This window comes from Nylanderia fulva, unplaced genomic scaffold, assembly GCF_048542155.1.
Source record: "Nylanderia fulva isolate GAGA-0341 unplaced genomic scaffold, ASM4854215v1 Scaffold44, whole genome shotgun sequence".
In the NCBI taxonomy this organism is placed as follows: Eukaryota; Metazoa; Arthropoda; class Insecta; order Hymenoptera; family Formicidae; genus Nylanderia; species Nylanderia fulva.
Genome location: NW_028190521.1, coordinates 96,350 through 152,229, shown reverse-complemented (window position 1 = coordinate 152,229; position 55,880 = coordinate 96,350). Strand labels below are relative to the sequence as shown.

The 55,880-nt window shown below is 33.8% G+C and overlaps 2 protein-coding genes across 7 annotated transcripts; one reads left to right on the top strand and one right to left on the bottom strand.

The window, feature by feature from the left end:
• Positions 1 to 11,382: 11,382 nt before the first annotated feature.
• LOC114941282 (proton-coupled amino acid transporter 2) lies at positions 11,383 to 37,530 on the top strand. 6 transcript variants are annotated; one of them, XM_029316208.2, is made up of 13 exons: positions 11,383 to 11,486; positions 12,513 to 12,559; positions 13,319 to 13,584; positions 23,749 to 23,831; positions 27,817 to 27,936; positions 29,287 to 29,437; positions 30,204 to 30,331; positions 30,607 to 30,691; positions 31,003 to 31,275; positions 31,560 to 31,738; positions 32,013 to 32,042; positions 32,319 to 32,491; positions 34,815 to 37,530. In XM_029316208.2, the coding sequence occupies exons 4-13, from the start codon at positions 23,749 to 23,751 to the stop codon at positions 35,054 to 35,056; spliced, it is 1,464 nt and encodes a 487-aa protein (XP_029172041.1). In that variant the 5' UTR covers positions 11,383 to 11,486; positions 12,513 to 12,559; positions 13,319 to 13,584; the 3' UTR covers positions 35,057 to 37,530. The 6 variants fall into 6 exon arrangements, with proteins under 6 accessions (XP_029172041.1, XP_029172039.1, XP_029172043.1 ...); XM_029316206.2 differs by having other exon boundaries at positions 13,252 to 13,584; XM_029316210.2 differs by lacking the exon at positions 32,013 to 32,042 and having other exon boundaries at positions 11,385 to 11,486; positions 13,252 to 13,584.
• Positions 37,531 to 43,490: 5,960 nt separating this feature from the next.
• On the bottom strand, positions 43,491 to 44,607 carry LOC146721636 (uncharacterized). Its single transcript, XM_085486490.1, is given in 3 exon segments — positions 43,491 to 43,904; positions 43,907 to 44,224; positions 44,227 to 44,607. Coding segments are annotated over 3 exon segments (1,098 nt in total). The 5' UTR covers positions 44,593 to 44,607.
• Between the last annotated feature and the right edge of the window lie 11,273 nt (positions 44,608 to 55,880).

Genomic DNA, 55,880 nt, shown 5'->3' with positions numbered 1-55,880 from the left:
ACTCGTATATTACATAAATTTAATTTGTCGAATTATTATTATGTACATAATTTTAATTCGCCAAATTAATATTACGAACATAATTTTAATTTGCTAAATTTCTATATATTATGTATATAAATTTAATTCGCCAAATTTCTATTATATACATAATATAATAATTAGCTAGTTGACGTTTGACTAATATTAACATGTTTAAAGTTCAGTTCGTACTGTGTTCCGATATTCTCATACTACAAGGGAAAATGCGCATATTTATACTTTTAAATATACACGCACAATATATTTTTCTTCCGGGCCTCTCAACCTAGTCAAGAAAAAAGATGCATTCACCTCATACAGTTTTACAATCAAAACATATTATGGAGTGAAATAAGTTCACATTTTTGGAATGTTCTTAATCCGATGAACTCTCTGCGTATTATTGCTGTATGCGCTGAAGAAGGCTCAAAAAAGAGCCGAAACGTTCGCAATTTTTTGTATATTATATGTAAAATTTTTTATAATTAAAATTTAATTTTTATTTGAAACATTAGCGCCTCATAAACTGCGCCTTGGTTCTGATTGCTAACTCTTACTAAGACTTGATTATTTTATTACATAATATTAATTTGCCAAAAATTATGTACATAATTTTAATTCCCGAATTTCTATTATGTACATGATTTTAATTCATCGAATTTTTATTACGTACATAACCTTAATTCTCCAAATTTCTATTATGTACGTACATAATTTTAATTCGCCAATTTTCTATTATGAACATTATTTTAATTCGTTGAATTTTTATGTTTACAAATTTACTGAATTTTTATTATGTATATAATATGAATTTATTGAGTTTCTAAATATGTACATAATGTTAATCGCTGAATTTCTATTATGTATATAATAAAAATACAGGAATTATAATTATGTATACGTAATAGAAATTCGGTGAATTAAAATTATGTACTTAAATAATAGAAATTCGTGAATTAATATTATGTACATATAATAAATAATAAAATATATAACATATAATAAATAATAAAAATTCGATGAATTAAAACCATAATTATATGATAAAAATTTGATGATTTATAATGAAATATTTGTGCGTTTGTACATATAAGAAAAATTCGGTAACTAAAATTATACATATACATATATATAATAGAAATTAGTATTATGTATGTAATAGAAATGCGGTGAATTTAAAATTATATACATAACAGAAATTTGGCAAATTTTTATGTACATAATGGAAATTCGCTTACTTGCATTCTGCTCTGTTATCTTCTTGGCAATAACATTAGGTTAAATGGCAGCAAATGCCATTCCATATGAAATTAAATATGATCTTTTGAATGTGTACGAATACGCGCACAAATGCAGAATGAAAAAGAATTAATTATCTTAATATATTTATCTAAAATTTATATATACATTTTATTTTGACAACTATCAAACTGTTAGGCCGGATTATAGTCAAGAATGAGGAGAATAATTGACTGTGATTGATCAATTTCTTAAGGCTTAGAACTTACTACACCTATTGTAGACGTGACCTTAATCCCTCTCAAAAGCTGCTCGATGCTATGAATCTAACACATAATAACGCGAATCGAGACAGCCAATCAGCATCGCGGAAAAGCGAGGACAAAATAAATAACATGTCTTTTTTAGAATAGGAGGATTAATTGACTTCTCTAATTACACTGGTTGATACCATTTTGGTTTTAAAGCAAACGAAACTGTTTTTGGTAGATTTTAATGCGTTAATTATGAATCTTCTTAATAAATATTGTCAAGTTTTTGAAATATTCTAATCTAAAGATGCAAAAATGAGATTTTAGGCCATTTTTAACGACCTATAAAATCCATAACAATTTTTTTTCAACATTTGGATAGATATTAAAGTGCTATACTTACACTTTCCAACGCGTATTTGATTGCTGATTCGATTTTTTTCGTCGAGATAGAATAAATTGAATTTTTTCGATTTTCAACGTGAGGAGGCATACTTATACGTATAGAGAAAATACAAGGACTTAAATATCTCGAAAAGATTAAAAAAAAAATCAATTTCTTAAAATCTTAAAATTGAATTTTTTTGTTCTTCAATGCGAGAAGATATACCTGTAGAGAAAATACAAGGACTTAAATATCTTGAAAATATAAAAAAAAAAAATCAATTTCTTAAAATCTTTTCGAGATATTTAAGCCCTTGTATTGTATTTTCTCTACAGGTATATCTTCTCGCGTTAAAGAGCAAAAAAAATTTAATTTATTCTATCTCGACGAAAAAAATCGAATTATATATAGTAATCGAATACGCGTTGGAAAGGGTAAGTAATAGCACTTTAATATGCCATCTACCTGAATGTTGAAAAAAAATTGTTAGAGATTTTATACGTTGTTATAAATGACTTAAACCTTATTTTTTGCACTTTTAGATTTGAATATCAAAAACTTGACATAATACGACATTTTCTGAACCATATTCGTAATCAGCGCATCAAAATTTACCAGAAACAACATCGTTTGCTTTAAAACCAAAAAAAGTTGTATTTTTGTCGACCAGTTATTTTGTGCATAAAAGTATTTAGATAAGATTGGCCAATGAATAATTTAGAAGATATTTCATTACATGTATCCAATTACTATGTCCAATTAAAGTATAAAATATCTTGTGAATTTTTTATTTTTTAATAATAATACTCTTATAACATTTTATGCAGAATATTGTGTGAAATCAACTTATATAAAAAATAATGACGATCCCATTTATGAAATTTAAAGTAATCTTGTTTTCATCTTGATAATGCCATTCAAGATCAAAGTGATAAGATCTGTATAGAGATATTTTTAAATCTTACAATATTTATTGATAAAAACATTTTTTTCTCTAAAATGTATAATTTATAAAGTATGTATAAAGTATTTGACCAATAATTCAAATTAGATGAAAGTCGCCATTAGATAAATCAAATCAAAGGTTTTTTTTAAAAAAATCGACCAATGATTTCCACTGTTAGCACACCCTATAGAACTTATAATTTATTGTGACGTGTTGACATATTTCATAATCTATTTTCACATAAAATCTATAATTTATATTATTATGTAAATACATTGTATTATGTAATTCCAATGTTTCCAATTAGTATATTTTAATTAACTTCAAATATTATAAGATACAATATGTATATTGATTTTTATATAAAATTTTTATATAATTTTTTATATAAAGTTGTCCGCACATATAATTTTACATTAAAGAAAATGTGCAATTTTTTAAGGTAAAGTCGCATTTAGAAATATGTGATGTTCTATTTATTACTTTTTCAAAAAGATTTAGCACAATTTATTTAAAAAGGTATATTTTATAAATTTTATTGATAAACATTTTTAACTTTTTGATATCTTTATCAGTCGGTAGTTAGACGTCAAAGAAGACACATGTGTCAATACATACATAAAACTTTTTAAGTAGTGACTATCATATACTTTTAATTATATTTAATTTTATTATAATGACATCAAAATTAGTGGATTTTTAACACATAACGACTCTCATTTGATAAGACCTAAAACAAAGGTCGAAACGTAATGAAGAAATTTTGAATAAACTAATACTTTTGCCCAGTTTGGTCGCTTACGATTACTTAATTTTTAACCTTGTGTTTTTGATATCTTTATGTTGGCAATTACATAATGACAAAATAAATTTATATGCAAAATTATAAATGTGATTTATTTCAAAGTAAATAAAATTTTTAAAACTTTGTTAAGCTTTTTACAAAAAATACTTTTTACCTACAATTATTTCAATAATGTTTAAAAGTGCAATTTATTGTTTAATGGACATAAATTTATATAAATTTACACTAATTTTATTTTACGCAAAATTAATTATTCGGAACTCTTGGTTTGAGATCACTAAGTTCCATATATAAATTAATCTCGAACTTACATATGGAGAAATAGGCGAGAAAAATATAGGTCCGAAGAATTAATTTTCCGCGCTTTGGCTCTGTTGGCCGATTTAAAATATCATATTTATATTATTATTAATATTGAGAACCGATAAAAATATTTCTTATCTGATTTAATTATAATTATTTATATTATCTTTTTTAAACACACATAGATTAAAACTGACAGAAGCAAACAATTACAAAGAAGGAAAAAAAGAATTGAGTTTGCTGTTGGAATGATCGTAACATATACATACAGTTACAGTTATGCTGGAATGTCTAATCAAGATGACATAATAATTGGATGGCATTATCAATGTAATCGTATGTATAATTCGTAAAAAACTATGTTTCCATATTTAAATAGAAGCTATGAATATTTTGACACTTGCAAATGTGAAAGATCTCCAGATTATTTCAATCAACCGCATTACATAATTCTTACTGAAAATAATGGAATATGTTATGCGCGACAAGGTATGAATATTAGTGACATACTCATAAATCACATATGTTTATTATTTTTTGTCTGTACATATTTTTCTTTTATTTTAGATTGTATATCAAAATGTTTACCAAAACCGAGTAATATAGAAATAGGACGATTTTTTGCTTACTACATACCAAACAAAAGTCTATAGCAAAGCAATATTCCAGGGATACCATTGCACTTAGCGAAATGTTATCTAATCAATAAATTACATTTTATTTTGAAATATACAATTCTAAACAAATGTATTAAAATTATAATTACCTATATTATTTAATAAATTGTCATTTTATTAAAATAATTTTTTATCTTATTTATTAAGATATAATATTTTCTAAAGAACGCAAAATTAATAATACAATATAAAATACAAAGGATCGTAATATAAAACATTATATTGAAAATATACAATTAAATATACTATAAAATGTTAAAAATATTTAAAATATAGTGTTATTTCGAATCATGAGCCTTTTTCCAAGATTTATTTTAATAATTAATTAAATATTTTTTTTATTTTAATGAAAAATGTATTAAAATGAAGTATAAAGCTAAACGAGGAATTAAAATTTATGCTTTAAAAGTGTTATTTTACATAATATTTCAAGATATTATATTAAAATGATATTTATAATGATAATTAAAATGCATTATTTTAAGATCTATATATTTTTTTGCTTGATGCGTGGGGTGAAAATGCGTTTCCGCATATCCCAGGCTTCGGGCTTATGTGGAGCTCTCCTTATAAAATTGTAGGCATACCCATTAAAAATACTCATATATAGTTTTCAAGAACGTTCTTTGACTGGCATCGCGATTTCTGTATATATAAAACTTTGTGATGTATAAATGTAGAATTTCAAAAATTATTTTATATGCTATTCTTTTATATAAAAAGTAATTGAGAAATAAAAAATTTAGAAAGAAAAAAGGTGGAAGCAAAAAGATGTAAAATTAAAATAGTTGCCTGCTTATTTCAGGTAACGAAAATTTACAAACCTTTAGAGTTGTCGATTTTGTGACATGCTATTCAAACTTTTAAGAAAAAAGATATGCAGGGTTAGGAAAAAGTGACACCGGCAAAAAATCTCGAAAGGTGTGAGATATAAAAAAATGTTAAATACAAAATTAGTATATAGTTGGAGTACTTGATGCTGACACTGAACTTGATCTAGATGTCAAATTTAAATATAATTTCAAGGTAAAATTTGGTGTTACCCTGCGAAAAAAGTTAAATATGATTTAAATATGGTTTTTATTGTTCATTTATATGAACTAAATTAAACTCAAATAAAAAATCAAATGTCAAATTTAAAAATAATTAAATTCATATATGTTCTAAATATGTATCAAAGTTAAATTTAAATATGTTCTTGCTATCAAATTTAACTTGTTCAGGCGCATATATAAATCATATTAATATTTAATAAGCATCTAATCAACCTGAGTTTCTAATTTAATTTATATTTGGAACAAATAAGTTTTTAATTAACACACAAATTGTTAATTAACACACGTAAGAACTGTGTTTCAAGACCAACAAATATGCGGCGCGAAGTTCGCATAGGCTAGACTAATTTGTTAATAATATTAATGTTATTAATAATATTAATAATATTACTAATAATAATATTAATTATTTGTATATATACAAACACCAATGTTGGCTCTCACTAGTGTTTATATCGATATTTCTTATTTGTTTATTATGTTTACTGCGATGTTTATACATATATTTTATAATTTTAGTTTTAGTTATATATAGGTCATTGGTTTTTTAATCTTTATAAATATATGTATATATGTGTCGAAAAACATTAACAATAAAAGAAATATAATATTTTGTGCCATTACATCAATCTTTTTTAGTCAGATGATTTTGTCGCTAGTGATTAATATTTTTTTTTATGTATTGGTATTGATTACTGCCTATAAAGTGTTGCGTTTCATAAATTTTATCAATTTACTTATATTTTTTTAAGTCAAGGTTTAGTTAAATCAAGATTAAGTTAAGTTTTTTACTAAGCATAATTTTATGTTTTTACATATATTCTATTTTTTTATATTTAAGATCTACTTATAATGTGACTCTCATAATTATTAAGAAAAAATGTCTTGTAGCAAAAACTATTGAAGAATTTATGAAAAAGTATGTGAAAAATTAGTTTATTGTCACTGCTTTAGTTATTGCTGTGATGCATCGATCATCTTTATCAAAAAAGCATTTGTGATTTTAGTTGTAATAAGTATTGATTACAAATAATGAGTATAGTTTTTTGTACCACTGAATTTAAGCAAACTAATATAGACACATAATAATCGTAATTTATAAATACTATTTTTGCAATTGTATCTTACAACTCATTCCCTGTGATACTATTGTCCAATCTCATTATTAATCTAATCAGTACATAATGTTTTTTATACGTTTGAAAAACATTGCTTGTAGATTGGGACTGCATTTTGGCAATTGCTACTACAGGGCATCGATCATGTAACATTTTCCTTAAGGCGGAAACGTGAAAAGTTTCATGTAACTCTCTTTTTATTGGTGTTGAATAGAAATAGATAAATTTTTTACTTTTTACGTTTTCGCCTAGAAAAAATGTTACATGATCGATGACCAAGTGCGCACGCGCGCTGCGCCTTAATAGCTTTATTATAAAGAATAGTAATATTAAGAATTATAAAGAATTATAAAAAAAGAATTAGTAATACTAAAAAGTACGTATATGTATATATTTTGCATATTACGAAACATATGTATGATGTACAAAAATAGAATCATCATATTTTTTTACCTAAATCACTTTCTCGTAATAATATTCTCCATAAAAAACATTTTATTATAGAATGTTTGTAGCTTTCACATAATGTTTCATGTTTAGTTTATACATGGAATAAATTTTATTTGACAGAACAACTTTAAGAATTGCTCGATAAGTTGGCCTTTTTATTTATCACTAATTTTATAGAACATTCTATCGTCTTTATCGAGAGTACATGTTAAGCTTTTAAGCATTTATGCTAAGCTTTCGTTATATTCAAAATTGTGTTATTATTTTGCACGATGTATTAATATTATCACTACAAAAACATAATAAACGGTCACTGACCAGCGGAAGTTATTTTGGATCTTCTTCCAAGCGACTACACAAATCTTGGCACGACTTTCAAAATAGTGACTTCAAAATATAAAATTAACATAATATCTCTCTCCAGTATCACAATCTGTATTATGTAATAATGTTTTGTTCTAAAGAGAAATTACATGCTTTGTCCTAAGAAAAATTTGTTAGACATTTGTTCGTAGAAACGTAGTATTAATTGTAAAAAAATGTGATGAGAGATTGTTCATATAAATTTAGATCTTTATTTATATACATAAAAATATTTATATAAAAATATATAAAATAAATAATAAAAATTAAATATAAAAATATGTACAAAATAAAATATATAAAATATATGAAATATATAAAATATATATAATAAAATATATAAAATATAGAAATTGTATAAAATATATAAAATATAGAAAATATATTTAAAAAATATATACATATATGTAGTATAAATATATAAAGATATATAATGAATATGTGCACTATGCAATTTAATGTATTGCACATAGATGCAAAGAATAATTTTAAAGTTATATATATGTATATACGTATACCTATACATATATACTTTTTTAGATAAAGAATTATTTCAAGATTGTCCCGAAAAACTGGATATATATATTGTATATGTGGTGCAATATTTAGAATTATCTCATTATGCATGGAATATATTGTTTTAGGAAAGATATATCTCTCTCCAGATCTTATGCGTCATTTTAGTGGAAAATTTTCATCATCAACTGGACCGGTTAGCATCGAGGACCGGTTATATTTTAACAAATTTTAAAAAGTTATACGATATAAATTGTTGTGTTGCTGGACACAGACGTAGAAACATATATAGCTTCTATCATAAATACATACACAGCTGAATCGGCAAAATTTTATTTCTCCGATTTTTATGAAGATATTAATTAACAATAAGTGTAGTAATTCCAAATTGTGTTGTATTTTAATCTATTTGATCAATTTTTTTGTTTTGAAAATTTTATCTTGTTTACAACGTAATATCAAGTTCAATTATTTGTGAAATTTTTATCGTTATATTTCAATGAGCGATAATTTGATAATTATTGAGCAATAATAAGATAAATTAAAAAGTCGTTTGATGCCAATATCTGATAAAAGGTAATTGCGAAAATTTGAATTCTATAGACAAAAAAGTGTACATAGAAAAAAATACATGTATTACTTGGAACTGAAGAATGAAGTCTTATCCGCTTATCGCATTATATTATACTTATCAAGAATAACTCGTGCACTTGCATATCAGTATTTCAAGGTGAAATTTACAGTTGTAAAATGATATTTTGCATATTTTACGCGAATTTTCAATAATAGAATAGGCTCAGCGGCTGCGATAAGTAAATCTGTGATAGAGCAAAATTAATCATCACGATGGCATTATGTTTGGTAATGAAATGGTGGCAATTCCGATAAAAGCTTCTTGATAGCAACGTGGTATCTGCGTGTCATCAGAAATCTTGCAGATTTTGCAACGTAATAAGATTTTAACGCAATTGCGAGATCATTTTAATTTTAAAATGTAATGTATATAATATATGTGTTTTATTATTTTTAATTTAAATTTCGAAGTTATTAACTTTTAATTTAATTATTATAATATGTAGGCATTTTTATAAAATTGGCACTTAAAATAAATGTTAACTGATGCAGTATTAGTGAGACTCATCTAAGCATAATTATTGCTGAATACATTTCAGGAATTAATTTTATAATTATTATAACAATTATTTTTACAATCTAAAATTATATAATTATTTAAACATTCTTAAATCTAAAATTTCACAAAAAATGTAAAATAAAATGCATCAAACATGCATGAAACATGCAATATAACTTATAGTTGCAAAATTTTATTTTAGCAAAAAATTTATATTTTAAATCATCTTAACATATTTATTGGAAAAGTGTCTTATCTGGATAATTCTCGAATGATTTCGAGTCGCATAATACACGTCCACGTCTACTCTGCACAGTTATAAACTCATTAACATAACATATTATTTAAACATATCCTTTATTCTGTAAAAAAAGAGCTTTAGAAAAATTTCATGCAAAAAAGAAAACCCGTTTTTCTTTTATGTGCTTTTGTCTTAAAAGAGTTCGATAAAAAAAAATTTTTTTAACATTTTTAACTAAATAAAAATCCTTTCGAATATTCAAGCATATGTTTATGCGCACATAAATAATATTAAAATAGGAAAACATGCAAAAAAATTTTAGCATTTTTTAATTTTTACATGTATTATATAATATGTTGTGTTATTATTTTAATTTTAAATTTTGAAAATATTGATTCTAAATTTAATTATTGTAATATGTAGTAATTTTTATAAAATTGATCTAAAATAAATGCTAATAACATAACTGTAGTGTTATACAGGGATATGCAAAATGAATGTCCAAATCTGCTTAAAATAGGAAATACAAAATTAGAAATAGAAGTTTTTCATTTAAAAATGCAAAATGCTTTTAGACATACATACATACATTTAAAATAGAAAATGGAAAATAGGCATTTTTTAAATAATTTTTTGAAATAAAAATGGCTTCTTTAATATATATATATATATATATATATATATATATATATATATATATATACATATATATATATATATATATTGATATACATATTTAAATTCTAATTTTGTTATTTATTTCTTACAATTATTACTTACATATATTTAAATTTTAATTTATTATTAAAAATTTATTAACTTTGAAAATTTTCTTTATAAACTTTCTTTTATAAACTCTTTAAACTTTTATAAATTTTATATAAAAAAATTTTATATAAGAAAATTTTATATAAAAAATTTTAATATAAAAAATGTTTTAATACAAAAAAACCAAAAATGATATAAATATATATTTACATGTAAAATTACAAAAAAATGTTCATTATTATTTATTTACTTAATAACTTTTTTAATAATATTTTAATTATTATAAATATATGCATATTATTAATATCTTGATTAATTTCTAGTTTGCAAGAAAAATGCATTTCAAATATAAAATAAATAATAAAAATCATTTAAATGTAAATATAAAGTAGTTTTTGAAAATGTGTACTTTAAATGTAAAATACAAAATAGATGTTTTACATTTTACATTTCCGTTTTAAATATATTTTATTTCAAATAATGCATATCCTTGAGTGTTGGTACAAATAATTTTTTAATACAAAAATTATTTTTGATTGCTGAATACATTTTAGAAACTAATTTTGTAATTGTTATAAGAATCATTTATAGTAGTACAAAATTATAAAATTAAAAATAAAAAAAAATAAGTATTTGAAAAATAAATATAAAATAATCTTATAAATTATAAAATTATTATTAATTATTATTTAAACCCTTAAATATATCTTATTATTCTCATTCCTAAATTTAAAATTTTACAAAAAATTTAAGATAAAATGCATCAAGCATACATAAAAACATAATTACATGCAACATAATTACAAAATTTTATTGTAGCAAAAGATGTTTTGCAGAATCATCTTAACACAATTATTGTAGAAGTGTCCTTATCTGGATAGGTAACGTCATACACTCATTCACGATGAAACGTGTTTAAGGCCAACCCACGCATATAAAATTGTACGTATAATCTCATTTCCGTATCTGTGTTCTTAGATTAGAGGCGAGTTTCTTGGAGTTGCAAAATTGATTAGGTGTGAATATTTCAATACTATATGCGCTCCTTATCTCTCCTTATATACTGCGTCTCCCACATTGGTTTCCTGTTCGCCTGGTTTTAATTGCGGTTCATACGGTACGTGCATGTGGCCTTGATACCTCGAATGCATTCTTATTTTTAATAAAGATCAAGGGATTTAAAACACCTTCATCGGGGACATACGTCAATAACGAGGTCGGATTTTCTCATTGATATTAATATTACAAACAATATTTTTACATTTTCAACTAAACAAAAGTTTACATACAAACAAAACGATTAATCATATGATTTATTATATTTGTTTAAAGTTCAAAACAATTTTTTATCTATTAAAGTGAATATATATATATATATATATATATATATATATATGTATACACAATAAGTCAATATTGATGCTGTTATTATATTATATCAGGTCTTGTAGTTTTGAAATTTCTTTATACATTGAAAAAAAATTATTAATTATTGATTAAACCTTTTAACCAAATTTCTATTTTGTAATTTGATCATAAATTAGTATTTAAGTCAAATATACCCGTTAAAAAAATTTTTATATATAATTATATATAAATAACTGTATAATTATACATATAATCGTAAAATTATATGTGAAATATGTCCATTTTTTATACATAATTATATAAATTTATATATAAATTATAAGGGTTTATATATAATCATGTCAAAATATATATAAAACATAAATAGTATATTTATATATATATATATGAAGAAATACTTATTTATTTTATATATATATATATATATATATATATATATATGAAGAAATACTTATTTATTTTATATATATATATATATATAAATTTATGTAAATTTATATAATTATATATAAAAATCACTTTTATCTAATTATGTATGGACATATTTCATATATAATTTTGCAATTATATGTATAATTTTATATGTTTCTATATAATTTTATATTGTTATATATAAAAAATTTTTTAATTTAAATTATGTTATATTTATTTTAAATATGTTTATATGTTCAATTAACAAGATAATATTTAGTTGAAAGGTTTAGTCAACTTAATATCTTTTTTCAGTATATCTACTTGCTTTAATGATAAGATTCTTGCTTTGTTCCGACTCATTAACCTTTGATTACATTCACAAGAAAGTATAGCATCATTATAATCGGCGCGACGTCTTTAAATGATGTTTAATTCGCTCGATTATAATCTCTTTCTTTAGTTCACTGTGAGTTTTTCTTCACTCGCTTGTCTGACTACTAGGATTGGGTAAGTTAATGATTTTTTAAAACTAAGTTAAGTTAAAGTTAGGCGCTTATAAAATGAATTTAATTAAGTTAAAAGTTGCATAAACAAAAATTAATTCAGTTAAAGTTAAGGTAAGATTAAATTAACTGAAATTAAATTAAAAGTTAATTTTTAAAAACATTATTTATTACTTTATATTAAATTCGAATTTTGTTTGTTATTTCTTTTAAAATTTATAATAACAAATAACGAAGAAATTTTGATTTTTATATAGAAATATATTTTTGGTAATTACAACTGATAACAATATGAACATAAAAATTAATATAACTTTAATTTAAAATTAATACATTTATAAAAAACAATAATGGTATTCAAAAATAAAAAAATTTAACTTAGGAAAAAGTTAATAAGTTTAAGGTCAAAAATAATTAGTTGAAGTTAAAAATTAATACATTGTAATTTAACTGAGCTAAGTTAAAATGTATTAAGTTTTAACTAATTAACTATTAGTAATTAATAACTAATTAGTAACTAATTAAGTAAGTAGTTAGTAACTATTAACTATTTATAGTTATTATTACCTAATCCTGCTTTTTAATATATTTAATTAAATATTTTATCAATAAAATACTTTGTTTTGACTCTCTGACTCGAACGATATAACCTCTGTACAACTATAAAGAGTGGAGATATATGGCTATTCCTATTAGGGGAACTACTCGCGAGATTGAGGTCGATTTTCGGTCCGTGACGAAACCGACACGGTCTCTGCCCTAGGTCTGGTGCCAAGAATAAAGGGACGCGGAACGGAGAGCGTTTTAGCACCGGGCCGACGAGCGAGCAGACCAGAAGGAAGTAGACAGCCTTCGGAGTGTTTGTTGCGGCGCGAATATACCACTCGATTTCGCCGACACCGTTTCAGTCACGCGTAAGCAGCCGACCGAACAAAGCAGCAACGGGCACCACACATCCATGGGTTATCCGCGTCCGATTCTCCGGTTACACTAAACTGATATATTGATAACGTGACTGTGAAAGAGAAGGTACGTGCATTTATAGGCACCATACGCCTTCCGTTCATTCTCGTTGTGGGTTTATATATTTTAGTGCATATTCGATGTTCGTCAATGTGTAACGATACTGCCGATTTCAATGGTTTCTTCAGCGATTGTCGGAGCTCATTTGTTGTCGCGGACGCTTGTTCGTAACTTGGAATAATGAATGAGCGGATTTCCTTGAAATCCCAATAGAGAAAGTACGAAGTGCTTAAAATGTACATGCACAGCGCGCGCGTTTTCAAGGATTCCACGTGACGTGCAAATGGATTAAATTCAAAATTTGATATACCAATAATCTTCTCGTGTTTGAAATTACATAAGTCTTCAGAATTATTTATTACGACTGATAATATATGAGCAATAGTTAATGCGATAACTTTGAACTTGTTGCTTCAATGTTGAACGCGATAGATTTGTAACAGTGACAATTTGTTGGTTTGACAGGCTTTGAAAGTGAAATTGGAGCTACTTGGTGTAGTTTTGCGCAAATGCAGTTGCACAAAATATACTATTTTCATGGTATATATTTCTTGATATGCGAGTTTGTCGAACCCGTTGAACGTAAATATTTTCATAAGCATATTTCAGAATTAAAGATTTTTTTTTTCGAATCAATTCTGCTGTTTCATTATTTATTTATATTTGTTACATCAGCAAGATGCGTTCAGATAATTAGAGATTACGCTTTATCTTGAGAGAATTTGCAAAAAAGAATTTCGCTATAAACATTATTTTTATTATTATTATTATTATTATTATTATTATTATTATTATTATTATTATTATTATTATTATTTTATGTTGAAATTATTTATTTTGCTGACAATTCGAAATATAAATATTCAGCATCTGCTGCACATTTACACATATATCTTATTCTTATTGTGCGACTTGTGAGTCATCGGTTTTTATTATTTATGCTTAAAATTTTTCGAGAAAAAAACCGCGTGTGAAAATTTATTTTAGTGAAGGACATCTTTGTTTCAGTTTTATTAATCGTAAATTATGCATAGTTTTTTTGCAACGTTTTACCAGCATATTGAGGCTTTACTTTTTATGACAATATTTGTCATGTGCTATCCCGATGCAGATAAGTTTCTTTCGGGCTGGTGTTAATCTTTCTGCGCAAATATACATTTATACCATTTATCTCCGAAGTTCTCTCTCCACCAACATTGCATTATATTTGCAATTTTGTTCGGCGTAATATAATAAAGATTTTTTGGCAAGCATCCATCGCACTAATCAGATTTTAGCACCAAAATAAGATTTGATTACAAATAATCAGGGTTGGGTAAGCTAATGATTTTTTAAAATTAAACTAAAGTTAGTTGCTTATAAAATTAATTTAGTTAAATTAAAAGTTGCATGAACAAAAAATTAACTTAGTTAAAGTTACGATTAAATTAACTAAAGTTAAATCAAAAGTTAATTTTTGAAAACATTATTTATACTAAATTAGAATTTTGTTTTTTAATTCTTTTAAAATTTACAATAATAAATAACAAAGAAATTTTGATTTTTACATAGAAATATATTTTAATTACAAGTGGTAATTACAACTGATGACAATATCAACATAAAAATTAATAATACTTTAATTTAAAAATAATATATTTATAAAAAACAATAATGGTATTCAGAAATAAAAAAATTTAACTTAGGAAAAAAGTTAATAAGTTAATAAATTTAAGGTAAAAAGTAACTAGTTGAAGTTAATAATTAATACATTTTAATTTAACTAAGATAAGTTAGAAGTTAATAACTTTTTAACTTTTTTAAAATTTTTAATTAAATTAACTAATTATTACTCAACCTTGCAAGTAATATACGAAGTAAGATTAATTGTGCTATCTTATATGATTGAGCGAAGATGTTCATCATCGAATTCTGAAGCGTAATAGGAATTCTGCGAATTCGAATATGTATATACATATCTCTTAGGCAATGCACCTGTATATTTCGAAATATCACGTGCGTTTCACGTGATACGATTATGAATTATGCCGGCATACCTTTGTAAATGTTTATATAGATAACCAAGAAAAAGTTTTATTTTTTCCGGCAGCATACTTCAAGGATAACAAGTGCAATAATAATTTAGATCAGCGATTGTATATCGAAGCAGGAAATAGTGAAGAAAATCAGTAACACTTACGACGCACACGATAGAAAAAATTTCCATTGAATAGAAATATCATTATTTCGTGCTACATCGTTCGCATTATTAAGGTTCAGCTTGCGAAACATTCTTTAATTGCCTTATTTATACGAGCAAATGCTAGACGGAAAAATTATATATTTTTAACTTACATTGGATCGCGCGTTTAATTTTTGATAAGAATAGGTCGGGCATGGCTTATCGTATATAATGATACTGATTTATCTCATATGATTGACAAACTTATGTATGTATATATAATATATAAGCCCAGCCAGAAATGATAGTTACATCGACGTCGAACCGACATCGAATCGATGTCAAATCGATGTCGAATTGGTCGAATCGATATCGATTCGACGTCTTTTCGACCGATTATTTCTGACTGGGAGGCCGAATGTATGTAATTTAAAACTGCTTTTAAAAGATTAAATATTAAAATGCAGGAAGATTATCATTACCGTATAAGCTATTTAACATAAATTTTTACAATAAATAATATATATATTATATTTTATTTTAAAAATAATATATCAATTTTCCATAATATATCAGTTTTTTATCTTTTAAATTATATTATTTTTCAAATATTATATTATCAAATTTTTTAGATTTATTTGAATTTTAGTAATCATATTATTTTTCGATATAAATTCGAAAGATAATTTTTTGAATTATGTTATCCAATTCTTTAGATTTAATTGCAAAAATATTAATAAAGTTTCAAAATTTTTTAAAACATTTTTAAAAATATACTCGGAACATATTACATTCTTTTATACTACGCATTTTTATTCGTCGCTCTAAGTTTAATCTCGTTATTTCTTACAGACGATTTACGCGATTACATTTACTTACATAAGTAATGTAACTTTCTATGATGTCTGATAAATTTTGAGGAATACTGCTGTTATTCGCGAGAAAAAAAATCCGAGGAATTTCTTTCTCTAAAATTCTTCTTTCTTTTTTTTTCTTTTCGTAGAAGCAAAAATGTCAAACGTTATTGGCGCTTTATTAAAACAATCGCAGTTCGCGTCTGATAAAAATGCACGTGACCGGTTAACTAACCGGGAGCCGGCGAACACTTCTATTTTGGTGATGTCGTCGCCAGCGGTAACATTGCCAAAAAGTGAATTTGCATCGGTCAAAGCAGACACGTGACGCGCAGACAGTGACTTGGGTTGTTTCAGAAAGAGAGTTCTCGGTCTCAATTAGCCGATCCATTATATATCGTGAATTTAATTTGACAGCTGTGTATGTGATAGCTTGGCATAAATTCGACAATTGTATTGTGGTAATTTATAAATTGCAATAATTGTCCTTGTCATTATTATGATTTAAGAGAGTCGGTTAATCGAATGATATTATACTCTACTTAATAATGCCATTCTGCTTCACTTTGACCGACATGATCACGTAGTCGGCATGTTGAAAAAACTTCTGACGAATTACGAGAGCAATTACGACGATTGCATTAAGTTGACTAACTGAATAAGTACGTCGACGGTATATTTATCGTGATGATTATATGATTAACTAACAATAAAAAGCGGAGTATAAATTCGACGAATATCGTGTCAGTTTTTTTATCGTGTTAGCTTTCTGTTATAAGATTTTTTTTTACGTAGGATATATCCCTGAGTTGGTTATTTTAAATCATTCGATAGTTGTATAATCTTGCGTTTCTATTTATTTTGCATATTGAACGTTTCTTCAATCGTACTTATCTATCTGAATAATCGGATCTTATTACTTGAAAAAAGAAAAAAAATTAATATAAATGTTACGTTACCTCAATATACTATTTAATTGCATAATTAACATAAATTATGTGCATTATAAATATGTGCATTATAAATTTTAATGTGAGTATTAATAGTTAATGTGCATTAGAAATAAATATTATAAATTACAATGTGATGAAGTATAATTATTTTACTTGCTACATTTGAATTGACTTTTATATTTTATTTAAAACTTTCGGATTTTATCTTATCGGATCTTGATGAGCCGCGAATAATTCTAATTCTGTCAAGTATATATATAATTCGTATATTTACGTCTGTAATTCTGACAATGAGAAAAAAATGGATTATTAGAAAAATTATATTGTCACATTCTTGTAAAACATTCGTTTTAAAATCACATAGTTTATTTGTCTGCCCGTTACAATCGCTCAATGATAAACTATATCAGTCAAATATGAGTCACATATATGGATGTGCAAAATAATATCGAGGATTTGATAAAGTGTATTGTTTAAGATATATAAAATGTGTATACGTGTATGTAACAGATAAATATATACATATGTATATATATTTGTTTCATACATATATACACAAATAAACACGCAAGATTCTGTTTTACCGAGATATTTATGTATTAAATTGCTCAATCCTGTCATATGCGTATGATCTTTTATTTCTGTCGTATTCGAATAGAAAAAGATTTGTCTATAAAATTATTCCGTCTACGTATATATATATATATATATATATATATCTTCGTCAATAACTTTTCATTTAATACGGTATTGAGCAACAAGTTCGTTATGTAAGTTACTATACGTATAATAGCAGGTTAAGAATAACGCGTCAGTATATTTGCAATTCTTTACTATTTAGCGTTATCTATTGCTGTGTATTAAATGCAAGAGCGCTATTGAACTCACTTTACGAACAATTTTGCAATTACCCGGCCTTTTTCTACGTCAATTATGTTTTGCGAAATGTTTTGCGTTTGTATATTATCCTCCTATAAATAGCGAGTAATCTTTTCGCGCGTATTTCGCAGATAATGATTGATTGAGCGCTCCTATGTAAAGTGCTATATTTATACGACGTGAACCGTAAATAGTTAGCATGTTATTTCATTTGCATTTTGATGTCAACCCCATTTTATGACCGACGTGTATACACGGCGACACTTTTGTGTCTAGATTAGGTTGGCAAAAAAATTTTTTTTATTTTAAACAAAAAACATTTTTTTTGTTTAAAACAATGTTTTTTGTTTTATGTTTTCAAGTAAAATAAAAAAAAACATGTTTCAAATAAGCAAAAAATATATTGATTGTTTAATATCTAAAAATAAACATTCTACTAAAATAATACTCATTTTAATATTTTTATTTCATTAAACAATAGTTTAAAAATATTTAAAACATAAAACATATTTAAAACAGTGGACATTGTTTTAAACAAGTTTTAATAAAACAAAAACATATTTAAAATATGCCAACTCTGGTTTAGATCAAACGTATACACTTATAATTAGTGTCAACGTGTGTACAATATTTATACTCTATTTACACTTAAAGAGAATCCTACTTGTAGCTTATTTCAGTGAGTACCCAGGTAGCAAGCATATCATTTTGACGTCGAATGACATTAAACGTATATAAAAATGACGTTAGTTTGCTACTTAGGTAGTATAAGCGAATTAAAAAAATAAAAACAATACTTTTAATTTCTTTGTTGAAAGTTTCTCAGCGTAGAGTTTCAATTGAACAACTCGCGCAACAATTATTTAACGCCTTCTTATTCTCTTTAATTCTCTTTTTCATCTTTTATGCTATCTTTTTATCGCGATATACATGTAAGCATATTACCACAGCAGCAAGCATATATGTTTATCCATATTGACTGATTCATAAAAATTGGATGATCCACCAGAGTAAATTCCCAATCTTAAGCATAAAGAGGTGTAGACAGATACGACACTTTTTGTCAATACGTAGACACAAATAAATGTACAACACTATTCTAAAATTGCAATACTTACTGCGTGTGGACGGTGAAGACGTGAAGACACAATTCTAGACACAAATGTTCACTCTAGGTGTCGCTGTGTATACAGTGTTTACTGTTATCTAAATAAAATTATATAGATGATCATCTAGATGAAAATTTACCATCATCTTATCTTTATATAGATAATAAAAATATGTATTATCTATACCTATATCTTAGATAAAAAAAAATATTTTTACTAAATTATCTGGAATAATTTTCCGATAATTTTGGTTTAGAATTATATAGCACATAAAAAACTTAAATAATAGAACTTAAGCAGTAAGCGATAAAAATTTATAAATAAAAGTATGAATACATATATTTTTATATCACTTTTATAATTTACATTTTTTTATAACTGTGTGTTTACATAAGTAGTCTTAAAAATTATTATCTATAAAATTATTTAGATAAATAGCCATATAATTTTATCTTTTATCTAAATATATTTAAAACAAAATCATCTTTATCTTATCTAAGATGAATTTATATATTTTTATCTCATCTTTATCTAGCTAATTTTAAAATCATCTAAGCACACTGTATGTAATCGCTCTGCGATCCGTGGCTCAAGGGCAGAGTATCTGTCTATTGAGAGGATAGATCTCCCACGATTGAGTTCTGGTAGAATCCCCGACACTTTTTTTGCTCAAGAAAGGCTTACATAGATGTTAAAAACGTGTAACATGCGCGCGCATACGATTTACATTAAGCCAAGTTGTGTGTAACTTAAGAGGATTATCTCGATTAGGCTCATTTAGACTATTAAAAGTAAAGTGGCGCAGGAAATGATTACTACCGTTTTACATGACATGATTAATATATAAGATCGTTCCTTTTTCTATTTTACTTAAAAAAATGTGTGTCGTAATCTTGTAATATTACCTCTACTAGTCTCTTTTCTGTCAGTTTACAATGTAAAAACGGACATGCATAAGTGAAGATTAGATAGTACAAAACTTGTCTCTCTTTTCATCGCTTATCTGTTTAAAAAGTTTCCTGCATTATTAGGGAAATTTTTTCGTTCCTCGATTATCTTATAATTAAAAAGAAATAAGAAAAACGAACATAAAGATAAAGATATTTATTAGAAATCAACGCGCATTAGTTGTGTGATTGATTGAAAAACTCGTCATAAGAATAATCCACATGCTTTTTTATGCAATTTATGAAATATAAAAAGAAAGTACACATATATGTATACATATATGTATACTTATAAAAAGTGATATATCTTAAGTAATAAATCAACTGTAATAAGATTGATTGATTTATTTGACATATTGACTGTTATATGTCAACTGATTATGTAAAGAAAAATAAAAACTTATCGAAGAAATTATTCTAACAATTTTGTGACACATATACAGAGTGTTTCTTAAGTATAGTAGGTACAAAAAATTGAAGAAGATATTCTTTGGTCTATTTTATGAAGACAAATTCTATAAACATATGTCAAATCATTTTGTTTTCAAAATACAAAATGTCAAAGTTGTGAAAAAATATAAAAATTTTGAAACTCTCGAAAGCAATATTTTTAAAAAATTTGATACATATGTTCTTAAGAACAATTTTCTAGTATCAATGAAATATTTTTAGATTCACTAGAATTGTGCGTATAAAAAATCACATTTAGCTTTTTAATGGTACCTTACAGTTTCTTTCTAAATTTAATAATTTTTAAATAATTCCGGACTTAAATTCTAAAAATTGCCTCTTGAGTTTTTTAAAATGATGAATTGTTTTAGAGTTAAAATAAAAAATTGAAATTAAAAACTGTAATTTAAAAGCTGATAATTATGTGTATTAATAAATCATCTGCTTTATTCTGTTTGGTGTTTTGAAGATTTGGAGTTTGATAATTCTATATATTCTCCATATTTTTTACAACTTTGACATTTTGATTTTGTATTTTAAAAACAAAGCAGCTTAAAGTATGTTTGTAGGATCTTTTCTTCATAAAATGAGTAAAAAATATCTCCTTAAATTTTTGAATTTATTTAGGAAACACCCTGTATATGAGTCATGATACTATCGTGCAAAACAGAATTGTCATTTTTCATATTTCAAATTATCCCTCAATCGGTATTTCAACATGTATTGATCACGAGATTAAATACTGCGCACGCTATAGATTAATTAAGAAATTAATCAATAAAAAGACTTACGTACAGAGGGACAACTCGCGTATTTAATTGGTGAACGACAATATACGTTGTTAATAATGGAATAATACCAAAGAAGTCGACGTCTATTTTTATTGGCTGCAAATGCTTTTTCAGCGAAAAAGAAACGTGTGTACGGCAAGAAAACGAACAAGACGTATATAAAACGTAAAAATATATGAGTAATCGTATATTATTTCAAGTCAATAATGCTTAATGATCTGCATATTTCGCATTTCCGTACTTACTTGGCGCTGAACAGAAAATTGCATTTACATATTTCTGGTCAGTATAAATTGGCACGTATTGGGATATATTCGATGCATTTTGATAATATTATTTTGTTTTAAAGCAACTGTCATCGTTTCGTGAATAACTCATCAATACAATCATGATATATAGCGTCAATATATAGAAACAAAGCACACGTGTCGAATATTTCTCGAATATACACGCATATTATTAACCAATTTTGGTATAAAAATAGTTTTATTTAAAAAAAAAAATTAATTAATCTAAAAATTATGTTCAGACAAGTTTATCATTCTTGGATGAAAGATATCACTGTATAATATTTCTCTTCTGTAAGACTTTATTATTGCTTTATATACAATACTTGGCGAGAGGCGCTATAGCACTTCTTGATAATATACTGGCTTCATTTATGTGTCATCATGTAAGTCCAGACAGGATAATGGACTTTTATTATGACATCTCTTTGTATAATACATGTGTTATTACACGTATTCGAAAAACATACACATACTGTATATATTATATATACACTTTGTACATACTTACGTATATTTTACATTTTGCGTGATCTTTTATTGTTAGTGTTGCTACAGATTCAATTTCATTACTTTTCTGATAGACCATGCATATATTCCATAATATACTCTGTCAGCACTAGACGTCACAAGTCACTAGTCACAAAGTCGCAAAAAAATATGATACGTCTTTTGCACGTTGCCGCGACGTAACGTATATAAAAGAATTTAATTAATTGATATGTTGGATTGTTTAGTTTTGTAGTTGGTATTTATAAAAATAAATTGAAATAAGAATATATCTTATTTTTAAAAATTAAATTTAACACGAAATTGTTACGTCGCAAAAACGTCGCAACGTGACAATTACGTTTCGAACACTAGTTGTGACGTCGTTACAACGTAACGTGTGACGATTAGCAAGTCATAATGACGTATTTGACACGTACCGGTGCTGGCAGGGTACATATTTATATAATTAAACATATTTAAAATAGTGGAATAACTTCCGTGTCGATAGTGAAATAAAATTACAAGATACATTACGAACGACCCAACTGTCAAAAAATACTTTCTTTATTCTTATGATGTCACATAGACGACGTTTTGACCCTTTGGGTCCTTTTCAAGCCTTAAAATAACGAATTAAAACAAATTATAATTCATAATCACAAATTGAAATCAAATAACTGTTAAACATACCTTAAATATAATATAAAATCAGACGTGAAAATATTTATATTACTATATTTCGGTTACGGTCAATGTTGCGCTTAGATTTAAAAATTAGCAAGATAAAAATGAGATAAAAATATGTAAATTTATCTTAGATAAGATAAAGAGATAATTTTATTTTAAATATATCTAGATATAAAAGATAAAATTATATAGCGATTCATCTAGATAATTTCCAGATAATATTTTTAAGACTGTTTATGTAAATAGTTATAAAAAATGTAAATTATAAAAGGGATATACAAATATATTTAAATTCTACTACTTAAGTATTTTTATGCGGTATAATTTTAAATCAAATTATCTGAACATTATTCTAAATAATTTAGTAAAGATAACACTTTTTTTCATGTAAAGATATGCAGATGCAGATAATGCATATTTTTATTATCTATATAAAGATAAGATAATGCTAAAGTTCCATCTAGATGATCATCTATATAATTTTATTTAGATAACAGCAAACACTAGTCACAGTATCTTTATTAAGTTTTGAAGCATGTTTTCACTGTCATCTTTTACAGATGGAACTGAACAGCAGTCCGATTTCTGCGCAGAAGAAGAATTCCATTCATGACAATGAAACAGCATTCAAGCAGGCACTTGGGTAAATATATTTATAATAAACTGTGACGTGGTCGTCCCGACGCACGTGCACTCCCTGACGCGGGACAGAAAGTCGAGCGGCCACGCCAAGAGAGCAAGAGAGAGAGCGAGAGAGAGAGAGAGGAGAGAGAGAGAGAGAGAGTTAGTGGCGCAAAAGTATATGATTAGTAACGCGTTTTATTTTTATTTTTTTTTATGTATTATTCGGGAGCCTTGCTGAGAGGATAACGTATTTACATCGAGAGATTGTCGAGGAAGTCAATAAAAGCGGCAAACATAGGGCTAAAAAATATTCACGAAGGATATGGCCGACCTTGCAAGCCCACAAACAAAGTCAGCTTAAGGAATTCGGCCGGGAGGCGAGGGGACTGCAGAAGCGCACCCGCCAACAGGCGCAGAAAGGGTTGGAAACCCGCGGAGAATCTCCGCACCCCCGCATCCTTTCCGATAGGACTCCGCCGGCCGAATACCCTAACGAGATAACCAGCGATGCGAGCCCGCGAGAGGCTCGATGTATTGTTAAAAATTCGGTAGATTTATAAAATAAAAATTAATTATCGCGAGAAGTACACCAAGATTATCCCTTACGCTGTGTTACTGTCACGCGAGTAAGGAAAATCGCGGAAAACCCTAACTGGCTCTCGCGCGTGTTACCCCCTACTCGTCGAATTCGCCCGGCTACCTCCACTAAACAAATTTGCCAGTATATCTCAGAAACATCTATGAAACATGTCGGTAACCCTAAATGTCCTACCTCTTTTATGTTACATATGGGATGTTCTATTTGCGACGTTCCTGAAACCATTTAGATTCTTTAAACGTTTCAGGAACGTCGCAAATAGAACATCCCATATGTAACATAAAAGAAGTAGGACATTTAGGGTTACCGACATGTTTCATAGATATTTCTAAAATATACCGGCTTTGTTTAGTAGGGCCGATAGCAAGTCGGAAGATTTGGCAGATTGGTCCGACTTAGACGTGTTGAGAGAGTAAGGGAAGAAGCTCGGAGGAAAAATGGATTTAGAGATTTGGTGAGGCCCAAGGACCAGGAGAGAATTTTTCCGGTGAGGCTATCCTGTCTAAGAGTCACGCAAGTAACACGTCCGCTCCTTGTGAATTCTGAGCCTTGACCGCTCTGGCCCGATCGCCATATTTAGTGTAGTAATTTAGCGTGTGGGCTAAGCCCATTGTCGAGATTAAATCTTGGTGATTTAGCAAGTGCAATTGGAGTCAAGCGGCAAAGAGCTTTGTGATATTTAGCGTCGTTATCTTCGCGAAAGCTACGTCTCTCCGGGGTTTTATTGTTGTTGCGCTTTTTCTTGTGTTTGTATGATTGCGTTTGTGATAAGTATTGGTGCTTTCCATTTAGCAACACAAGTCGACACAAGCATCATTCTATCTTTATTCTTATAGAATGTAGAACAAAGATAGAATGACGCTTGTGTCGTTTTGTGTTGCTAAATGGAAAGCACCATATGTCGAGTAATTCGTGTGCGAATGTGTGAAGCGAATCGCGTAATTGTAAGCTTGTTCGTCGCGTAATTCGGGTGTCGTGTATAGTATCGCCGAGAAAGAAAAGACAGCGCGACCGCGTGCGAGAGCGCGAAAGCGACAAGGACAGAGAGTGCGTGCACGCGAGAGTGAGAGACCGCGATAGTCGGAAACTGCAGGCCACCTGCAAATTCGCATCGAATCTAAATTTATTGCCTGTCAACGGGATTTTTAGCTCTCTGCTTGTCGAGAACCTTTAGAATCTAATTTTTGATTCTCATGAGAACCGAACGCTTTGTTTCACTCTTTCATTTATGTCTTATATTATCCCAGCAAACACAGTATATAAATGTTATATACTCAAGCATGTTACATGTGACGTATATGTTAGTTGTAATTTCCCACTCATAGATGTAACATTTTTAATATTACATATATTACATTGTAGTTATATTGTCATTATATCCCAAGATAGCACTGACTTATCAATACATCAATGTGCTATTTGGTATATAATTACAATATAACTACAATGTAATATATGTTATATTAAAATGTTACATCCATGAGTGGGAAATTACAACTAACATGGATGTTACATGTAACGTACACGTTATATATTACCTGTTATATTCCGTTTTATTATAGCAATGTAACAATTATATATCGGTGTTTGCTGGGATACGATTGTCGCATACCTGACGTATGTAAAGTTATATTTCGAGCCTAGCTTGTTGCAGTATTTTTCTTACGATTATATTTGATTGGTTCTGGCGTAGTATCGTCAGTTTAATTGGTTATTGGAATTATTTTTTACATTACGGAAATTATAGCGAATTCTTTTCTTTTTGTATTATTTTTTTTCTCTACGTTGTAAAACCAATAATTATATTTCTCTCTAATTTTTCAAATTATTTAAATTATATTATCTGCTATAATACTTATCTTTTCTTATTGTAATAAATCTGAAATTGTTTTATATCTCAACCTCGCGTCTCTTAATCTTCTCTGTCTCTTCGTGATGTCGCGCTCATTACATGCTAATCCGTATGATTATTTTCACGTGACTTCGAGTGAACTACTTATTATTTTTTTCGTGGCAACCATACCCTGCCCCTCTGCCATTAGGTGAGCAGCCGATCCGTCGCGGAACTTCCGGCCGGATATTCGCGTAATTTCATGTGTCGCGAATTGACACGTGCAAGACCATATCTGGCGTCCAAAATCGAGTGATTTCGCGTATCCGTCGGCTGGCGTTCCGCTGCGGCACGTGCGGAGCAACCACGTTCCTAGTTTCCGCGTAATTATTTTCTAAAGAATAATTAAAATTTTTTTTTTTGACAACGATTTCTGCTCGTCTCGTTCTCCGGGCGAAAAAAGTTGTCGCAAAACATATAAGTAATCCTTGTAATGCATATATGTATATGCATAATTTTCTCTGACAATCTTTCTCAGATCTTTTAATTAAGTCGATATTATAAATAATTTATTATAAACATAGTTTTATCTAATAATTGTATTATTCACTTTGCACATATACATTATATATTACTTTTTTGACTAATCATAATTTTCTTTAATTGAATTTGTTCTAATTACATTAATGAAAAAGAGTGAAAAGAGAAAATTATTATGTAATGTTGTTAAATTAATTGATAATTAATAGTTGTTAAATGAATTAATAATGTGAGATGTTATAAATAGATATAGATAATAATTGATTACGGATTAGTATATAATCGTGTGTTGCATTATTAATTGATTGATCACGCTCTGTCGTTCAATTATCTCGTTGAAGCATCGAATTATTAAGTTATATAATTATTGCGAATGATTGTCAAATAACGTTACGATCTAGCATTATGCGATTGTTAATAAGCAAGTTTAATAACGAGTTTTGTCATAAATTATATCAGTTTTTTTAAATTCAAATTTAAATTTTATTTTATTAAGTTTTATTTGAAAAGTAAGTCTAGCCGTGTGAATCATTATACTATAATATCAGAATAAATTGTTGCATTTAGATTAGAAAAACGATATATCCACTGAGCTAAATCATCTCTGTCTCGAATTTGCAGACATATTATATATCATGTGTCACATCGTTACCAAGAATGACATATTGGCATAATTATCATACCTATCGGATTCAAAAAGTATGTTTTTCTCTCGTTTACATCACATAAATGTTAATTGTGGAAATTTAATTATCTCGCTTGAAAATCACAGTATATGCGCACACGTGCGCATATCCGGCAATTAACGCCATTGTTACATGGATAAGCATTTAAAATATCAGGAGATCGTTACATGCTGCGACATGTCAACTTAGAAATATAACTTTTTCATTCTTGGCGATTAAATAGAACTTAAAAACACCATAATCGCGCAAATTAAAATTAAAATTAATTATTTATGTTATTTAATTGTATTATATTTAATTATTAATAATATATATCTTGATTTTTTATATCAACTTTTTTTTATTACAGAAATGGCGGGACGTACGGAGCTTTTCAATCGAAAGATCCCATCTTAGCGATGGAAAAAGGCGGGGATCCTATGAAGGGCGGAAGTAATGAGCATGGTATCACCGTACACCATCCTACTTCGTAAGTTTGATATTAATAAAAAAAGAACAAAGAAACGGCTAAACTTTTTTTTAATAATAGGCAATTTATAAATACAAGTCACATACATTATACATAAATATTAGCAAAGGTCGTATCGATAGAAATGCAAAAATATTTAGCATATGAGGTATACATGCGACGAGAATGATATCTTGTACATCCTAAAAGTAAGTAAAAAAAACACAAACAAATTTTATCTCAAATAAATATGATAGAGATACATAAATGTGACAAGTATATGACAAATGATTGCGAAACGCTAGAAACGGAAGTGAATACTTTGCTACGTTGCTATAATATCCTGATAAAATAGTTAATTCACTCTGTGTATGAAACGTTCGAAGCATAACTGCTTTTTTCCGGGAAAAGTCATATTTTGCCATAATGTTACGTTGGTTTGACATTGTGGGTTTTCTAAGTTTCTTTTTTTTAACGCAGTTATGTAAAAGTATATATATGTATATATTTATACACGTATGAGTAAATCGTAAAATTCGTCTTTTAGCAATACTGTAAAAAAAATAAGAGAAAAAGAGATAAAATTGAACAAATATTTTTTGTCTTGAGATTGCGATCGATTCGCGTAATGTCTACATTTAACTCGTTACTTGTTATCATTGGAAATCATAAACGTAGGTTTTTGCGCGTTCAAAATATTTTAAGTTTAAAATTTTTTAAGTTTAAATTGAATTAATTTTATATTAAAAAAAACGAAGTTTACGAAATAAACATGATGAAAACAACACTTCAAAATATCACCTCAATTTGTACAAATAATTATAATAATTAGTGTTATGTAAATCACTAGATGATTTAAAACTAATGATTTTATAATCACAAATACAAATTTGTTATCAACATATTAATAAAAAAATATCATAATTATCAGAATTTAATTGTAATCTCTATTTCTGGGAAATTCTTGGGAAATTACAAACAATCATTCGTATGATATATCGTTTGAATCAAAGGGCACACACGCGCCTAAACTTATTTAGGCGCAGCCAGACAATAAATATAGAATAAATAAACCGAAACATATACAAGTTTATAACGATGAATCTGCACAAAATTAAATAAAGTCGATGACTCTGGCAGGATTCCAAAGTTTCGGGTCTTTGGTTTATTTTAAATGATTTCTACTGCTTGGCACATTTGAAACGCATGCCAAACGTTCATAGGTACGATCACATTTTGATTTATAACTATAATTGCGTGTTAATTCTCTCACTTTGCAAATGCTCATATATATTCACTATTTCTCGATTGGACTTTTGCGTTAAGTCGAAAAGAAGTCGAACGTACTAATGGACGATTGGACAACTGCAGGTACCTGGAAACCATGATGCATCTGTTCAAGGGTAACGTCGGCTCGGGGATCTTCGCGTTAGGAGATGCTTTTAAGAATGCTGGATTGATGCTTGCACCACCATTGACGATTTTTCTCGGCATTATCTGCGTACACGCTCAACATATTCTCGTACGTATACCTTGTAATTAATAATTATAGTGTTATCGCGTATATGATGCAGGAAGTTGTGCGTTTGTTTTCTATATGCCAAAAGATCTAGGTTCAAATCCAGGCAGAAATTATACATCTTGGATTTTTATGGTATTTGATCGCCACCTCTCGGCAAGTAATGGCAAACCACTAAGAAGAGTCCCAGATAACACCATGTCCAATATTAGTGTATAAGATATTAAGAAATCTTTAAGAAATCTCATGATATGATATCCCCAAAGACATCTTAAAGATGTCTTATGCACCAATTTTAGACATAGTGTTGTCTGAGAGTATCTTAAAAAAACTCCTTCAATCTGGCTTTATTCAGAACCGACGCAAAATTGTAGATTGTTGTTCTATATTTAAAAAATTAAAAATTAAAAAATAAAGAGATCATCACTGACAAGACTTCTGACAAAAATGTAGAAGAGAGAAGGATACCCACTGTTTACACTCCTTATTTTTAAAAGAGCAGCAAGACTGCTACGATAATATACCAAATATGGTAAGAAGATATAAGGTGTCCTAATGCTATTGGATATTCTATACATAAATGAAAAACAAGATATATATTTTCGTCTCTCATATAAAAAAAAATATTACAGTTTTAATAATCACAATATTTTTATGAGTATATTAAAATATGTATATATTAAAAAATATATATACATATAATATTGTAATATATTAATTTACAGATATACAAAATCACTCTTGATAATTATTATAATTTCTTTTTTAGATTAAATGCAATAAAGAGATGACACGTCGTGTTGGTAATGAAATGAACGCAACAGGATTCGCCGGAACTGTGGAGATGTGTTTTGCTACCGGACCTCTTGGACTTCGTAAATATTCGAGCCTTATGAGGTGTGTAATAAATAAAAGAATGAAAAACTAGAAAGCCAAATAACAAGAAACATCTGCAAATATAATCATACACATAGTCATTTTATTCCCACTTATACATACATATTCTTCAATTTATTTAAGTGCTATTTGCACAAATTTCTTTCAATTTATCCACATTTTCTTTTTTCTTTTATACACATTTTTTAATTATTTTTTCTATGATTTCATATATGGTATTAGCGCGCTGCAAATATGCATGTCATTTATGTTGCATTCTTGTGATTTTGTTGCAGAAAATTGGTTAATATATTTTTGTGTATCACGCAACTCGGATTCTGCTGTGTGTATTTCGTTTTTATTTCCACGAATATGAAACAGGTGAGACACATCTCCCACCAGCTATATATTAATTTTTTGAATCATAATGCTTTAGTATTTTTTTTTATTTATTAATCACATGTCTATTTTTATCGCAGATATGTATAAAAATCACTAAAAAGTGCTTGACTAAAGAACAGCTATATATATTATCACTTACAATTAATAATATTTTTTTAATAAAAGAGCAAGATCAGAAAATTGTACGCGTCTTAATTTGACATATTCATACATTTAGCAATAAATATAAAAAATAAACTTTCAGAGAAAAAAGAGAGAGAATTTTCTCTTAAAAAAAGAACTTATTATAGGTGCTAGATGCACACGGAATCGAGATGGACGTTCATCAGCACATGGCTGTGGTGTTGATACCCATAATGCTTAGCACTTGGATCAGAAATCTCAAATATTTGGTGCCAGTATCTTCGATAGCAAATTTCTTAGTGATCTCTGGTTACATCGCTACTATATATATTATGAGCCATGACGTACCGTCCATACATGAAAGGAGGTATGTTGCGGATTGGAACAACTTACCTCTGTTTTTTGGCACTGTGATATATTCCTTTGAGGGTATTACTCTAGTAAGTACAGATATTTTCAGAATGACATCCAATTGGACACATTGTTTATTGGTTAACTGAATATATATATGACTTTTTGATTGGTCAATCGTGCTAGTTCCAGGTACTGGTCAATATCGGTGATTGTGTCCATTTGGATCTCTCCTCAATACTATCATTTCGTCTTATTTTAGTTTTTACTATCTTTAATATCTTTTGACTCCGGTTCGGATAAAATAAGTCGATATGTTTTGTCAATATCGATGCTTTTTGACGGTGTGTTTCTAATAGGCGTTGATATGCAGGTACTGCCACTGAAAAACGAAATGAAGAATCCTAATAATTTTAATAAGCCACTGGGTGTTCTCAATGTTGGTATGGTGATAGTTACCGCTATGTTCGTCGCAATAGGTTTTCTGTCTTATTTGAAGTACGGTGACGAGGTTGCTGGTTCAGTCACGCTCAATCTCGCGCAGGAGGGAGTGTAAGTATTTATCGAATTTATCTACGTAATTATATTTTTATTTATGGATCGAGTTTTATAACAAGACTCAAAACTTATCTTGTCAAGAAGAATTATTATATCAATTCGATAGATAATTATTTCAAGACCAAATCATATATCAAAATTCGCTCAGTAAAGCTTGCAGATTTTGTATATAATGTGTGTTGTTTACATATAATTTGAAAGATGAATTAATGTAATTAAAAAATTTTGTAATATGCATTTTTCTTTATGTACTTCTTTATTTATGTAGGGCCGGGGAAGCCATCCTCAGTCAAATAAGGTTTTTATCTGATACAATGTTTGCCGTGTTTAATAAATACTAGCTAAGAGTTTAATAAATATTAGCTTCGTAAATACGAGAACTTGACAGAGACATGTGCTTTGGGCATGTTTTCATTCAAGAGCATGTTTTAATTATTAATTATAGAATAAACGACACCTATCTATCTTTATTCTTTCCCCCACATATACATGTATATAGCTTTTTCTTTCTACATATAAGAAGGAATGTCTATTCTCTTTCGCTAACTCTTTTTCGAACTGAATTTTTCTGCAGTTTGCCGCAATGCATCAAGACAGCCATCTCATTAAGCATTTTGCTTACATATGCTTTGCAATTTTATGTACCGATTGCAATAATGTGGCCCGGCATTGTCAATCGATTCGGTCCCTTCAAGTGGCCGGTACTCACGGAGATTATCTTCCGGTCTGCAATATGTTTTATTACATGTAAGTATCTCAGAGATTTACTAAATTATATTACTTGTATTATTAAAAATTTTTATCCAATATATATACACTCCTCAAAATAACTAAGGGATCAAAAAAATTGTTCAAAAAATAGACAAATTTTAAATTGCTGAAACTTTGTTTCAAAAAATGATAATTTAAATTTTAAAAAAGAGTTTTAAAGCTTGAAATCTCTATTTTCAATGGTTTACAGTTTTTTTTATTTTCTTCAATCTGATATTTTTTACATATGGCAAACGATAAACATAACGAAATGGAAAATTTCTTCCCACTTTGTAGACATATGTCGCATAAGAAGATATAATAAAATTTTTTGACACTTTCATGTTAAAATCTGAAGTTTTTCCTGCAAAATCGTTTTTTTTTAAATTTAAATTTCGATCTTTCCTTATCAAGTTATCGTAAATTGAAGAGAAAATGTTATTTTATTTCATTTTAATTGTCCATAATCAAGGGTCTATTCTGATTAGTTAGGTAAAAAAAATAGCCGATTTTTGTGAATTTTTTGTAGAAAAAGTAAACAACCTAGTAACTAAAATATTTTATATTGTATTTATTACACTTTAAAGTATAGTTGAAAAAAATTTCAGTCGATTTTATTAATTTACTGCAGCGGAATATGGAGCAGCCGGAATCTCTGCGCGCCAACCTGGCGAAAGTCCTCCAGGTCTTAAAATTTGTCTGAAACAGCCAACCAATCGATTTTTCTGTTAAGAATAAATGTAATTCTGGAGTCTATTCCAGAATTACATTTATTCTTAACAGAAAAATCGATTGGTTGGCTGTTTCAGACAAATTTTAAGACCTGGAGGACTTTCGCCAGGTTGGCGCGCGGAGATTCCGGCTGCTCTATATTCCGCTGCAGTAAATTAATAAAATCTACTGAATGTAATAAAATCTACTAAAATTTTTTAAAAATATACTTTAAAGTGTAATAAATACAATATAAAATATTTTAGTTTCTACATTGTTTACTTTTTCTACAAAAAATTCACAAAAATCGACTATTTTTTTGACCTAACTAACCAGAATGATCCTTAAAAATTATTGTACAGCAATTTTAAGAATGGATTCTTAAAGCTGAATCTTTGCTCTATAGTATGATATAGCGACTGAAATTTTTTAACTCATAAACTTTTTACAAATAGGTGAAAATAACGAAAAAATTCGCGAGTTTTCTTCTTTTTGTTTAAACTTTGAAAAGAAGTTACGTAAAGTAATTTTAAAAATTTTATCAACTGAAATTTTTGTGCCTTCTAGTACCCCAAACTTGACAAAAAATCATAGACTTGCTGTGATAATTTCTTTATAGTGATCCGTATGTTTAAAATAATTGATGTGTATAATATATTAAAAAACCTTGAGTTAGTTTGATAATAATATATTAGCTAACAAGTGCGGGGGATCGTAAATCGGCCGAGAGTGCGGAAGTTTGGCGCACGAGGTGAAGCCGAGTGTGACAATCCGCACGATCGGCCGATTTATGACCCGCACATGTTGGCTACGATATTTTGTGTGACCGGTGCGTGGAAAGGGAGCCCTTTTTAAAATCCCATCATGTGCGTAAAGGGCGACTTTTCGCGCGCCGATTGCACAAAAAAATTTAAAGAAAGTAAAATCCGTGGCAGAACAATTTTTTCTTCACTTTTTGACATAAGAAAGCTATTTAGAGAACCTACTATTTTTTAACCATTTTTTTTTATCTTTTAATTATTTTGATGAGTATATTTATCTATATTAATCTATTTCTCGAATTATAAGTTTTAATTTTGTATCTTCAGGAAATATGATTGAAAAGTTTCGACGTTTACATTTAATTACCGCTAAAATTATAATTATACAACTGATAATCTTGAATTTCAATTAAGATCACTTTAAGATTAAGTGAAGGTCAACCTAGTTTTTCCAAACAAAATTACTCCAATTTTTTATATAAACCGATTCCTCGCAATATTTGGCTTGAAAAGTTTTAACGTAAAACAATCAGAAATTGAATAGTTAACGAGAAATCTTCTACTATAAAATTTGACATAACTTTATAAAAATGATAAAAGTCTCGCAAAATATTTATGTTTCGCAGATCCTTTAATGAGCTCTGCAGGCTCATCAGACTTATTTTATGTGATTATACAAATTTATCGGGACTTTTAATATTAATACCTCATCAATGACAAACATACTTGACCCAATAAATAAAAATTAAAAAAAATTCATCCTTTCATTGTTTTTTTTATATTGCTGATCAGATCTTATATACATATATGCGTACGCTTGTTTTTCGACTTAAGAGCAATTATTTCAGTTATCATGGCAGAGGCAATACCAAAGCTGGGTCTATTCATATCTCTGGTCGGCGCGGTCAGTAGCACCGCGCTCGCTCTTATCTTTCCACCTATTATTGAGATGATCGTCTGTTGGAACAACACCGGTCTCAGTTATTTTACAATGACGAAGGATGTGTTGATAGTGCTGATCGGTGTATTGGGTTTCGCCACCGGAACATACGAGAGCGTAACGGCGATCATCAAATCGTTCAGCAATTGAACTCGAATAATCTATATAAGCGCGCTATGTACAAATTATTTTTAATTTTCCTTTCATTATGATATGCGGACCATGACACCACCTCTTTCCGCGCGTGCCCAACTTGATTCAAATTCATATACATATACATACATTTTTTCAGATTTTGCATGTTCGTAGAACGCGCTTTAAGGTTCAAGTAGTATTAAACATCCTAATAATGATAATTTATGCGTGATACTGATAGAAATAGCTGATTAAATGTAATGATTGTGGAATGGCCAATGATTGTTATTAATAGCAATCGTGTTATTAATGATAATCATTCAGACAACACAAATTTTGATATTTTTGTTTGTGTTGTTTGGATATCGTACCTTGTGTGTGCGTTAAAACTTCAATATATATATATATATATATATATATATATATATATATATATGCGTTTTCATGTTTAGGCTTCCACTTGTAATAATGAATTGCAGTACAATAACGTAGTTTGCATGACGTAAAAATGAATAGATGAATAAAAGTGCGTTGATCTTTTCAATTGTATACACGCGAATTTTGCAACAATGGCGCAACTGAGACATTACAGAATATACAGAAAAGAGACATATTTAGAGACATAGTCTCTACATATAGTATTTGTTATATCTTTACATAAGATTTTATTTATCGAATTGTTCTTGTTTTAATTTTTTAAAAGTATATAGAATATATATACTGTTAATCAGCGAAATTAATCAATTCACAGTACGATTCAATAACAATTGAACATTTAATAAATAAAGCGATAATTATATGTGTATTAGGAATTAGAAATATTTGCGTCAATTACTGCTAAATTTTTCGTCAAAATAAAATTTTTTCTCACAGAAATGTATTAAAAGCGGACAAGATTATATTTTCAATATTGCATGTTATTGTAAAGCAAATTGCACGATTCAAATGTTAATTTTTAATCTTATTTGACCTATATGCGAAACAAAATTATTTTGTTTATGTAGCGTTTTATTTTAATTATAAGGTATATTTATTTATGTGCCTTAGGAGGCTAGTTTCACAAACATTGATATTATTATTTTAACCGTTTTCTCTATATCTGTGATGACAGAGTCAGATTTAAAAGAAAGAGGAAATAAAATTAATAAATTAATGTAGGTGAAACTAATTCTCATTGTCAGTGTGTCGATATTTATATGAGAAACAAAACGTGGACGAGAAAAAATCAATTTTTAGTTTCATATTGTATATTGTTGTATTATAGAATAATATGTTCTCTTTATTGTTAACTTTATATATGTATATGTGTAGATATGTATATATATGTATATGTATGCATATATACATACATACAAAATGCATACATATTTACACATATACATAACAAGCTTACGAAACAACAAATGACATCATGAAAAATGAATCAGCGACTATTTACAATATTGAGATACCCTAGTATCAATAGTATTTAATTTCTTTATAATTGTAGAGTTTAATGAGAATTCTTTGGAAATTAATTATTCTTAAAAATTAATATTCTTAAAAATTAATTGTGTGTAAATAATTCCCATTATTTAGGCACAAATGATAATAATTCGTTAAGCAAGCAAATGCGTTTTTAATCATTTTTAATTGTTGATATTAAAAAAGCACTTCTTGTAAAAAAATCTATATCTTTTATTCACCGTTGATTATCGATCTCGACGTAATATATGTATACATGTATGTAATATCAAATTAAAAGGTCTTTCCTTAACGATAGTTACTGTAATATCGGTTCGATGTATGACGTTGTCGCGTATCGTATTATGGAGTACAAATTCACTCAGGAATGCTTGTGTTAAAGTAGGTACATATTTTCTTCCTTAAAGATATTTAATAGAGCAGCGTGTAAAATATCTTTCTTGTTTTTTTATTGTCAGTTAGATTCTGAGAGAGGTTGATGGAAGATAAAAGAATATACAATCAACATATGGCACAACGAATTATTTATTCATGTACCATGTGTTTTTAATTAATTTTTATCAACAGACGAAATAATGACGAATGCTAATCAGAATTAATATATAAATTTAAAGTATAAGACAGGCGATAAGAGTCAATCGCGGAAGACAGTGCGTTATCCCAACGAAACTAAATTTTTTTCGTTAGAATTAAATATCTGTGCACAAGACACCAAATTTTACTTGGTCACTGCCAAGATTTTAAAATATGAAATAATCTCATAATTTGAGATTTAATTTCAATAATCCTTTAACCCCCCTACGGAAATAAATAAATGCAAGAGAAAAGTCCCGGCAAGCGAAAGGTCTCGGGTTCGATTCCCGATTCAGCGACTTTCGGATCTATATTTTTCTTTTGCATTTATTTATTTCCGTAGGGGGGTTAAAGGATTATTAAAATTAAATCTCAAATTATGAGATTATTTCATATTTTAAAATCTTGGCAGTGACCAAGTAAAATTTGGTGCCTTGTGCACAGATATTTAATTCTAACGAAAAAAATTTAGTTTCGTTGGGATAACGCACTGTCTTCCGCGATCGGCTCTTTTTATCGCCTGTCTTATACTTTAAATTTATATTTATATGACAGAGCCTTGTTAAACTCTTAACAGAATTAATATATTTTAGTTGGACATGCTGTTGAATATTTGACGATTTCTGAGTAAAAATTTAATTTTCATATTTATATTATTATACTATTCTTTTATGACAAAAAATTTAGTTACTAAGGAATGAAGTAAATGAATACAAATTATCAATACATTTCTTACTCATAAATTTTAGTATGTCCAACATAGCATTTTGAATCAAATAATTTAGTTTATCTTTTAAGTTAAAAACATTTAACATAATTATAATAATATTATGTCGATAAAATTTAAAGATTAGTAATGCAACAGTTGTTATGTAATTTAATTTAAGCAATGCTCTATGACTTTATATACATATTACTATTGTGATTATAATAAAAGTACTCTTTTAATATTATTACTACGATACATAATACAAAGATATCGAATTCTTAATAATATATGTCATATAAGGTAAAATAAGGTAAGCAAAATTTATCTTTATATTTTTTATAATTATAATTAATTATTATAAATAATATATTATTATAATTTATAATAATTAATACAATATAAATACATTTCTTACTCATAAATTTTAGTATGTCCAACATAGCATTTTGAATCAATAATTTTTTATCTTTTAAGTTAAAAACATTAACATAATTATAAAAATATTATGTCGATAAAATTTAAAGATTAGTAATGCAACAGTTGTTATGTAATTTAATTTAAGCAATGCTCTATGATTTTATATACATATTACTATTGTGATTATAATAAAAGTACTCTTTTAATATTATTACTACGATACATAATACAAGATATCGAATTCTTAATAATATATGTCATATAAGGTAAAATAAGGTAAGCAAAATTTATCTTTATATTTTTTATAATTATAATTAATTATTATAAATAATATATTATTATAATTTATAATAATTAATAATATAATAAAGCACATTTTCAAAAACTTATTTAATACATAAAGTTATCATCACATTAATTGATTATTTTTTAATTTTTCGGTTACAGTTAATGTAATTGCCTTAAAGTCATGATTTTTTAAAATTTGAAATGTGAGCTTTGTATTAACCTTGTTAAATACAATTACATTTTAATACAATATCAATACGTGAAAACTTAATTGAAACAATAAAACTGATAATTTTATGTATACAAGAATTTTTGGTCAGGTTTGTATTTTTAACCACGTCAAATATGTTATCAGAATTTTGACAAAATTCTTGTTAAAACTACGTCAAATATCTAAGTGATTTACACAAGATTTAAATTTTTACAATTTTTTTACCTCAAAAAAATTACAGCTAAAAATTATTCAAAAAACCTATATGTTATTTAAATATACAAATAAATCAATGGGGTCCGTGAAACCTTTTAATATTGAGCTATAGGGCTCGCGTTGCGATGGTATTTTTTTCTAGCCATTTGGAATGTATTGGACAACTGGAAGCAAAATAATTCGTTTAAGTCCAAAATAAGCGCTAGTCTAATACACATTATATATATATATATATATATATATATATAATGTGTATTATATATATATATATATATAAATAATATATATATATATATATATATATAGTAATATAGTATATCTCAGCTAGAAATGAGATTTAAATCGACGTCGAATTGATGTCGCGAATTGGTCGAATCGATATCGATTCACTTAACGTCTATTCGACCGATCATTTCTGACTGGGATCCAATCGAATGCAATAAATAAATGTTATTTAATAATTAAAGAGTGAATTAAATAATTACAAAATTTATTAATAATAAAGTTATATAAATTAAAAGCATAATATTTTGTTATTTTTATTTATTTTTTTATTTATTATAATAATCCTTGCCTTTCGGCTTAGGATGGCTTCCGATTTTACATATACCTTTATATTTATACATAAATAAACTTTTACAAATTTTAAACAATTCCTAAATGATAAATGATAACTAATAATAATAATAAATGTTACATTTGCGCTAATTACATCTGCATCTTATCTCCATCTTTGGCTTTAATGTGTGACGACCCATTAGTGGTCGTCACTAATTGCGCCGGGCCGGACATCTGCCCGACGCGCCGAGCCGACCATCCGCCGGTCGCGCGATTCATCCCCTCCGAGGGGATGCCCGCTACGCGAGAAGAAGCGCGTGGGGGGAACCGCACTGGTATATAAGCCGGCTCGTCCGAACAGCCGGCACCAGTCTTGTCCCGAATCCTGATCCTAGCACCAGGCTTCTGGGTGTACCCAAGGCTTCCTAGACCAGATCCAACGACAGTCGACGAAGACGAGAGTACCCTCTTCGGAGCCTGGGAGTTCCCGGCGTTCGACTTTCTTGTCTACGATCGATGGAGGTGGGTTTAACTCCTTCGCTGCCTGGGAGTACCCGGCGTTCGGTTTCCTTTTTCTGCGACCGACGGAGGTGGGTTTAATCCCCTTCGCTGCCTGGGAGTGCCCGGCATTCGGTCTCCTATGTCCGGCCGACGGAGGTGGGATTGACCCCTCCGCTGCCTGGGGGTACCCGGCATTCGGCTTCGTTCTCCGGTCGGCAGAGGTGGGCGTGCCCCCTCTGACGCCAGAGTATACCCGGCATCCGACTCTCCCGCAGCGCGCCGTGCCGCCGCCCGCGGCCCCGCGACCGCGAGATCGTTCGTCCGTCCGCGCGTTTAGATATAAGTTTGTGTGACCGTCCGCTAGGCTAAGTGTATATATAAAGTGTAAATAATCATTGAATAAACCATTTGTGACTTTGAAACCGTGTACGCAAGTTTGGCCTTCCGATTCCGAATCCTGGTTCCGGCGAGCCGTCCGAGGCTAACCGAAATCCGTACCGTTACATGGCGCCCGAACAGGGACCTGACGCACGGTAGGCCCAGCTTGCGTATCACTGAATGAGCAGTAGCGTGGGTACACTTGCTCACAAAAGATCAGGTACTCCAGGAGCTAGATCGACACAACCTTGACTCGACCGCTCCGCTGGACACAATTAGAAAACGCCTTCGGAGACACCTGAGCCAACATCCAGAAATCATGCCGGGGACTAGCACGCAGCAGAAGGCTGCCAATTTAATCCCGCCAACAATCATAGAACCGGGGGACGACCAGATGTCCGACGAGGAGGACGCTAGCGGCAGCGAAACCACAGTGGCCCGCCGAGCGCCACGATCCCGCCAGGATCTACCAGTACCCGACGGGATGAAAACGATAAATCAGATCCGAAAATGGAGTCACTTCTTTGAGGGTAAAGATCCACTCGCCTTCCTGGAACGAACAGAGAAACTCCGAGTCAGTTACGGCCTCGACCCCGACCATCTGATTACCGGCCTGCCGGAATTACTACGGGGCGACGCCCTACTGTGGTATCGGAACCATAACGAAGAATGGGATACCTGGGAACAGTTTATTCAGGCGTTCCGTACCCATTTCCTACCGCCCGAATATCAACGGCGGATGAGACGGGAGATTCAAGGGCGGCATCAACGACCCGGGGAAACATTCCAAGCATACTCAACGGCCGTACTGACCATGATGCGTCAAGCCGGCGGGTACACGACCCGAGACAAGGTCGAGCAGGTTTACGAAAACATGGACCCTGAGTACCAGCTGTACGTTCCCCTGACAGACCAGACCAGCCTCAGTGACCTAAGCACGAGGGCCGCCCAGTACGAGGCTATCACTCAGAGGCGGAGAGCCCCGCTCAGCCCAGGGCCACTGTAGCCGCCGCCACGTATAATCGAGAGGAATACTGCTGGCGCTGCAAACAGCGGGGACACACCCGCCTAGACTGCAAGCGCCCCCCCAAAAAGTTCTGCTCCCGGTGCGGCAAGGACGGCGTGCTTACCCGGGATTGCCACCCGCCGTCGGGAAACGCCGCCCGGACCGGGAACGTAGCGGACGTAGGCCGGTCCAGCATCGAATAGAGTACGATCCCAGGCCGCACCTACACATACAAATACACCAGACGGAGGTCCGAGCCCTGTTGGACTCCGGTTCCGAAATCTCCTTATGGACGAGGAAACCGCTCGATGATGCCAGATCCCGATCTAACGCCGTGGCACGGGCGGAGATACGGTGCGGCTAGCCGACGAGACCACCACCAGTGTCATCGGCACTGTCCGCCTGAGGTTCCGAGTCCAAGGACGACCCTGTCATCACCAGTGTCATCACCGATTTGCGGTGCTGCCTAGACTCAGCAGCCCGATACTGATTGGCATCGATCTGTGGGCTAAGCTGGGGATCGGCCTGGCACCAACCGCCACACGCCGGGCCACAAGATATACCGCCGCTTACGCCAACGTCACCGCCTTGAGCACCGGAGTGACCAACGAGAACGCCCGACTGCAGACCGACAGCCGACCACGCACGTCCGCCTCCGCCGCGTCCGCCGAACACCGCCGCGACGCTGCCGGTGCAGGTAACGCTGGAGGACGGCATCATGGTGGAGGTCCCCTTCCACGTTGCCACGATCAACCGGAAGTACCGGCTACGTACGGCGACGGGAAAGTGGATCATCCGCTTCGACCGACAAGGTCGACCACGGACCGTCCACCCCCTTCCTGCCACCTTCCTGTAAAAAGGGGGGTGATATGACGACCCATTAGTGGTCGTCACTAATTGCGCCGGGCCGGACATCTGCCCGACGCGCCGAGCCGACCATCCGCCGGTCGCGTGATTCATCCCTTCCGAGGGATGCCCGCTACGCGAGAAGAAGCGCGTGGGGGGGGGGGGGGGAACCGCACTGGTATATAAGCCGACTCGTCCGAAGAGCCGGCACCAGTCCTGTCCCGAATCTTGATTCTAGCACCTAGGCCTCTGGGTGTCCCCGAGGCTTCCTACACCAGATCCAACGACAGTCGACGAAGACGAGAGTACCCTCTTCGGAGCCTAGAAGTTCCCGGCGTTCGACTTTCCTGTCTACGATTGACGGAGGTGGGTTTAACCTCTTCGCTGCCTGGGAGTACCCGGCGTTCGGTTTCCTTTTTCTGCGACCGACGGAGGTGGGTTTAACCCCTTCGCTGCCTGGGAGTGCCCGGCATTCGGTCTCCTGTGTCCGGCCGACGGAGGTGGGTTTGACCCCTCCGCTGCCTGGGGGTACCCGGCATTCGGCTTCGTTCTCCGGTCGGCAGAGGTGGGCGTGCCCCCTCTGACGCCAGGGTATACCCGGCATCCGACTCTCCCGCAGCGCGCCGTGCCGCCGCCCGCGGCTCCGCGACCGCGAGATTCGTCCGTCCGCGCGTTTAGATATAAGTTTGTGTGACCGTCCGCTAGGTTATATAAGTGTATATATAAAGTGTAAATAATCATTGAATTAACCATTTGTGACTTTGAAACCGTGTACGCAAGTTTGGCCTTCCGATTCCGAATCCTGGTTCCGGCGAGCCGTCCGAGGCTAACCGAAATCCGCACCGTTACAAATAAATAAAGATTGTAAATCAGAAATTAGAAGTTAGAAATTAGAAATCACATTATAACAAAAATTGAAATTACAAGTACGCATCATTGCAAATTATCCGAAAATTATCACAAATTATTACCAATTAAAATTACACTTAAAATTTATAATTTAACATTGAAGCTAAAAACTAAAAACTAAAAGAAAGACTAAAAAAACCCAAAAATCAAAATTCAATCAAATTAGTTAATTACTTAATTAATTAGTCAAACCAAATTAAATTAAATTAAATTATTTTATTTTAAATTATTTTAAACCAATTTAATCATTTTAAATCAATTTCATTAGTCAAAAATCACAGACTTGCTCAAACTTGAGAACTTAACATCTCTTGTCTCTTTTCTTTGGCCTCTTTGACCTCCTTGGTCCTTCCTTAAAGTATGTCTTTTTTGTCTATCTTTTCTTTCTTTCTCCGTTTTTATCTTTTTTCTCTTTATTTCTTCTCTCCTTTTCTATCCTTTTCATGTCCTCCAGTCCTCTGCCATCTTCATTTAAAAGCTCTTCCTTTTGCATATCACTTTTTGTTACCTGACATCTCTCCGTCACATGCTCCAGACTTTCTATTTCTTCCTTGCAAATTCTACAGGCTTTATCTTCTTCTTCTTTCCAGTGTTGGTTTCCTCTGCATTCATTTCCGCATCTAAACCTTGCAATTAGGCATCTGTCTTTCCTTTTCTTCTTTCCACGTAGATATTCTGGCAAGTTCTCCGTTACAAGCTCTTTATATATTCTGTTGTATCTCGTTTCGTCGATTCTCTTCCTTCTTTCTTTTTTCTCTTTTCCTTCCCTTTTCTCACTCATATTGTTCTTGTTATCTCCTTTTTCACTTCTCTTTCTCTTCTTACGTCGTCTTTTTCAATACCTAATACTTTCAGTAGTCTGCTTCTTGCCGTCTCCCATTTGCTCTCCTCTCCTTTTGCTCTTTTCTTATTTAAGTCCTTGATACATTCTATTACTATTTTCTTCTCGCTATTCCACGCTTTTTCCTCAAATTTTGCTGCTCTTTTCATTGCTTCCGTTTTTAATTCCTTCATCTTCGTCTCTTCTATCACAATATAATTTGGTGTTATCCTGTCTAAAGCTAAGATTTATTTTATATATTTCCTCTTTATTCTATCCAGTCTCTCTCTCTTCGTTCTTCCATCCCCTAGATTTCTGCTCCGTATAAAGCCACACTGCCGACAAGTGCATCGAACATTTTGACTCTTCTACCGTAATCATCTTTAAACAGCTTCTCTCCGATGCTTCATGTCTTTTTCATCGCAATTGTCACTCTCTTGACTCTTTCTAATATCTGTTTTTCTGTTTCTCCATTCTTCTGCAATATATAGCTTAAATACTTGATTTCCTTTACTTCTTCTATGCTTCCCTCTCCCCACTTCCATTCCCTTTTTTTCTTTCTTTCTCTTCCTTCCTCAAATACCAGTATTTTTGATTTTTCTGTACTCAGTAGCATGTTTTTCTTTTCTAAGTATCTCTTAAATTTTTTTATCATTTCTTTTAGTTCTTCCTCACTCTTTGCTAGTAGGACCATGTCGTCTGGGTATGTAATTGTCCAAAACTTTTCTTTCCCAATTGTTACTCCGTGTCACGTCCTAGTGACCTTCCTACTCTTTCTATTCCTAGGCTAGAAAGAATGGGGCACTCTCTGTTTTTTATGAGGCAACCTGCTTACACCGATTATACCTCAGGGACGCCGAGAGCACGGACTATACTGTGGAACTAGGGACCGAGTGTCGGGACGTTGGGGATGGGGAATTCTAGTTACTAATGAAAAAAGGATTTCTACTAGCAATTCTTTCTAAACTATCTAATGAATTTATCAATTGATCGACTGTAATTTCCCCGTTTAAATAGTTGTTAATTAATAAATTCAATAACGAAAATATAATATAACTCTCAAATCTAAGGTCTTGAGAATCTCTCATGGGGTCCTATTATTAAATGATTATTTAAATTACAAGAATTATCGGTTTTCGCGAAATCTCGTGTTTATCGTGTGCAATGGATCCGGAATGTTATCTAAGCAGACGAGAAATTGGTCTAGATCGATGTTTCCCTCTAAAATGTCTATTAGTAGGGCGATAATTATGCTTATTATTGTATGAATTTCCTCGTTAATTAATTTCCGGTTTTCTTCAATAGTAAATTCTGATGACATTTGAGAAATGATTCAAATATTTAAATAACCAGCATACTGATCGATTTTAAATGAGATATCCGGACACTGTTCTTCTAAGAATTTTATTAGATCCTGGGAGATTTCTCCTCTATTTCCGACATTAAATCGCACAGTTCTGTAAATAATGATGATTCTTTTGGCAAGGATTCTATTCCGGAGTCAGGGGGAATTCCTTTGTCTGAGATTGGTGATAACTCTAGGAAGTTGGGTCCGAGATCAAAATAATTAAGTGTTTCTTCTATTAAAGAATTGATTGAACCTGTTAGTTCAGGAGTCGTGAATTCAAGGGAATTAAGAGGTTGGTTGATCGAGGGTTCGATCTCAATATGAGGGGGAGTTCCTTTGTTCGCTACGAGCTTATTGTCAAGATTTAGCTGAATAGATGAAGTCTTCAATCTTTTTACAGTCTCCGGAGAAAAGGTAACTTTTTTATACGATTTGACACGAGGTTTATTATCCGGTGACCGTCGCCTGAGCCAAAGTAGAGTAGATGCAATTTTGTTAGCTCGAGTTTTCTTACCTGCCCTACGATTACGTTTCTTTCGATATTTGATCTTCTGTTCTCGTGTATTCATTTATTAAATAATAATAAAATATCTATTTAAATTAGATGTTACTAAGAGGATACTACTAGGGAATGGTATACAGAAGGAGATTACGTTAATTAACTCGAATCCAATTAACTAGAGAATTGTCAAATTATTGATCTCTTAATATCGTTTATTAGGAAAGAGAAGATTGAGGAAAAAGATCTATCTCGGGGCGTTGATAAGAGAGTTTTCTTCGGTGCACTATTCAGTGCTCGGGGGTAGGAAATAATCGGGGGATTGATAAGAGAGTTTACTCCGGTGTACTATTCAGTGCTCGAAGGTAGGAAATAATCGGGGGATTGATAAGAGAGTTTTCTCCGGTGCACTATTCAGTGCTCGGGGGTAGGAAATAATTGGGGGGTTGATAAGAGAGTTTTCTCCGATGTACTATTCAAGTGCTCGGGGGTAGGAAATAATCGGGGGATTGATAAAAGAGTTTTCTCCGGTGCACTATTCAGTGCTCGCGGGTAGGAAATAATCAGGGGGTTGATAAGAGAGTTTTCTCCGGTGCACTATTCAAGTGCTCGGGGGTAGGAAATAATTAAGGGGTTGATAAGAGAGTTTGCATTTATGTTAGAATCTATTATCTAATATTGATGTGATTTCTTATTGATAGGATATTTGGGAAGTAATTGGATAATGATTGAAAGAAATCTACGCGACCTTTAAAACTCGTTCGAATTTTTATGTAATGTCGGATTGTGGGATGATCTGTGTGTTTAACAGATTCCTACCTTTAAGACGACGAATTCTTCGTAGACCTGTGATGTGCCTGGCCAGTTTTGCTCCCTCGTAAGGACCTCGGTCGTGGGGTGCTTATGGCGAAATCAAACGCTCGGTCGTACGATGCTCTGAAGTTCTTTATTCGTTTTCTTTAAGCCGGTTACAAATTGTGCGCAATTAAGACTTAAGAAGTCAGCGAGTTCGACGGCTAACCCGTGACTTGAACAATATACCAAGTTACAAATTTACGCGGGGTTACAGCGATCAGACGTCGTTGACAAAGTTATATAGTCCGAGATTCGTGTTATAGATCGTTATGATGATTTTAGGATGGTACGAAATTGTTGCTGCACTCCTTGGTTAGCGACAATTTAAAATGTACACTGTAACTTTCTATGATGAAATGCCTGTCCCGTGATTATGATGAAATGCCGTCGTCCGGCCAAATTTTCTAGGGTTTATATACCCTTCGAAAACGAAAAATCTTGGTGTTGTGTGCAAATTTTTGGGTGGGAGGATTCCCACGAAAACGCTTTTCCAAGGAAGATATAATAAATTCTCTTATAAAAGAAGGGGGTGGTTTGGGGGTCCTGAGAAGGCAACGATTGAGCTCTTCTTATGACCAAATATGATCAAGAGAATCTATCGTGACCATATAAAGTGATAGGCGACAAGAAAATCTGTAACGGTTCACCTTTCCCGACGCCGCGGATCGGCTCGCCGGTTCCAGGATTCGGGAGGAAGGGGGAGATTCAGACTCGCTTATTCCTTATTAACAATGCTTTGGTTTATTCAAAAAGAAACAAGTAAACAAAACGTTTGTTGGCATAAAGCCTAAATAGAGAAACTTATTGACTACCCGGTATAAACAAAATGTTTGTTGGCATAAAGCCTTAAATAGAGAAACTTATTGACTACCCGATATAAACAAAATACGGAGGCGTATAGCCTGTAGCGGTGTCCGGAAAAGATTTACAAATTACCCGGTATAACTTAGAGATACGGTGTACGGAGGCGTATAGCCTGTAGCAGGAAGAAACCGGAAACCGGGAAACCTGGCGTAATGACGAGAAACCCGTCACCCGGTGTATAGCAGGAAAGAGACCGGAAACCGGGAAACCCGGCGTAACAACGAGAAACCCGTTGCCCGGCGTGTAGCAGGAAGAGACCGGAAACCGGGAAACCCGGCGTAATGACGAGAAACCCGTCACCCGGTGTATAGCAGGAAGAGACCGGAAACCGGGAAACCCGGCGTAACAACGAGAAACCCGTTGCCCGGCGTGTAGCAGGAAGAGACCGGAAACCGGGAAACCCGACGTAACAACGAGAAACCCGTTGCCCGGCGTGTAGCAGGAAGAGACCGGAAACCGGGAAACCCGGCGTAATGACGAGAAACCCGTCACCCGGTGTATAGCAGGAAGAGACCGGAAACCGGGAAACCCGGCGTAACAAAGAGAAACCCGTTGCCCGATACTAAAGGTAGGAGGCCAGAAACCGAGAAACCCGGCGTAACAATGAGAAGCCCGTTGCCTGGCTAGGAGGTCCGGAACAGGACTGGTGCCGGCTCATCCGTCGAGCCGGCTTATATACCCTGCCGGCGGTTCCCCCACTCTACATCGAGGTTGTGGTGGGGGTAACGCCGGCGTCGTAATGGGGCGCCTCTGGGGGTTGTAGTGGGGCGCCCCCTGGGGTAGGGTGACCCGTGTATCGCTTATGTTTCTGCGTTTAGGGGCGCCTTAGGCGCCATAGCCTCAAGTGGCGAGCGGGTGATCGGCCCGCGAGGCGTTAGTAACGGCCACGCCGTTACACTACCCCCTCTCTAGACGGCGGATCGTACGTGGTCGGCCGAGTCGGGAGGTTGATACAGGGAGCCGCGAGATGGCGTGGGGGGTATGGCGCTGGAGAAATCACGGCGGCTGGCCCTGTCCTACGCCCCGACGGTTTCCTCGTCCTCTTCCTCGGATGCCGCCTTGAGGTTCTGCACATGGATGTGGCGGTGCTATCGTCCTCGGGCGTCCTTGAGGTCAACGATTACGGGGGATACGATCCTCCGGACAGTCATTGGTCCGCTGTACTTCGGGGCCAGCTTGGCGTTGAACGCGTTGGCCTTGCTGGACAGGGGGCGGTCGCGTTTCCAGACGCGTTCGCCCAGCTGCGGTCGCCAGTCTCGTCGCCGCAGGTTGTACGGCTTCTCTTGCCGCTGGAAGGCCCGGGCGAGGTGGATCCGGACCACCTTGTAGGCGTCCTCCAACTGGGTCTGGCGGGTGCTTGGTCCTGGTGCTGGTGCGGTTCCTGGTCGATCCTCTGGATGTGGGCGGGCGAGCTCTCGGCCGTGCAGGATGTAGGCCGGAGTGTATCCGGTGGCCTCATGTCGGGCGGTGTTGATGGCGAACTGTAAGGCGGGGATTCGCTCGTCCCAGTCTTTGTGCCGCCGGCCTACGTACTGGCTGATCATTGTCTTAACCGTACGGTTCGCTCGCTCTACCGGATTGCATTGCGGAGTGTACACGGGGGATTTCCGATGTTGTATCCCGTAGGAGGCTAGCAAGGCCTTAATGCGTTGCGCGACGAACTGAGTCCCGTTATCGGACACCAAGGCGACCGGACACCCGTGCCGGTATATCAGGCGGTCGGTGAGTGCTCGGGCTACGGCTACGGCGGTGGCTTTTCTGAGCGGGACCATCTCGATCCACTTACTGAACCGGTCTTGAATGGTTAATAGCCAGGTATGGCCGCTAGTGGATCGAGGCAGGGGACCGATCAGGTCTACGGTGGCTTGTTCCCATGGTGCGCGGACGGGGGTGGCCATCATCCGTCCAGCCGGTCGTTGTTGACTGGCCTTGTGCCGCGCACAATTAGCGCACCCTCGGACGTACCGGGCAATTTCCCGAAACATGCCGGGCCAGTAATATAGCTGGGCCACCCGAGCCAATGTTTTGGAAACGCCCAGGTGCCCGGCGGCCGGGTCGTCGTGCATTCGCTGAAGCAGGGCGGGTCGTTGGTCTGCAGGCACGCACTGCTTCCATTGCTCTTCGGCTGGTGTTTCCCGGAAGTCCAGATCGTGGAGTACATGCCTGTACAATCGTTGATCCTGGATTTTATAGTCCGGGTGATCGGTCGGATGTCTCCGTACTTCGGCTAGTTTCCGGTGGTATCACCGGCATTTCGGCCGGGTCACCGCCAAAGCTTCCGGGAGGCGGGAGAGGGCATCTGCCACCTGGTTAAGTGTCCCGCGCCGGTACTGGATGTCGAAATCATGTTGTTGTAATTCGAACATCCAGCGGGCTAGTCATCCGGTAGGGGCCTCGATGTGTTGTAACCACTTTAAAGCTTGGTGGTCGGTCACGACGGTTAATCGGTAGCCCTCGAGGTAATCCCGCATCCGGCGTATACCCCACACGACAGCCAAGCACTCTAGTTCGGTAGCGCTATAATTCTTCTCGGCTGCGTTGAGGGTCCGGCTGGCGTACGCGATAACCCGCTCTCCTTCGCCGAGGTGTTGGGTTAATACGGCCCCTAACCCGTGGGCGCTGGCGTCGGTTTGTAGTAGAAATGGTCGCGCAAAATCCGGACAGGCGAGGACAGGTGCGGTGGTTAAGGCTTGTTTGAGTTTCCGGAACGCGGTTTCTTCTTCTATTGCCCAGGTCCAGCGCGCTCTCTTTTTAGTGAGTCGAGTGAGAGGGGCGGCGATGGTGAAGAAATCAGCGATGAATCGGCGGTACCATGACGCTACCCCCAGAAATTGCCGAACCCTGCGGAGGGTCGTGGGGGCAGGCCAATTGGTAATGGCTCGCACTTTCTCTGGGTCCGTCCGGATTCCGTGCCGATCGATAACGTGTCCGAGGTACCGGAGACTTGGCCGGCAGAAGTGACACTTTTCTGGGTTGAGACGGAGTCGGGCGTCACGGAGGCGGCGAAAGACTTCGGCCAAGTGGCCTAGGTGCTCCTCGAAAGTACGGGATGCGACAACTATGTCATCCAAGTAGACGAGGACGTGTGGCTCCAATTCGGGTCCTAGCACGGTGTCGAGCAGCCGTTGGAAGGTGGCCGGTGCTGAATGCAGTCCGAATGGCATGATGCGGAACTGCATCAGCCCTCTCCCTGGCACCGTGAAGGCGGTTGCGGGGCGGCTCTCCGGAGTTAGTGGCACTTGCCAATACCCGCTGCGTAGGTCCAACGTGGACAAGTAGTGTGCGCCTCGTAGTTTATCCAAGGTGGCGGCAATATGAGGCAGCGGGTATGCATCTTTCTCGGAGGACCGCGTTTAATCGACGGAAGTCTATACAAAATCGGTAGGTCCCGTCTTTTTTCTTTGCCAGCACTATCGGAGAGCTCCAGGCGCTGGTGGAGGGCTCGATGACTCCTTCGACTTCCATCTTTTGGACCTCTTGGTCGATCACGGCCTGCATGGCCGGATTACGGGGCCGATATCGTTGTTTAATGGGCGGCCCCGGTTTTAGCCGAATTTGGTGCGTGGCTTTGTCGGTCGGGCCGCGGACCGATTCGAACTTTGGAAGTTCGTTATTTAGAAAGGCCTGTAGCCTTAGCGCCTCGCTGGTAGTTTCTGGGCTGATACTGGCTGTCGCGATTCCATCTTTGGTTGTTGTCTCGGTGACAGGTCTGGGCGGCGGGCGCAGCTCGACTCCTAATTTCGCCCAGAGGTCTATGCTTATTAGTACGGCGTTGTCTAGTTGTGGTAGTACGGAGAAGCGGTGGCGGTACGATTTTCCTCGTAACCTGACCGTTGCCTCGATGGTCTCGGCAATGGGGACTTGGGTCCCGTCGGCCAGGCGTATCTGGGCTGCCTTGAGATCTGGGCTAGACGGTGTGCGGTTGATTCGGCGGGCCGTTTCAGCGTTAACGAATGAGATCTCTGAGCCGGAATCGAGGAGGCCCCACAAATGTTGTCCGGCGATCTGGATCCGGAGGTGCGGTCTCGGGTTGTATTTTAGGCCGAGTCGGGCTGGACGACGGCCGCGACGTTTCCGGCCCGCACTCCGTTTCCCGTCGGGGGGATGACAGTCACGGGTGAGGACCCCGTCCTTGCCACATCTCGAGCAGAATTTCTTCGAAGGTCGCTGGCAGTGCAGGCGTGTATGTCCTCGTTGCTTGCACCTCCAGCAACATTCCTCCCGACTGTAGACCGCGGAAGCTACGACCGGGGTGTGGCTTTGCGGCACGTCCCTTCGTCGTTCCTGTCTCCGGCGGTCGGCCTCTTCGTATTCGGTGGCTCGGATGCTTAAATCCCCGACGCTGAGCACGTCCGCCCGACGGATGTACAATTGGTACTCCGGATCCATGTTTTCGTAAAGCTGTTTCAGTTGGTCTAGGGGTGAATATCCCCCGGCGCGCCGCATCATGGTCAGGACCTCGGTGGCGTACTTTTGGAAGGACTCTTTAGGGCGTTGTTGACGTCCCTGTATCGTCCTTTTCATCTGTCTCTCATACCCGCTTGGCAGGTATTGCTGGCGGACAGCTTGGCGAAAGTCGGCCCAGCTGGCTATGGTATCGCGGATGTTACGATACCACAGCAGGGCGTCTCCCCGTAAGAGTTCGGGTAGCCCTAACAGCATCTGGGCGTCGGTGTAGCCGTAGCCCAGGCACAGCTCTTCCGTACGCTCGAGGAATGCCAGGGGGTCCTTGCCCTCGAAGTGGCACCCCCATTTTCGGATCTGATCCATGATCCTGGCCGGTTCAACAGGTGTCGGGGTGGTAGCTTCTTCGTCTTTGGTTGGGCTTCCGGTGGCCATTTCGACGTTGATAGTGGGCACAGGTAGGTGAGTTCGAAATAGCGCGGGGTTTTGCCCGACAAATCGGCGGAGGCGTCGGCGGACCTCGTCTAAAGTTCCTTGGCTATCGATTCCGTGTCTTTTGGCCAAGGCAATAGCTTCGGATTTTGATAATTGATTTACCCACGCGGGCATCTGGATAGGCCTAAGCGAGTCGGGATCTCCACTGGGCAGGTCCCTGTTCGGGCGCCATGTAACGGTTCACCTTTCCCGACGCCGCGGATCGGCTCGCCGGTTCCAGGATTCGGGAGGAAGGGGGAGATTCAGACTCGCTTATTCCTTATTAACAATGCTTTGGTTTATTCAAAAAGAAACAAGTAAACAAAACGTTTGTTGGCATAAAGCCTAAATAGAGAAACTTATTGACTACCCGGTATAAACAAAATGTTTGTTGGCATAAAGCCTTAAATAGAGAAACTTATTGACTACCCGATATAAACAAAATACGGAGGCGTATAGCCTGTAGCGGTGTCCGGAAAATATTTACAAATTACCCAGTATAACTTAGAGATACGGTGTACGGAGGCGTATAGCCTGTAGCAGGAAGAAACCGGAAACCGGGAAACCTGGCGTAATGACGAGAAACCCGTCACCCGGTGTATAGCAGGAAGAGACCGGAAACCGGGAAACCCGGCGTAACAACGAGAAACCCGTTGCTCGGCGTGTAGCAGGAAGAGACCGGAAACCGGGAAACCCGGCGTAACAACGAGAAACCCGTTGCCCGGCGTGTAGCAAGAAGAGACCGGAAACCGGGAAACCCGGCGTAACAACGAGAAACCCGTTGCCCGGCGTGTAGCAGGAAGAGACCGGAAACCGGGAAACCCGGCGTAATGACGAGAAACCCGTCACCCGGTGTATAGCAGGAAGAGACCGGAAACCGGGAAACCCGGCGTAACAACGAGAAACCCGTTGCCCGATACTAAAGGTAGGAGGCCAGAAACCGAGAAACCCGGCGTAACAACGAGAAGCCCGTTGCCTGGCTAGGAGGTCCGGAACAGGACTGGTGCCGGCTCATCCGTCGAGCCGGCTTATATACCCTGCCGGCGGTTCCCCCACTCTACATCGAGGTTGTGGTGGGGGTAACGCCGGCGTCGTAGTGGGGCGCCTCTGGGGGTTGTAGTGGGGCGCCCCCTGGGGTAGGGTGACCCGTGTATCGCTTATGTTTCTGCGTTTAGGGGCGCCTTAGGCGCCATAGCCTCAAGTGGCGAGCGGGTTTTCGGCCCGCGAGGCGTTAGTAACGGCCACGCCGTTACAAATCTAAGAGAAAATAAGTCGTAAAAGTCTATGATTTGTTGATTCTCGAGGTTCACGACGTGCAGATGTTAGTATCCCGAAAGGCGAGGGGTTGCTTATCGTATCAAGATCGGGGGCGGTCCGGGTGACAAAGAAAGTTTAAACGGTAGCCGCACGTTGGGGTTCTATTGTTTGCTTGCTAGCTTCTATACGTTTCTGAAATCATTCTCTATATAATTCTCTGCTATATTCTAGTTGTTGCAATTTAATATAATAAAATGACGTTATGATTGCTAAATTATATAGTTGTGATTTCATAACGTGGTATATTCTTATATAGTTACGGTGAAATGTTGTTATATTCATGGAATCCTTTTTTTATGTGAATATATTAAAAAAGGAGAGTAACATCTCTGATACTAAGTTGCAAGAATCCGAATTCTTTTTCCAAATGCCAAATTAATCTTTGCTCTTTTCCTCCGAGTAAATCCATAAAGTGCCTTTTCCATGTCTCTAATTCTATTCCTTCATCTATTCCTTCTCTCTTTCTTCTGTATATATTTATGTATTTCCATGCCTTTCTTTCTGTACTGATATTTTTTATTTTTTCTTCTTTTTTTTTCTTGTATCTCCGCTTCTCTTCTTTACACCAAATTTTATATTCCTTTCTTTTCTGTACGTACTCCTCTCTTTTGATCTTTCCTTTTTTCATTCTTTTCATCATTGTTCTTAAATATCTCTTTTCTCTCTTCCATTTGGTGCTATGCCATTCTTTTTTCCCTAACCTCCATATGCTTATTTTCTTCTTGATCTTCGTGATCGAAGTTTTCACCTTTAGTTTTAATTCCTGCCAGATATCCTCGTTCTCCAATTGCTCGCATGTCCATCCCTCGCAGCGTTCCCGGTAGCTTCTTATTCCTTCTTCTCTCCAATCATTTTTTTTCTATTACTTTTGTCTTCTTTTTTTGTTTTCTTGTCTGCATATTCGATCCAAGTTCCACTTCTATTGGTACGTGGTCTGACTCCGTCCTATCCCCTTCTTCGACTCTCTTGATGTTTTCCTCCGTCTTCTCGTTAGGAATCACGTAATCTACTACTGATGCTCCTGTCTCCCCTATATATGTCCAATCTCTTTCTTTGTCATAGCTTCTGTTCAAAATCATCCAGCCTCTCTCCTCAATAGTATTTATTAATATTCTTTCTTTGCTGTTTACCACCTTATCTTTTGACTTCCTCGTCATTCTTATCTTACCTTCGTCTTCTCTTATTGGTCCTCCTTCAATTCCAGTTCTAACATTGAAGTCTCCTCTTATCACTATATGTTCCTCCTCTTCTTCTTGTATTTGATCCGTTTTAGTGTTCATAATTTCTTTTGTGTCCTGACTATATAATGTAATTATTCTCCATCTGTTTCTATCATGCTCTATTTTTACCTCCGCTGCTCTGTAGCTCATTTCTTTAAACTCTATTTCTTTTAGATTCTTGTTTGCCACTACAATTATACCTCCTTTTGCTCTTCCTTTTTTGTTCTCTCTCCTTGCTGGTATACACATCCAATGTTTGTTCGATATTTTGTTTTTTAATTTCTTCCAGCTTTCTTTTTCTATCCACGTTTCCGTCAGTCCTATCACGTCGAATTGATCTAAGTACTCCCATGTTTCCCCACATAAATGCATTAGGCCCGCCACATTCCAGAAACAGATTTTCAGTTTTCCTGTCCTCTTTCTTCCTCCTTCTATCTGCTCCTCTTCTCATTCATTCTTTCTTCTGTCTTCTAGCTCCCTTCTCTTCTCATTTCACCTAAAAATACGATCTTCTATATACAGTTTCATGTATCCTACCTTTACTTTCTTTCCTTTTTCCCTTTCTTCTCTTGCTCTCTCTTTCTCTTTCTCTCTCTCAGTCATCTTTGCACTTCTCTCTCCTCCTTTGTTAGGTCGTCCTCTATCTATATTCCTTGTTTTAGATCTCTTTTTTTGCTCATAATTTCCCTCTTCTGCTCCCAGCTATCTAAACTTGCAATTACTATATCTTTCTTCTTTATCCTTATTCTATAAGCCTTTCTCACCTTTACTTCTACGTTTAGATTTTCTTTTACTTGTATTAACTTACTCACCTCCTCTTCCATTCTATCTCTTTTCCAGCTTACCTCTTTTATAACGATGTTTTTCTTACGATCTTCTCTTTTCTTTTTCTCCGTTATCCTCTCCAATTCTTCTAGCCTTCCCTCTATGTTTTTCTTTTTCTTTTTCCACTTTTCCTTCTC

What these genes read in the sequence shown, in the direction of transcription:
- LOC114941282 (XM_029316208.2), top strand. Translation starts at nt 23,749, where the DNA reads ATGGAACTGAACAGCAGTCCGATTTCTGCGCAGAAGAAGAATTCCATT. An exon ending in AAATATTCGAGCCTTATGAG is followed by an intron (nt 30,332 to 30,606) that starts GTGTGTAATAAA and finishes ATTTTGTTGCAG; the next exon opens with AAAATTGGTTAATATATTTT. An exon ending in AATCTCGCGCAGGAGGGAGT is followed by an intron (nt 31,739 to 32,012) that starts GTAAGTATTTAT and finishes TTATTTATGTAG; the next exon opens with GGCCGGGGAAGCCATCCTCA.